This window comes from Rutidosis leptorrhynchoides, chromosome 2, assembly GCF_046630445.1.
Source record: "Rutidosis leptorrhynchoides isolate AG116_Rl617_1_P2 chromosome 2, CSIRO_AGI_Rlap_v1, whole genome shotgun sequence".
NCBI lineage: Eukaryota > Viridiplantae > Streptophyta > Magnoliopsida > Asterales > Asteraceae > Rutidosis > Rutidosis leptorrhynchoides.
Window position 1 is genome coordinate 463,280,434 of NC_092334.1, and position 72,089 is coordinate 463,352,522.

General features: G+C 34.7%; 1 protein-coding gene across 1 annotated transcript; it reads right to left on the reverse strand.

Annotated features, from left to right (window-relative positions):
* Positions 1–26,569: 26,569 nt before the first annotated feature.
* On the reverse strand, positions 26,570–39,580 carry LOC139889336 (probable inactive purple acid phosphatase 27). Its single transcript, XM_071872295.1, has 12 exons — positions 39,371–39,580; positions 31,644–31,751; positions 31,457–31,548; positions 31,286–31,355; positions 31,071–31,193; positions 30,898–30,990; positions 30,661–30,790; positions 30,055–30,136; positions 28,716–29,054; positions 28,356–28,481; positions 27,905–28,214; positions 26,570–26,875 (listed from the first exon to the last, which is right to left on the reverse strand). The coding sequence occupies exons 1-12, from the start codon at positions 39,578–39,580 to the stop codon at positions 26,570–26,572; spliced, it is 1,989 nt and encodes a 662-aa protein (XP_071728396.1).
* Between the last annotated feature and the right edge of the window lie 32,509 nt (positions 39,581–72,089).

The following is a 72,089-nucleotide window of genomic DNA, read 5'->3' on the forward strand; positions in this document are numbered from 1 at the left end:
AAAAGCATCATCCGAAATCTCACACCAAAACCTCCTCGTGCGGGAGTGTAACTCCCCCACTTGGAACTACGTTCCATAACCACATCTTGTACAACCGTACAATGCTACCAAAGGTAGACTTTACCAACAATTGGGTTCACACAACCCATCACTACATCTTGCTCCAATCTTGAGCACACAAAGGATTTCAACCCATCCTTAAAACACTTCGAACGAAGGGTTCACCACAAATTACACAAACTTTACTCTCGCAGTCATCCAATTGCTATAGCTTGTCAACTTCCACCCGGTCACTCATGTACCTAAGGGTTTCTCTCCAGTATCCTAAGTACAATGTAACCGTAACACCATCGGAGTCGAACACCACGCTAGTAGGTATAAAAGAGGCACCTAATGTAGCGTCACGTAGACTCCTTTACCAACATACATCGAGATCAACACTCGATTTCAAGGATTTCATCCACCCGACGAACCTCACGGTTCATCAATTTTAACACGAGAGCGAACACGCTCTTACATCCAAACACCAAGGCCCTCACCCATGGCTTGGTAGAAACATTTATCCACACTAAGGAATGTTTGGTTGCACCAAGTCTTACGCCCTTCGCCCGACAATCATAATGTCACCAATAACAATAACATGCACATCACAATGCATTTAACAAACCCAAATTCAAACGGCATAATTCCATCAAATCGGCCCGAGTCCGTAACCCTCGAAGAATTCTTTCTTAAAATTGTCCCACGATAACGCCATGAACGGTTCACCACCGACAAGATCAATCTTACCATCCAACCAATCCTTCACCCTACCCCGCAACAAGCTAGTAGCGAGTCTTGTCCTCTTCTCGGGAGGGCATTCAATAGTGCGTAAACACCCTTCGACATCCGATATCCATGTGGTGCTTACCAAAGGATCCGGTTTCTCGTCATACATTGGGGATTTAGTCCTCATGAAGCTCTTAAGACAATGCTCCATTTCACCACTATATTGAAGTTCGGAATACTTCCTATCCATTTCTTCTCGAAACGCACTCATTTGCTCCGCAACGACGGCCGCAACTCTAGCGTTAACTCTGCGTCATTCGTCCCGATCCCATTTCCAGTCGCCATTCAAAGGAATTCAAAGCGATTAGATCACGAACGTATAAAACCACACACACAACACCGCCCCATCTTGCAAATCACTCGTTGTACATCACTTGCTAGACACAATTTACACCCGTACTAAGGTTTGCAAGTCCTTATTACGCACACACGCCGTATCAACTCGTTAATACAACCACCGCCTCGCTCGATGATATAAACAAACACAAACAAAATTCTACGCGATATAAGCACACGCAAGAATTATTATCACAACACAATAATATATTAATAATATCCGCATTACTAATATAAACGTTAGTCTACCTACAAACAAGGCACTAACTATAACTCATTCCGACCCATAATCCTACAAGTCCCGCAACAAATAAGCACACACAAAAGTCTAAGTCTAGGCACCTATCTCAAGTTACCTAAATCCCTTAGACCATGCTCTGATACCACTTGTAACAACCCAACCCGTTATCCTTCCAAAAACGTGCCATAAAAAAAAATTTCTGGAACAACACATCTGGACGGTTTCCAGCTCTGAAGGACTGGACGACGTCCAAGCCTTTTGGACGGCGTCCAAATGATCTGCCAGGTTCTGATCTGTTTAACAATTACACACGGGCGAAAAACCCGCTTCCCGACACTTTTAAACCAAAACACTTTCACAATATGTTATAATAATTAAACCTAAGAGTTTTCCACAATAAAACCGAGTTTTACAACACCGGGCCCACATCGACCCATATTACTACAAAGTGACCATTTCGACCTATTTAGTTTAATTCAAAACATAGACCGATCATGGTGATTGGGGATACGCTACCCAATCCTAATCGAATCCAAAAGCAAGTCTTCTAAAGCAAACTACGCAAGTCCACTAGTCCCACGCTTACCCGAGCCACCGCATCCATGCAATCTATAAAAATGTAAACAACGAGAGGGTAAGCTAACGCTTAGTGAGAGAGAATATACTACATACATATATATGCATAAAATGGACACACCACAACAATAAACAAATAACGCATACCGGAGCATCCAAATATAAGGAAAGCTAATCTAAGCATACCGTACGATCACTAAGCAACAAGCTAACAACAATAAAGTAAGTTCACCAACGACGATGTGAACAACGCCAATAAGCTACACCCGGAGGGTTAGCTACATCACAACAATACATTAATATATATATATATATATATATATATATATATATATATATATATATATATATATATATATATATATATATATATATATATATATATATAAACGGCCAAGGTTAACCCATTAACCCAATACCGAAAACCAAATGCCACAAAGAAGATTGGCCGAACTACACGAGCCTTAGTAAATCCGCAATCACACGAGACTACTATCTCAATAAGATGACCAAACTACACGCGTCATCGTGAATCCGCATCCACACGTGACTCACTTCTCAATATCAAAACCCTTCGCCAATGGGGTTATATCATCCACATCACAAACACGTGTGATGAAGTACACACAAAATGTGTACCTCGCCAAAGGTGGTCAACCAAAACGCACAACCGTGCCAATTGGACCTATACACACGTCCATCATATCCACCTATATGTGAAGTGAGCTTTATAACCGAGAACCACTTCACCCGACCCGCACCCATCCTACACATACATATGCACATAGGATATTAACACTCACCTTGTCGCCTTGATGAATGCTACCGAAATAATCCGTAACTCGCCGATGGAATGTACCTATTCCATTATCACAAATACAACAACACAATTAGGGTTGACTTACAAACCAACCCAATTGATACTTAGTGCAATTTCGACCCAAATGCACTTCCAAGCACAAAACGCGCCCAAACTAACCAATATCCACTAACACGAGTGAAAATGGTCCTAACACACCGATAAAACCCTAACACAAGTGTTAAACACGTGTCTCACCCATTTTGACACCAAAACCCTAATTTTGACCCATTTCAAAATTAGTTAACCAAACACACCCAAAAGTGTTCCAACACTTCTATAATCACTAAACCTAGTGATTAAACTCATTATCAAAGCCTAATCATGGCCAAGTCGTCATCCAAACCAAAACCCGCCAAGTGACAAGAACAACTAGTCACCATAAACCCATTTCATCATCTAAGAGGGTTTCACAACTAATCAAGCTCAAACCCTAACTTGAATATCAAATCTAGCAAATGAAATTCGGAGTTTGAACTTACCAATACTACCATCACGTAGCCAAGAACGAGAGGAACAACTTTAAAACCCGAGCTTTGGCGAGAATCCAACTCCTTCCTCTCCAAATCAAGCTCTCTCTCTAAACTCTTACTCTCTCTCTAGATATGGTTGAGAGTGTTTGTGTGGGTAAAAATGAGCTCTAATGGAGTTCTAGATCAGTTTTGATGATCCTAAACCGACCCCTAATGAAAAGACCAAAGTACCCCTTTAATCTTAAGTAAAATACAGCTGCTGGCCCGTCAGGCCTTTTGTGATATATTGTAAAAGGTTGGACGGCGTCCCAATGAACTGAGTCTGAAACTGAAACTTGTTTTGGTCGTAACTTTCAAACCGTAACTCTGTTTTTGATGAACCAAATATCGTTGGAAATGTAATGAGATTTCCTTTCTAATGGTAAGGTTTTTAATCATCAACTCAAACTTTATTTGGGGTCCAAAAATACGCTTACATGCCTCGTATTTCGAATGATGTTCAAAATAACGCGTAATTGGGAAACGGGGTGTTACATTTACTCGAATGGGTTCTCTGTCCTTTCTGATCAAGGCGTCGGCTACCACATTTGCCTTCCCCGAGTGGTAACGAATCTCAAAGTCATAATCATTCAACAATTCAATCCACATACGCTGCCTCATGTTCAGTTATTTCTGATTAAATATGTGTTGAAGACTTTTGTGGTCGGTATATATAATACTTTTGACCCCAAATAAGTAGTGCCTCCAAGTCTTTAATGGAAAAACAACTGCACCTAATTCTAAATCATGCGTCGTATAATTCTGCTCGCGAATCTTCAATTGTCTAGACGCATAAGCAATTACTTTCGTTCGTTGCATTAATACACAACCTAGACCTTGCTTTGAGGTGTCACAATATATCACAAAATCATCATTCCCTTCAGGTAATGACAATATAGGTGCCGTAGTTAACTTTTTCTTTAACAATTGAAACGCTTTTTCTTGTTCATCTTTCCATTCAAATTTCTTCCCTTTATGCGTTAATGCAGTCAAGGGTTTTGCTATTCTGGAAAAGTCTTGGATGAACCTTCTGTAGTAACCAGCCAGTCCTAAAAATTGGCGTATCTGCTTCGGAGTTTTCGGGATTTCCCACTTTTCAGCGGTTTCAATCTTTGCTGAATCCACCTGAATACCTTCTTTGTTCACTATGACCGAAAAATTGAACTTCTTCCAACCAAAATGCACACTTTGAAAACTTAGCGTACAGTTTTTCCTTTCTTAACAACTCTAGCACTTTTCTCAAATGTTCTTTATGCTCTTGGTCATTCTTTGAGTAAATAAGTATGTCATCGATGAAAACAATGACAAACTTGTCAAGGTATGGTCCACACACTCGGTTCATGAGGTCCATGAACACAGCTGGTGCGTTGGTCAACCCAAACGGCATAACCATAAACTCGTAATGACCGTAACGCGTCCTAAAAGCAGTCTTTGGAATATCATCCTCCTTCACCCGCATTTGATGATACCCAGAACGTAAATCAATCTTCGAATAAACCGACGAGCCATGTAGTTGATCAAATAAGTCGTCGATTCTCGGTAGTGGGTAGCGGTTCTTGATGGTAAGTTTGTTCAACTCTCGGTAGTCGATACATAACCTAAATGTACCATCCTTCTTCTTGACAAACAAAACAGGAGCTCCCCATGGTGATGTACTTGGTCGAATGAAACCACGCTCTAAAAGTTCTTGTAACTGACTTTGTAATTCTTTCATTTCACTGGGTGCGAGTCTGTATGGAGCACGAGCTATTGGTGCAGCTCCTGGTACAAGATCTATTTGAAATTCAACGGATCGATGTGGGGGTAATCCCAGTAATTCTTCAAGAAATACATCAGGAAATTCTTTTGCGACGGGAACATCACTGATGTTCTTTTCTTCAGGTTTAACTTCCTTGATGTGTGCTAGAATGACGTAACAACCTTTTCTTATAAGTTTTTGTGCCTTCAAACTACTAATAAGATTTAATTTCGCATTGTTCTTTTCTTCGTACACCATTAAAGGTTTTCCCTTTTCACGCATAATGCGAATCGCATTTTTGTAACAAACGACCTCTGCTCTCACCTTTTTCAACCAGTCCATGCCAATTATTACATCAAAACTCCATAACTCGACTGGTATTAAATCAATTTTAAACGTTTCATCCCCCAGTTTAATTTCTCTATCCCGACATATATTATCTGCTGAAATTAATTTACCATTTGCTAATTCGAGTAAAAATTTACTATCCAAAGGTGTCAATGGGCAACTTAATTTAGCACAAAAATCTCTACTCATATAGCTTCTATCCGCACCCGAATCAAATAAAACATAAGCAGATGTATTGTCAATAAGAAACATACTCGTAACAAGCTCTGGGTCTTCCTGCGCTTCTGCCGCATTAATATTGAAAACTCTTCCGCGGCCTTGCCCATTAGTATTCCCTTGGTTTGGGCAATTTCTAATAATGTGGCCCGGTTTTCCACATTTATAACAAACTACGTCGGCATTATTTGTTCCGACCTTATTTGTTTCTTTATTTTTGTTGTTCTTTGGTCCGTAAATCTCGCATTTTGCCGCGCCATGACCACTTCTCTTACACTTGGTGCAAACTGTTGTGCAAAACTCATTCGGATGGTACTCTGCACACTTGAAGCATGGTTGTTTCTGTTGTTTGTTGTTATTGAGGTTGTTGTTGGGATTGTTATTGTTGTTGTTGGGACGTTTGTTGTAGTTATTGTTAGGATTGCGGTTATTGTTGCGATTGTTGTTGCGGTTGTGGTTGTAATTGTTTTTGTTGTTGTACTGGTGACTCTTATCACCGTTTTCCTCCCACTTCCTCTTGAGTTGTTTCGTGTTGGCTTCTTCGGCCGCCTGTTCTTTAATTCTCCCCTCAATCTGATTTATGAGTTTATGAGCCATTCGACTTGCCTTCTTTATGGAAGTGGCTCGTGTGAATTCACATCTTCTTGAATCCTTACTGGTAACCCTTTTACAAACGCGTCGATCTTCTCTTCTTCATCTTCAAACGCTCCCGGACACAATAGGCACAACTCTGTGAATCATCATTCATATGTGGTAATGTCAATCCTTGTGTTCATAACTCTCTAAGTTCTACCTTGAGCTTATTGACTTCGTTTCTAGGACGGTACTGCTCGTTCATTAATTGCTTGAATGCCGACCACGGTAGTGCGTAAGCAGCATTTTGTCCTACCTGTTCAAGATAGGTGTTCCACCACGTTAACGCAGTACCTGTGAAGGTATGCGTAGTGTACTTAACTTTATCTTCTTTAGTACACTTACTTATGGCAAACACCGATTCGACCTTCTCGGTCCACCGTTTCAATCCAATTGGTCCTTCGGTTCCATCAAATTCCAAAGGTTTGCAGGCAGTGAATTCTTTGTAGGAGCATCCTACACGATTTCTTGTGGAATTAGTTCCACTGCTAGATCCAGAGTTATTGTTATTTTGCATCGCAGCCTGTACTGCGGCTATGTTTGCTGCAAGGAAAACACGAAAGTCTTCCTCGCTCATGTTCAAATTCTGACGAGTCGCCGGTGCCATTTCCTTCAAAATTAGCTCAAAAAAATTGAGTTAATCATATAGAATTTAAGAGTAGTCAATAGTATTTCGTAGCATAATATGAACTTATTTATAAAAGCTTTTTCTTCATATTAGCATTTTATAGTTTTAATTCGGGTAGTACCTACCCGTTAAGTTCATACTTAGTAGCTAGTATACAATTCAACTACTACGATTCTATATGAAAAACTTATTACAATAATATTTCGCGTTCAAACTTTTATACAATATTTTACAAACATTTAATACCACTATTATACATATAGGATGAAATATAGTACATAATAACTTGCTACACGGCAGCTATAAAGGTAATTCTAATTAATACGCAAGTTGTTCAGCAAAGGCAATAAAGACACGTAATTCATAAGTCCAGAAACAGGTCATGCATTCTGGTTTTACTAAAACGACTTCCCATCCTTGATCTTGTGGAAAGTAACCGTTATGACCATTGGCTAGGCAGCATGTTGTAATGTCGTCAAAAGGACGAGGGTTTCGTAATGCCCAACAGCCTCGTAACAATCTAAAAACCTTGTTTCTTACCCCAACTACTGAGTCCGTCACTTTTGGAAATGTTTCATTTAATAGTTGTAATTCGATGTTCTTTTTCTCACTTTGGTGAGAAGCGAACATCACTAACCCATAAGCATAACATGCTTCTTTATGTTGCATGTTAGAAGCTCTTTCTAATTCACGAGATCCTATGTTGGGATATGTTGAGTCAAAATAGGTTCTTAACCCGTAACGAAAAATTGCATTTGGGTTCCCCGCATTTAACGCTTTAAAGAAAACATGGCGTAACTTAAGGTCTCCCCAATGTGATATACCCCACCTATCAAAGGAAAGCCTTTTATAAACTAAGGCATTTCTGGAAAGTCTTTCAAATGTTTGACAAGTTAATTTCGCCATAACTAATTGTGCTGATGAATTCTGACCGACTCTAGACAAGATTTCATCAATCATATCCTCTGGTAGGTCTTCTAAAATATTCGGTTGTTTACCCTTAACGTCCATTTTGTGTTTTTATACTGTAAAAATAGACGAGGGTTAGATTCATAAAAGATAATTAACAAACAATACAAGCAATTTTACATTTATCAAAAAAGCACAAGCACACTATATTACATATATTACACAACATGATTACAACTCTTTAATCCGACTCACTCGTTTCTTCTTCTTCGGATTTGGTTCGTTTTGCTAATTTCCTAGGGATATATGATGCTCCCCTAATACGAGCTGTCGTTTTCCACAATGGTTTAGAAAAACCCTGGTGGTTTAGAGGTTCCCGGGTTATTGCTACATTTTAGGAAATATGGACGTTGCCGATACATATAAAGTTCATCGGGGTTGGAATCAGGTTTCTCTATTTTTATACCTTTTCCCTTATTATTTTCTTTTGCTTTATTAAATTGGGTCGAGGTAATTTCTATAACATCAACGGAATCCTCATCGGGATCCGATTCATCGGAAATTGGTAATCTTCCCAATATTTTGCTTCGTCGGCGGAAACACCATTGACCATTATTGACTTTGGTCCGTTGGTTGAGAATTTTCTTTTATTTAACTGATTTACTGTAGGTATCAATATTTCTTCCTCCGGAACCTCTTCTTCTTCTGGTTCCTCCTCTTCCGGTTCCTCTTCTTCCAGTTCCTCCTCTTCCGGTTCCTCGTCTTCCGGTTCCTCCTCTTCCAGTTCCTCTTCTTCTGGTTCCTCTTCGGGAATTTGTGAATCTTCCCAAAGTATATTCGAATCTTCCATTATTATTAGGTGAGTCGATGGGATTTGTACTAGAGGTAGACATCTATCACACAATATCAAACACGTTAAGAGATTAATATATCACATAATATTTACATATTAATAATATATAGTTTCCAACAAAAAAGTTAAGCAATCGTTTTTTTGAAGAAAAACACGGTCGAAGTCCAGACTCACTAATGCATCCTAACAAACTCGGTAAGACACAAGACACACTAATGCAAAAATTCTGGTTCTCTAAGACCAACGCTCGGATACCAACTGAAATACAGTTGGGGACAATCACCGTCCCACCCAGTGCCTTCCCAGCTAACCGCCTGGTGACCACTGAGTGTACCTCAGACACTGATTTTAGGGCCTGCCTCTCGACTACTACCAACCCTCGTAAGGGATAGCAAGGAGTAAGAGCCAATGCTTCGTCACAGGTAACACTGTGAGAACCTCCTTTACAACTAACCCGCCACACATGGACGGCGTTATACCAGCTCTGATGCCAACTGAAATATCCCGTTTATATTAATTATAAACGTTCCATATTAATTGATTTCGTTGCGAGGTTTTGACCTCTATATGAGACGTTTTTCAAAGACTGCATTCATTTTTAAAACAAACCATAACCTTTATTTTACCGACAAGGTTAACAAGACACCACTTAGATTATCCAGAAATGATAATCTAACAAATATCACACTTACACACTACCAATACATATTGGTTTACAAATATTAATATGTTACAACAAAATAAATCTCGAATGCAGTTTTAAACAATATTATACAAGCATGCTGACACCAAATCTTGTCCATATAATAGCATGCAACAGCGGAAGCTCTTAATAATCACTTGAGAATAAACATGCTTTAAACGTCAACAAAAATGTTGGTGAGTTATAGGTTTAACCTATATTTATCAAATCGTAATAATAGACCACAAGATTTCATATTTCAATATACATCCCATACATAGAGATAAAAATCATTCATATGGTGAACACCTGGTAACCGACCTTAACAAGATGCATATAGAATATCCCCTATCATTCCGGGACTCCCTTCGAACATGATGAATTCGAAGTTCTAAAGCATCCGGTACTTTGGATGCGGCTCGTTGGGCCCAATAGATCTATCTTTAGGATTCGCGTCAATTAGGGTGTCTGTTCCCTAATTCTTAGATTACCAGACTAAAAAGGGGCATATTCGGTTTAATAATCCAGCCATAGAATGTAGTTTCATTTACTTGTGTCTATTTTGTAAAACATTTATAAAACTGCATGTATTCTCATCCCAAAATGTAAGATTTTAAAAGTGGGACTATAACTCACTTTCACAGATTTTTACTTCGTCGAGAAGTAAGACTTGGCCATTGGTCGATTCACGAACCTATAACAAATATGTACATATATATCAAAGTATGTTCAAAATATATTTACAACATTTTTAATACGTTTTGCTGCTTTAAGTTTATTAAGTCAGCTGTCCTCGTTAGTAACCTACAACTAGTTGTCCACAGTTAGATGTACAGAAAAATAAAGCAATATATATTATCTTGAATCAATCCACGACCTTGTGTATACAAGCCTCAGGCTAGATCACAACTCAAAGTATATATAATATTTTGGAATCAACCTCAACCCTGTATAGCTAACTCCAACATTACTGCATATAGAGTGTCTATGGTTGTTCCGAAATATATATATATATATGGGTCGATATGATATGTCAAAACATTGTATTCGTGTCTATGGTATCCCAAGATTACATAATATATTAGAATACATGTATAATACAATATGAGTTACCTAGGATATGATTAATATAGATTTGTTACCAATTTTCACGTAGCTACAACAAGAAAAATTATCCAATCTTGTTTTACCCATAACTTCTTCGTTTTAAATCCGTTTTGAGTGTTTCATGTTGCTATGGTTTCATATTGAAATTAAGTTTATGAATCTAAACAGAAAAAGTATAAGTTTATAGTCAGAAAAACAGGTTACAAGTCGTTTTTGTAAAGGTAGTCATTTCAGTCGAAAGAACGACGTCTAGATGACCATTTTGAAAAACATACTTTCACTTTGAGTTTAACCATGATTTTTGGATATAGTTTCATGTTCATAAGAAAAATCATTTTCCTAGAAGAAAAACTTTTAAATCAAAGTTTATCATAGTTTTTAATTAACTAACCCAAAACAGTCCGCGGTGTTACTACGACAGTGTATATCCGGTTTTACGTTGTTTTTCGTGTTTTCGGGTTTTAAATCATTAAGTTAGCATATCATATAGATATAAAACATGTGTTTAGTTGATTTAAAAGTCAAGTTAGAAGGATTAACTTTATTTGTGAACAAGTTTGGAATTAACTAAACTATGTTCTAGTGATTACAAGTTTAAATCTTCGAATAAGATAGTTTTATATGTATGAATCGAATGATGTTATGAACATCATAACTACCTTAATTTTATTAGGTAAACTGTAATGACCCTGGATTTTCCCAACATTTATTTATTAATAATTATTATTATTAATACGCGTGATTAAACGAATGTATGTTATTACATTTACATATTGCCTTGATTGCCCGTACTTGACTTTTAAGTGCCTGAAACGTCTTTGTGACACACGAAACTTCACGAATAATATTTCTAGATATTATTTGCATTCATGATTAAGGTTTGTTAATTATTTTGATTAACTATGGCTATTAGTTAATTACTTGGGCTTTAATTGGTTTAACTTGTTATTAGTTGGACTTGGGCTTGTTTAAAGATAATGGACTCATGAATTAAGACTTGTAAGCCCACCCTACATTATTAGTGGACTTAGTTAGCCCACTCTTCCTTGTAAGTACTACTTAGAACATGTAACTAGTTGTTTTGATCAATAGGAATCTAGTTACCTTATAATCCCCATGTAACCTATTCTATTAACCAACTTTTAACCTCTTTACATGCTTGGAACCATTGAATCTTCTCCTTCTCCCCTTGAGGCTGCTGGCCGTAGGTTTGGGATGGCAATAAGGGGGTTTTGAATTCATTTTCTCATTACTTTCACTCTTTGTTTACTCTCTCAAAAATACACACTTGAAATCCTCTCAACTTTCCTCTATTTTCTCTCTAGTTTTGGTAAGAAATTTGAAGACTCTTTCCCTCTTCTTTCTTGTCCCAAAACCGTAGCCATGAAGCACATAATCATCATCATCATCATCTTTTATTTCTTGCTTGTTTGATTACTTGTTGTTAATTGTTACTTACTAGTTGTAGTTACTTACTAGCTTTCAAGAATCTAACTTTCTAGTTTTGATTCTTCTATTATCTTGTATTTTCAAGAACACAAGAACATAAACTTACTAGTTTATGATTCTACTTTATTGTTTCAAAAGATTTTAAAGTTCATGTGTTGAAGACATACTTGAAGCACATGAAGTAAACTTTAAAGTTACTTTCTAAAGATCAAACTTTGGTTTGAATCTTTAAAGTATGAACAACCATGAACCTTTTTCTTGTTTATTTAGTTTACTACTTCATATTATGCACTTTATTTTCATGTTATTGGTTACATGGTCAAGTATTACAAGTTAATCTTGATCTTATACTTCTTGAAACTTAAATTAACTTTATAAGTTTTCAAGAACATAGAAGTTTAACTTACTAGTTATAACTTCACACACTTGTAATGGATCTAAGTTCTATAGCTTATGGTCTACTTAACTTGTCATAAACAAGAGCTTTAAAGCCTACATACACTATACTTGATGATAATCTAAGTTTTGTAACTTTTGGTTTCATTAAAGTAAAGATTCATGTGTTAGTACTTATGATTTAACTTAACAACTTTAGATCAAGACTTTTGAGTCTTGGATCTTCAAGATCCAACTAAGAACTATGTTCTACTACTTATGATCTTGATTAGTTAGTTTATTTTCAAGTTTATAGTTCAATGTTACTTTTATAGTTCATGTAAGTGTCAAACCTAAGACTTGATGTAACTTTGGTTCATCAAACTACATGCAACTCTTAAGTGAGTTGTGCTTCATGTCTTAGACTTGCACTAGTGTTATGATGGTCAAGACTTGGTTAAGATGATGTAAACACATCCATGAGTTGTACACTTGAAGCTATACGCATCAAGGATGAGAACCATGATGAACATCAAGCACCAAGACCACCGGAACCCTTTTAAACTTACTGTTTCTGTCCAAAAGCTACTGATCTGGTGATTCTGTAACAGACCAGTAGACCTGGGCTGTTCTAACCTTGATTTTTAGCAATTCACTTTTCGAGTAGATAATTTTTCATATAAGACTCGTCTTCATCCGAGTTACATTTTAGGATTTATGGCCCTCCGATCGTCACTAGGTCCTTTTAACGTTGTGCAGAAATTTCAGACCTACTCGCACTTAAACCGTCACCACGGTTAAACGAAGACGAGTTAGATTCTAAAATTTTTACCACACTTAAACGACTCATATACGGAGCCATGACCACTGGTCTCACCTCTGTTCGGTTTGTGTAGAGGCTGTGGCGACTGACCGATGTCAGCATTTGTTTTAAACTACTTTCATAAACGAACCTTACTTATTACCTTTTGTTTGATGATGATTGATGATGACCCTTATGACCTTAATTACATACATATAAACCTTTTGAGACGACTTACTGACCTAGTACTATTTGACTTAGGTTGAGGACTTTCGGACCGACTACTTGCTCACCTTTCCCGACTCAACTTAACCGCTACTTATCATTGTGAGTTATAGCATTCCCTTTTTACTTTAACTTATTTTGGGAACTGAGAATACATGCGGATTTCATGTTTTACATACTAGGCACGAGTACTTAAACTTATATATGTGTGGGTTATACAACGGCATAAACATTCCCTTTAGCTCGGTAACGTTTAATCATTGGTTTTTGAACCGTGAACGCGAATCTTAGATATGGATCCATAGAGTTTGACATCCCCACTCGGGCTAGTCGCGCTAGCATTTAACGAGTGTTTAATACTTCGAGGTTATACGCACTTGCCAAGTGCACTTTCAGGGGGTACATAAACGTTAAGTTAGTTACCGGGTGCCCACGGTTAAACATATACTTAAACATACTGATTTGGATTACTGTTTGAAACGCTCTTTGTAGCACTGAAATCTCGTGGCCTACTTACATTACTGTTATACTTAAACTATAGCTCACCAACCTTTGTGTTGACATTTTAAAGCATGTTTTCTCAGGTACTTGAGGTTAGCTTCCGCTGTGTACTAGTCATGCTGTAGACACCCGCTGCTCTAGAGATGTCTTGCATGAACGTTTACTTTTGCATTCATAAACATTACTACTTTTGAACTATGACTTGTAGCGACCTAAGGGTCACGTACTATTACCATTGCTTCTGTTCAGTGAAGCATACTTTTGATGTAAACAATTGACGTTGGTTATGACGTCACCTTTTAATATGAATGCCAACTTGTTTTGAAAACGCATATAGTGTTTGACCTTGTAATGATCCTGTTGTTGATGGTCCATACATGTTGATTTAGTACGGGGCGTCACATTTGGTATCAGAGCATTGGTTGTAGGGAATTAGGATGCATTAGTGAGTCTAAGACTGACCCGAGTAGGATTCACTAATAGAACTAATCTACAACTTGCTAGTTTACTTGTTTTCGCTGCACTTACTGCATGATATTGCTTACTACTACCGCATGCCACTGCTCACTTCTACTGCTGTATGAACTTACTACATGCTACCGTTTCCTTTACTGCTATGTAAACTCGCTGTATGCCTTTGCTTACTCTCGCTACTGCATGATACTATCTGCCTTTAGCATGTTACCTCGGTGTGATACTGTTACTATTGCCATGCTACGTACTGCTGTAAAATATCTAGGCTGCTGTAGTTGTTATGCCTGATTCCGCTCCTGCTACCTATCTACTATCCGCTATACCGACTTGGAGAACTTGTCCTTCCCGGTTCAGATGTTTTCCTGAACTACTTTCCCACTCGTCTAACCCTAAGCACTAGTAGTGTACTCCACCTATTACTACTATTCCACCATTCCAGAGATCGAAACATTTCTTCACGCAATATTGAAGGAGTACCCCTCGGATTTCGCGCCCACTAAAGTTGATCCTTAGAGGAGGAGAAATTGAAGGACTTGTCGGAGTAACCACACCCCGATCTCACACTAATTAGCTACGTACAACGTATGAACCATTGAAGATTGTTAAGTTGACTTGTATCCCGTACACTTTCATGATCGTCACTTATCTCTTTCATTCTTCACCGCTACTCGACGACCTAACGACACTTCTGGACTTAGGCCCCTAACACCCCTAGACATTGGAGAAGTCGGGAAGGCATTCCCTTTAACGAGGTCATAGTGTCTTCTACTGATGCTCAGCCATACCCAAAGACTTGTGTGTTGCCTCGAGACATATCGTATCACTATTTGCTACACGTACAACCCGACGCGAAACCCGGATTGAATATCGAGAAGGAACCTAACAACGTTACCTGAATCCGAACCTTTGAAGAAACTTCGGGATACTTAGGCATTAATACATGATCTATGGAACTTATGCACCCACACCAAGAAACCGTGAGATTAATTATGTAGGTTTTATTTTGAGACAGCACAGGTAAAGCACCGTTAGATGAAATTGAGTAGAACTTAAAGTGATCACGTTACATTGACCATATGGAATGGTATTGGAATGAACGCACGATTTAGTACAATATAATGACGCTAGGCCAGCGTGATTATATTGAAGTAAATCATGCAGAAGTTCCAATGTTACTACATGAGGAATATGAGGTGATCCGGGGAAACTTTGGCAGGGATCACTTGAGCATACGCATTATAAGTCTGTTAAAGGTAGGGAAGGAATAACCTCGTAGCCCAGGTACTGTACAAGAAGGGCCTTGATTGCAGAATTGATAACCCGAAAATTTGTTATAGATATCGACACCTTGGATATTTAAGGAAAAATCCCTCATATAGGAAAAACTTTAAACTTACCTACGGTAAAACAATCGTTAAGGAGACTTGTATGAACTCTGAGTTTAGTTAGGGTACATTTCGTCACAACATTTTATTTTCTGGAAGTTGTTTAATACTAGAATGATAGAAACCTTATATCTAAGAACCTTAGTGTTATGACTAATAAGCCATTAACAACAATGAGGGTTAAGTATCCTATAGGACAAGCAAATGGCAAGCTGAGGAAGATAGAGGAATAATTTAAGGTAGTACTTTAAGATTTACAGGGGGGTCATTTGGAGATGACCTCATACTAACCAAACTTGGGAGTTTTAATGTAGTAATTAAAAAGGATTAGTTACCTACGTACAGGTATATGTTATTTGAGAAGATTGATAGAATTTTTCACAGTAGTTCAGTAAGATTTGATTTGGGATGAACCTTAAGATTAACCTAATACACATCGAGCTAGGAAGCTTTGATGAAATAGTTGGAACGAACTGACTTTCAAGGAAGAAAGCGGAATTTATTTATAATGGGAAAATTTATTTGTATACCTCACAAGAATGGTGAAAAATATTGGGAAGAGAGGTAGCCCGAAAACTGAACCTTATTAGTTACATGACAACAACCCGAAATCCCACAATGGAAATGGGAAGAAATTCATCATTAACTACCAGAGACGGTATGCGGTTAGGACATCATCTGGGTTATTATTGACCATCTCACCAAAACTGCTCACCTTCTAGCCATGAAAGAAGCCGATACAATGGACAAACTTGCACAACGATACTTAAAGAAAATTGTATCCCGTCACTTCAGCAATTCAAACTCTATATTGAGGATTACCCAAGAATCTCAGTTGATACTCATTCTTACGCAACTCTAAATCCTAACTTATTACGAGGAACTCCTTATTCGATGATAACCACAACATCATCCTTCTTACTTCGATATTAGTCATAACAGTTCGAAATTTTCCAAAAATCAGTGGGTGGTTCATTCTCATCCTCATACTCTTCCATTCGTATCTCACTTATAAGCAACAACTTCACACTTAAACATTTTGGGTCAAAGGACTCATGCTCTACTAATAGTCGTCAATCACATATAAATTCAACGATTTTTATTACCTCCAAATATCACTCGAAATTTTCAAAAGTCTTTTACTCGATTTTCATCAATCTTTTCCAACTTATAACCTCCGAACTATGAAAAAATTTTGTTTGCCAAAATCTTACACACATTATTTTATTATGCTATCCTCTCAAAGCTTTATAAAAATAAATTTATTTTGTTCGCCATTCGCGCAAATTTTAAAATCACATACGTTATATAAAATAAAGTAAATAATTTCTTATTTTTGACAAACACATGTAGAATTTTACTTTCACTCTTACAAATCAAACCTTTTGTTCAAGATATATTTTACTTTGAATGGCACGGGTTTTACGTAACCCTAGTTTACTAGAACTTCGTTTCTTTCCATACATTGTCACCTTAAACAATTTCTACAAAATTTTTCGTTGCTTGCTATATAAAATGCTTCGTTGCTCATTCGTACCCAAGTCATCGTGAAGACTTTACAATCGTCGAAATCGAGAGATTCATGTGTGTATGTGTTGAAGACACTTCTGCCACGTCATTCAGAGCCTTTGGGCATCCACTGACACTTAAACCATTTAAAAATCATTGCGTTGCCCCAAGAAATCTTATTTGCCACGCCTGTTGGAACAATGCTCTTTCTTACATAACTCTAAGTCCTGACCTATTTCAAGGGATCCTCATTTAGTGGTATTAATACCATCATTATTCCAACTTTAATACTAGTCATAACCTGTTGGCACTTTGCAAATTCAAGAAGCGATTAACTTCTCATCCTCGTGCTTTATCCTTCGTACCCCACTTTTAGCAACGGCTCGCACGTAAATATTTTTGGCCCAAATACTTGTGTCCTGATAATTACCAAAACTGCATTTATGTCATTAGTTTTCATTACCTAGTAACTGGCCACCCGATGATTCAAAGTTTTTCCAATCAATCTTTTTCAACTCGTAACCTTTGAAATACGAAAAACTATGTTTATCAAAATTTTTACACGTTATTTATTTGTGTGGTCCTCACAAGATTTACAGACAATGAAAGTACTAAAAACTTTTCTGTCGCTTATACGATTTATAAAATCATATATGTATAAATTTATACTTACTTATTTTGACACTAAGTTATATCTTCAAATTATTTAAAGACCGCTCCTTTACCGAGATATTCAACTTAAGTCAAATAGTTTTGTGCAAAATGGTGCACGTTGTACCTACCTCTAAATTTACTAGGAACTTTGTTCCATTTACGTTGTCACAACAAACGTTCAAAGGTTTTGTTTTTCAAAACTCCGTTAGTTGATTTTAATAAAGGCTTTCGTATTAGACTACACCATGTATGGATCACACTTTTTCTCACCCTCTGTTGGAGATGAAACTTACTATTAAGATCTTTGTTAAAAACTCTTGAGCCACTTTGGATGGTGGTTTTATAAAATTTGTTAGAAAATCTTTGCACCCATAAAATGTTCTTTTTAAAGTTAGACATGATAAAAACACGGGCTGATAAATCAGCTTTCCAGAGTACACTCAGTGGTCGCCCCATTGTAGGAAAAGCACTAGGTGAGTTTCTGCCCTCAAAAATTTCACGGCTAAACGCAACACCCTCGTAAACCTCATTTCTACGAATCATTATGTTGAGACACAAGAATCATTTTGGAGATTCTTTTCACTCGGAGCAAACCATTCGTTAGGACCAAGAGTTCACGTACCTTCTCATCCGCACACCCCCCCTTTTTTTAGGTACACGGATAAATTCAGAACGAACCACTCGAAGAGCTCACTCTCGTTCAAGGACCACACCCTTCGTGCGACTTTCTTTCGGAAATGTAATATAAGATACTTTGAGAACCTATGAATCTTGTTATCCCTTGGGAGGGTACTGCTTAAAACATTTATGACACTGATGTGGATACTCTATATGTTCCTTCCTTCATTGGTTGCAACTGTATGTTGCTCTAGTTAACATTAACCCTAACTTCAACATGTAACTGAAAGGATGAAGTTACATTACGAAACCGTGCTTTCATTTCATCCAAGGATAGGTTCACCTGCAGTATGGTAAACTAGGTGATACCCTTCATTTTTCGTTCTGACCGTCCTAAAGACACTATAAATAATTATGGCTTGCACGTCCGATTGGTCACTTTCAGCTAAAATTTCAACTCATTAATTCAAATGAAACGTTCTTAAATATCGGGTTCCTTATGCCTACGATCTCCTTCCGAAATCAAGGGATTGGTAAAATCCGTGGCTAACGCTATCCAGACCTCAAATCGCATGGTTGTAATCACTATGTTTTCCATTCTACCTGTTAGCTTATATTACGACATACACGCTTAAGGTTGCAGATGAGCTTAGAATCATTCATGATGCATTTCACGCATCCAACTTACCGAAGATGCCTGTAAGGCTAAACACACCATCTTTCATTTTGTGGATATACATTCAGATGACATACTCAGGTTAAGCAGAAACGAAATCGATTTGTTGATCTCTTAGGACAAGAGACTTATTTAATGGCATGTACCCATCCTTACCTTTATACACCAAAATACCTTTCAAGGTAGATAACTTACTTCTGAGCCCACGAGTCTCACGGAACTTTGATACGTCCCTCCTTATTCGAATACGGTACCATTGATGGTCACTCCTTAAAATTTCGGGACGAAATTTTCTTTAACAGGTGGGTAATGTAACGACCCTGGATTTTCCCAACATTTATTTATTAATAATTATTATTATTAATACGCGTGATTAAACGAATGTATGTTATTACATTTACATATTGCCTTGATTGCCCGTACTTGACTTTTAAGTGCCCGAAACGTCTTTGTGACACACGAAACTTCACGAATAATATTTCTAGATATTATTTGCATTCATGATTAAGGTTTATTAATCATTTTGATTAACTATGGCTATTAGTTAATTACTTGGGCTTTAATTGGTTTAACTTGTTATTAGTTGGACTTGGGCTTGTTTAAAGATAATGGACTCATGAATTAAGACTTGTAAGCCCACCCTACATTATTAGTGGACTTAGTTAGCCCACTCTTCCTTGTAAGTACTACTTAGAACATGTAACTAGTTGTTTTGATCAATAGGAATCTAGTTACCTTATAATCCCCATGTAACCTATTCTATTAACCAACTTTTAACCTCTTTACATGCTTGGAACCATTGAATCTTCTCCCTCTCCCCTTGAGGCTGCTGGCCGTAGATTTGGGATGGCAATAAGGGGGTTTTGAATTCATTTTCTCATTACTTTCACTCTTTGTTTACTCTCTCAAAAACACACACTTGAAATCCTCTCAACTTTCCTCTATTTTCTCTCTAGTTTTGGTAAGAAATTTGAAGACTCTTTCCCTCTTCTTTCTTGTCCCAAAACCGTAGCCATGAAGCACATAATCATCATCATCATCATCTTTTATTTCTTGCTTTTTTGATTACTTGTTGTTAATTGTTACTTACTAGTTGTAGTTACTTACTAGCTTTCAAGAATCTAACTTTCTAGTTTTGATTCTTCTATTATCTTGTATTTTCAAGAACACAAGAACATAAACTTACTAGTTTATGATTCTACTTTATTGTTTCAAAAGATTTTAAAGTTCATGTGTTGAAGACATACTTGAAGCTCATGAAGTAAACTTTAAAGTTTACTTTCTAAAGATCAAACTTTGGTTTGAATCTTTAAAGTATGAACAACCATGAACCTTATTCTTGTTTATTTAGTTTACTACTTCATATTATGCACTTTATTTTCATGTTATTGGTTACATGGTCAAGTATTACAAGTTAATCTTGATCTTATACTTCTTGAAACTTAAAGTTAACTTTATAAGTTTTCAAGAACATAGAAGTTTAACTTACTAGTTATAACTTCACACACTTGTAATAGATCTAAGTTCTATAGCTTATGGTCTACTTAACTTGTCATAAACAAGAGCTTTAAAGCCTACATACACTATACTTGATGATAATCTAAGTTTTGTAACTTTTGGTTTCATTAAAGTAAAGATTCATGTGTTAGTACTTATGATTTAACTTAACAACTTTAGATCAAGACTTTTGAGTCTTGGATCTTCAAGATCTAACTAAGAACTATGTTCTACTACTTATGATCTTGATTAGTTAGTTTATTTTCAAGTTTATAGTTCAATGTTACTTTTATGGTTCATGTAAGTGTCAAACCTAAGACTTGATGTAACTTTGGTTCATCAAACTACATGCAACTCTTAAGTGAGTTGTACTTCATGTCTTAGACTTGCACTAGTGTTATGATGGTCAAGACTTGGTTAATATGATGTAAACACATCCATGAGTTGTACACTTGAAGCTATACGCATCAAGGATGAGAACCATGATGAACATCAAGCACCAAGACCACCGGAACCCTTTTAAACTTACTGTTTCTGTCCAAAAGCTACTGATCTGGTGATTCTGTAACAGACCAGTAGACCTGGGCTGTTCTAACCTTGATTTTTAGCAATTCACTTTTCGAGTAGATAATTTTTCATATAAGACTCGTCTTCATCCGAGTTACAGTTTAGGATTTATGGCCCTCCGATCGTCACTAGGTCCTTTTAACGTTGTGCAGAAATTTCAGACCTACTCGCACTTAAACCGTCACCACGGTTAAACGAAGACGAGTTAGATTCTAAAATTTTTACCACACTTAAACGACTCATAAACGGAGCCATGACCACTGGTCTCACCTCTGTTCGGTTTGTGTAGAGGCTGTGGCGACTGACCGATGTCAGCATTTGTTTTAAACTACTTTCATAAACGAACCTTACTTATTACCTTTTGTTTGATGATGATTGATGATGACCCTTATGACCTTAATTACATACATATAAACCTTTTGAGATGACTTACTGACCTAGTACTATTTGACTTAGGTTGAGGACTTTCGAACCGACTACTTGCTCACCTTTCCCGACTCAACTTAACCGCTACTTATCATTGTGAGTTATAGCATTCCCTTTTCACTTTAACTTATTTTGGGAACTGAGAATACATGCGGATTTCATGTTTTACATACTAGGCACGAGTACTTAAACTTATATATGTGTGGGTTATACAACGGCATAAACATTCCCTTTAGCTCGGTAACGTTTAATCATTGGTTTTTGAACCGTGAACGCGAATCTTAGATATGGATCCATAGGGTTTGACATCCCCACTCGGGCTAGTCGCGCTAGCATTTAACGAGTGTTTAATACTTCGAGGTTATACGCACTTGCCAAGTGCACTTTCAGGGGGGTACATAAACGTTAAGTTAGTTACCGGGTGCCCACGGTTAAACATATACTTAAACATACTGATTTGGATTACTGTTTGAAACGCTCTTTGTAGCACTGAAATCTCGTGGCCTACTTACATTACTGTTATACTTAAACTATAGCTCACTAACCTCTGTGTTGACATTTTAAAGCATGTTTTCTCAGGTGCTTGAGGTTAGCTTCCGCTATGTACTAGTCATGCTGTAGACACCCGCTGCTTTAGAGATGTCTTGCATGAACGTTTACTTTCTGTGACGATCGCTCTAAATCCACTTGGACGAACATGTCATTCATCGATTTCATTGCGAGGTATTTGACCTCTATATGATACGTTTTGTAAACATTGCATTCTTTTGAAAAGGCACACCATAAATGAATATTTAAATCAAAGGTTTTCGACATCTGACGATTTCTACATATAGACAATCACCATAAATAATAGTTTATAACAGTATTTCCGTTGACAATGCAGTCAAAATAAGATACATAGTGATGATTTGGTGAATGCAACGTCTCCTTGAAAAATATATCATGTAAGACTCCATGCACATAGCTTGTTTAACATCTAAGCAAACAGCGGAAGACTTCTAGGAAACCTGAGAATAAATATGATAACAAGTGTCAACACAAAGGTTGGTGAGTTCATAGTTTTAATGTTGCGCATAATCTGTATATAAAGGTGGATCACAAGATTTCAGTTGTTTCATCCAGAAACGTTTATCAAAATATTCTACGAAATTGAGCACCCTGGTAACTAAACTTAACGTATATATAATTTGTACCCTTTGTATAATCATCTTAATAATACACGCAAACCAACGTGTACGCTTCTCAAATAGCATACGTCCGTTAAAAGGCTAGTGCTCTAGCTCGGACGGGGATATCAAGCCCTATGGATCCATATACTACTACTCGCGCCCACCAGTTCTTATAACTGGTAGTTAACAGTTACCAAAGCTAAGGGATTTTCGGTTCAAACTCAGTGTAGAATTTAGTATGTACTTGTATCCATTGCGTTTAAAATAAAGTGCATGTATTCTCAGCCCAAAAATATATATTGCAAAAGCAATTAAAAAGGGATCAATGAAACTCACGCATATAATTATTGTAAAACAGTTAATAAAGCATTTGCATGTATTCTCAGCCCAAAAATGTAAAGGGTAAAAGGGATCATATGAAACTCACTGTTTAATATTGATATACAATATTGCAGGAAAGCACGTAGACGCATCGGAGATGATAAACACAAGGTTTGATTCACAAAAATACCCCCGAACATTACCCATAATTTCCTTGGCAATAACCCATATTTTCCTTAGCTCTAGCTCGCTTGGAAACACGTTTTGAAAATTACTTGGACAGCACTCCGTCGTAATATTTTATGTACATTATTATTTTTGTATCGCAAAAATAATAACACTAATAATAAAAAATAATAAGATTAATAATAATCTTATTATTAATAATAATAATAATAATAGTAATAATAATAATAATGATAATAATAATAATAATAATAATAATAATAATAATAATAATAATAATAATAATAATAATAATAATAATAATAATAATATTACAGAGTATATCTATTTTGTGTATGTGTGTGATTATCTCGAGCCAAAAACTGCAATTTATAGCAATCATACCTGAAAAAGTACCCCATGCGATTGCATGGGATTTGTGTTTCAAGACCATGCGATCGCATGGAACCCTGGGACAGCTCACAAATTTTTAACTTCTTGTTTGTCGACATAATTTTATATTATATATAATATATTTAATTTATATAATTAATTATATATTATATTAAATTCACATGCATAGTTGACTTGTAATTTTTGTTCTGATAAGTCGTATGTCATCACTCGACTTATGTCCCGGTTACGGTTTTTCGAACGCCCTTTCGTACGCTGAGAAAACTATTACTTTTCATTTCGTGACTCGTACCTTTGTCAAAATATAAACTTAAATTATCCCTAAATTATATCACTCAAAGTGTATCTTAAACTTTCGAGTGTTTTGGTCATTTACTTTTATAAATTATCGTCTAGTAGTATATGCATATACATATATACATTTTTTTGAAATAGTATTTTCCTGTAGCAAAGTTACTGTAGCAATTCACTGTAGCAAAGTCAATTTTTACTGTAGCAAATAGTGATTTTCGAAAACACTGTAGCATTTTGGGTACTGTAGCAATTCGAAAATACTGTAGCAAATTAGTGTTTTACTTGTTTATTTTAAATGTTTTAGTTCACTTATCTAAATATCAATCGAATTAACAAACGAATGTTACTATCGTTTACTAAATAACTTGAAATGATATATATATATATATATATATATATATATATATATATATATATATATATATATATATATATATATATATATATATATATATATATATATATATATATATATATATATGCACATTAAGTTATATATATATATTGTTCGTGAATCATAGAGAACAGTCAAAGAATAATTGATTATATGAATATAGTTTCAAAACTGTCGTGACTCAATATTACAGATTTTGCTTATCGTGTTGGAAACGTTAAAGATTAAGTTTAAATTTGGTCAGAAATTTCCGGGTCATCACACTTTCGCATTCATAAACATTACTACTTTTGAACTATGACTTGTAATGACCTAAGGGTCACGTACTATTACCATTGCTTCTGTTCAGTGAAGCATACTTTTGATGTAAACAATTGACGTTGGTTATGACGTCACCTTTTAATATGAATGCCAACTTGTTTTGAAAACGCATATAGTGTTTGACCTTGTAATGATCCTGTTGTTGATGGTCCGTACATGTTGATTTAGTACGGGGCGTCACATAAACCTACTGGAAATGAGAAAAATAGATCTAGCTTTAAAGGATCCTTGGATGGCTTGAAAGTTCTTGAAGCAGAATCATGACACGAAAACAAGTTCAAGTAAGATTTCCACTAGAAATAAGATTGTTATAGTTATAGAAATTGAATCAAAATTTGAATATGAGTATTATCTTGTATTAGAAAGATATCTTACTGTAAATAAGAAAGATTTCTTGAGGTTGGATGATCACTTTACAAGATTGAAAGTAAGCTAGCAAACTTGGAAGTATTCTTGATTTTATGAAACTAGAACTTATAGAATTTATGAAGAACACTTAGAACTTGAAGATAGAATTTGAGAGAGATCAATTAGATGAAGAAAATTGAAGAATGAAAGTGTTTGTAGGTGTTTTTGGTCGTTGGTATATGGATTAGATATAAAGGATGTGTAATTTTATTTACTTGTAAATAAGTCATGAATGATCACTAATATTTTTGTAATTTTATGAGATATTTCATGCTAGTTGCCAAATGATGGTTCCCACATGTGTTAGGTGACTCACAAGGGCTGCTAAGAGATGATCATTGGAGTATATATACCAATAGTAAATACATTTAGAAGCTGGATATTGTACGAGTACGAATACGAGTGCATACGAGTAGAATTGTTGATGAAAAGTTCTCACTAGATCTCCCTCTCTCTCTATATATATATATATAACTTAATATATATATATATATATATATATATATATATATATATATATATATATATATATATATATATATATATATTGAGAACTTTGTGACCACTATTTTTTGGTATCTACTTCTCGACATTAGTGACCACTTTTTAGTTTCTGTTGTGTACATATATTTGTGACAACTATTTTTTGGTCACTAATATCCGAAAGTGACCAAGATTCAAGATTTAGCGATGAATTTTTAATTGTAACTATATAGCATTATTACTGAACAAATAATAAGTCCTCACTAAATATTTGTCACTAATGACCATTTTTCTTGTACGGCCTATAATATCAACCTTAAGTAGTCAACTAGTACATGCATCATTAGTAGTAGACTATTTTAGTAGTAGACTAAAAAGTGGTCAAGGGTGTGTTTGAGTGACGAGCTTGTTGGAGCTTATGGGAGCTTATAGGAGCTTGAGCTTATGATTTTAATAAGCTCCAAGTCATAAGCTTCGTTTGGTAGAGAAAAAAAGTAGAGCTTATGAAAATCATAAGCTCCGAAAAAATAAGCTACTTTTAGTAGCTTATGAAAAAAAGTAAAGCTTATGAACTGAAAAATAAGCTACAGGTAGTTTACTAAACACTTATAAAAAATAATAAGCTCCAGCTACCAGCTTAAAAAATAAGCTCCAGCTCCAGCTCCAGCTCCAGCTCCAGCTCTAGCTCTATCTCATAAGCTCCAGCTCCAGCTATAAGCTCCAGCTCCAGCTACTTTCATCCAAACACACCCCAACTCTGATGGATTCCTCGTTGCTTTTGTGATGTAAATGTATGTATCAAGTGGGTAGGAAGTATGTAAACCCATCTTGTTCACTTGTTCTATCCTTTTTTCACATTTTAGTGGAAAAAAGGTTTTTAATTTAATTTCAAGTTTTTTGCCAAAAAAAAAAAAAAAATAAAAAAATAAAATTAGTAGTAGACTACTTTATCAGTTTTACAATAAATTTGAACCTAAGTTGCAAGTGTAGTGGATTCGCAACCATCATGAACACAAGCCAACACATCTTTATATTGTCTTGTGATAGTGAACGAGTCATAAACTTCTCCATCACTGCTCTTCTTGTACTCCATAAGTAACGATGACTGATTAAACGCCGTTAGTTTTACAAACCCGAAATCACGATCTTTGTAAATGCTCCAAACTGTATCTAACTCCGAGTAATCAGACAAACGACTCCCTCCACCTCCCACAACCACATGAATTGTCCCGTTCACCGTACCTGAATAGTGTGATTTTTCATCGTTCACGCACTTATTCTATACAAAACACACAATCAAAAAGTTAAGTAACACACAATGAAGTGCATTCTTCTTGTAAAGTTTTTGTGTATTTTATATTATAAGGACAACTCACACACTTAACACGGACTTTTTCTTAATTGATCTTAACTAGTTGTGGAGCCCTCGCTTCGCGTCGGGGGCTCCGTTTTGAATGCGAGTTAAAAAAAAAGTCTTGATCTATTTTGTAAAAAAAAAAATAACATTGAAGGGTTGTTCCTTTTGTGAAAGTTGCTTCTTTTAGCGTTCGGGTTTTATTTAAAAAAAAAGTTAGTAAAGTGGGGGTTCGATTTGTATTTTAATAAAAGTTAGTGGGTTAAGTTTGTGAAATTTGAAAAAACTTTACGTATAAAGTGGGGGTTCGATTTGTATTTTAATAAAAGTTAGGGGGTTAAGTTTGTGAAAATTGAATATTAGTAAAAGAAAAAAAAGTTAGTAAAGTGGTGGTTCGATTTGTATTTTAATAAAAGTTAGGGGGTTAAGCTTGTGAATTTTGGAGAAAAATATACGTATAAAGTGAGGGGTTTGATTTGTATTTTAATGAAAGTTAGGGGGGTTAAGTTTGCGAAAAGTGGAGAAATGAATAGTACTATTCATGTCAACTTTACCTTTTAGATATAGGTATATAATATATAATTAAGATACAATAGACTACATAAATTAAATGACCAAAAAGACCTCGTATGCAGCTCACGTGATACCTACTAACGAATGGCAATTAATATCTGTTACATTCAAGGACTAACGACACAACATTTTCCAACATTAGGGTCATTCACATAAAAAAATATTTTAGGTCCATCCATCAAACTTTAGGCAAACATTAAGGACCAATGACGCAATTTTATCAAAATATATAGACTTGAACTTATAACCTCATGATTAGAGGGCACCTCGTTACCAGCAGAGTTAATGAGGCGTCTCAATACCGCCAGAGCAAATGACTCGTGTTACCGTATTGGTGTATTACTTAAAAGTGGTGCATAATATGAATGGATCGAGTTGTACCTGATAAATAGGACAAACTCTTTCGTAACTATGAACATGTCCAAAGAAGGCAATATCAACCTTATACTTTTGCCATAACTGTTGCAAGTGTTCTCGACCCATGGGTTCCTCAAATGACCCTTCTTTACCATACCAATCATTCGACGAATACCCAAGAACACGATGCGCTATAAATATCAGCCACGGTTGTTTATGCCGATTGGCTGATGCCAAACATTTTTCGATGAATGCATATTGTTCTGTGCCAACTCTCCAATCATGTTCTGTATCTGCCACACAAAAATGAAACATCCCATAATCCGTTGCATACCTGTACAATCATAAAAATAAAAAACGTCTTGTTACATACCAGATATATATTGTCTAAAGATATGCCTAAAACTGTTACTATAACAATTTTTTTTTTTTTTTTTTTTTTTTATATGATTTTTGCAGCAACTGTAAAATGTACCAGAATTTTGCTCTGTTCTCTGCTGGAACGTAAAATAAAGTCTCGGCAGGCACGCCACATTCACCACCAGAGTCATCGGTATCATAAAATGATCCACTGTTTGGCCAATCTCGTTCATGATTTCCACTACAAAAGCCAAAATTTACAACTGTTTGAGAGTCCAAATCCTAAAAACTTGTTTGAAATTTATAGATCAAGAATATCTATATATGTTACTCAATTTGGAAATTTTTTAGTTCAAGTGCATAAAATTAAAATACTTTGTGTGGATTTTATATAATTTTTTAATGTATATGTTCAGTTAAGAGGCAAACAAAATATACAACGTTTTTTGTTAATATTTATATTAGTTGTAGTAACCTGGCAACCATGTATGGGACTCTAGAAGTTATCGGTTCCATTTGTGCTAAAAATTGATCCCATTGAGAGATGTATCCATTGGCGTACGACATATCTCCAATGTGCATAACAATGTCGATATTATCCAAATCTTTTATGAGCGAATCAGTTGTATTTAGTGCTCCCGGATGTTTGTTGCTATACGCGTTAGCACCATCTCGTTCTCCTTTTCCCATGTCTCCAAAGATAATCACTCTTTGTAACGAGTTTTGGCCCGGGTAGGGTGATGCTTTGAATGAGTATGTCTTGCTCCAAATGTACACACCATTTTGTAACAGATGCCCCATTCGGTATCTATACCTGACAAACGAATTAAATTGAAATTGAAATCAACTACACAACTTTATGGTGATCACAAATTCTTTAAATTTTCAATATAATGTTCCAGTTTACTATTATTATTGTCGTAAAATAAATGTCCACTTTTGAAAGTCTAAGTGTGTGTTTGTTTTTTATGATGTTTTTTGTTTGCGGACCATGGTTGTAATGAAAAAATGGCCTGAAGTTCTGTATGCTAAATAGCAAGGCTGCAAAAGACGTGAGACGGGGTCGAGACGGTCGGGTCCTAAAAAGGTCGAGACGTTCGAGACGGGGTCGAGACGAGGGTCGAGACGGACGTTGACCAAAGTTGACTTTTAAATATATAACTATATAAATGTATATATGTGTACCTATTTTAAAGCCAAAATCTTTAATTGACTAATTTGTTCCCATAATCGCTATCACCGTTAATTTAATACAGAAAATTCAAACTAAAATACGACAAAGTTGACCGATTTCACCGGCTTTCTGGCTTTTCCAAATTTTGAGACATGATTTTTTTTCAACTTTGGCCCGAATTTTGACCGTTGACTGTTTTATTAGACGGTTTTCTTCGAAACGGGACGGGCTAGTCACCAAACTGTCGCAACGAGTGTCTCAACGGCTCGAGACGGGGTGTTTTGCAACAATGCTAAATAGTAAATACTGTTTTTTTATGTGAGCAAAATAACTCAATCTAACTGCAGCACTAAGAAACACATTTCTAAGTCTGCGAATTTTGCAGACATATTAAAATTATTTTATCTTATGTCTTTAGAAAAATAAACAATAGTCAAAACATCTGCGCCCCCGCAGACATGACACATAATAAGGTCCACAGACTGTAAAATAAACAACACTCTAATGAGGTTTGTCATATAGCGGCACAAAACTTAGAACAATCATTTAGTAGTCTATAAGGGTATTTCATCATACTGAATTAAATCGCGTTTTATGGTATTGTAATTCAAGTTCGCAACAACCCGACATTTTAACATACACCATATTAGGCCAAAGGTTCTTTAAGAAGCTCGTGTGTATAAAGCCCGGATCACGCCACCCTACACCTCGTGCTGCTCCTCCTGTATTAATTTTGCATTAGTCGGAATATCTGTGGAGAATTTTATCAGAAAGATTTATACTATCATTTCTGTAAACTTCAGGGGTATAATGTAGAATTTCCAATACTTCAGGGGGCAAATGTGTAACTTTTTTTTATTCCGTTATTTTCTGTTATGAAGCATCAGATGTGCTCAGCTAGTATAAGAGGCGTTTCATTTCTGATAGGAGAACAATTCTTTCAATTTGTATTCTTCAAATTCATGTCGTAACAATTAATTCTGTAATTTTGTTCATTCATAATTATATAAGAGTTGAGTCCATTTTGGTTGAGAAAGATTTCGTGAGTGTCACATCGTGAACAAAAAGGGTGCTTGTGTGTGTTTGTTGTTAAAAGTAAAATTGTTTTCGCTATTAATCTTTGAATAATCACATCACACAACTACTATATACAACACATTATATATACCAAAAATGTGTCTGCGATTTTAACCCATAACTTTTGGTTAATGCTATTGATGAAAAAACAAAAAATTTAGTTATTTACCACACATATCTTTTTGAGTGAAAGTTAGTGTTCCTGCTGGTGAAAGCGATTTATGCTGGCCCTTAATGCCCCATTCGACAAATGGCACTGCTTCGTATATGCTATAGCCACTGGACCAAGTTACTGTCATCTTTTCGAACACGAAACAAACATATATTTAGACACAAATTGTGCATACAACAAGCAATGGATAAGTTTTGTTCTATTTTTTAAGTCCATGATGAGAAATTAACTAACCTCATCCCACAACTTTCCGTGAGCTAGACGTGGGTAAAGTGGCGCTTTAGGGTTTGAGAATGTTATTGTATTTGAGACTGCTTTTAACTCTGGCTGCAATACTTTAATAACGAGTAATTAAATGGAAATAATAGTAAAGTTATTAAGAGGATGTGAAATTCTGATATTAATACCTTTGACAAGCCACCAGAGAACAATGCAAAGGAGAAATCGGCACGTTGGTTTATGATTTGCAACCTTACTCTACCTTTTCCTGTTTTCGTGTAACTTGGATTCGATTTATTCACAAACATGAACTGTCATGATGAATGCAGATTCCTCGGTAATCAATTTTATTCAAGAGATAGCAAATTTAACCTAAAGTTAATATATAACAATAATTGTTCACCTTTATAGGAGAAGAACATATGTATGGACGTTGTATTCTTGTAAAATCTTCAAAGGAACAACTTGATCCACTGCCATTGCATCATTCTCAGTTATAATCACACATATAGATCGAGTTTCACCTAAAAATAGACACACACCCCGACACACGTTGCAGTAAAACAGAACGTACTTGAATTTTGCAGGAGAAAAAACAGCAACCCAATCATTAACAGAAGGTTCAGGATGGTTGACTTCAATGTTGACCCATTCAGTATCCTCACCCTACAAATTAGCAAGAAGTTGAACTTAATAATAATTCAGATCCTAACATGATTTTTTTTAACATAATGAATTAATTAATGATATTGGTATAGTACATTTAAGCCAAGAACATAAGGTGAGGCTTTAATGGATGCATTTTCATGGAGGGCTAAAACCGCTTCATAAATTGCGATATCTGACAACGGCTGTTCGTTAGACTTGGTCTGATACTGATGAGATGATGTACGGGTTAACGCAAATGAAGCTAATATTAATGGCATAAAAAAGACACCAAGAACTTGAATGTTCATTCTGTGCATGTTAATTAAACAAAGAAACCGATCGAGCTGATCAATAAACTTGTGAATTATAGTGCATAACTTATAACAAACATTCAGTGTTGAATGATCGAAGACATGTTTTAGACTTCTTATTATTCGACAAGTTTTCGAACAAAATTATATAAAGTACTAATTAAAGTGTTTACTTGGCATGTAAGTGCTAATAAGATTCACGTTCTTGGTTATCCCACGTACGAAGAAAAGAATAAAGACACGATGAAGTTGAAACATGCTCCTGACACAGTTTACGCCTCATGCTATTTAATTTGGGAGATGATTCTCACACACATTTTTTTGATCCTCACACACCAATTGAGTATTATTAGAAGAGTAAAAGGTTAAAATAGGTGTGTGAGGATCAAAAAAGTGTGTGTGAGAATCATCCCCCATTTAATTTACGATGAAGATTGTGTATAATTTTTAAAGTGTTAATTACTGTATTTAGTTAATTCTGGGTGCATATTCCTATGAGCACTATTTAACAGTCTGATTATCTAATAATCAAAGCTACCGTTAAGTCTACTTTTCATTATACTTTCATTTTCATTTTTATGTGGTTAAATAGATAATTAAGGTTGTACAGCTTTAGACTAACCGGTTATGTTCATGATTTATCTAACTCTTTTCCTGATCACTCTAAAATATATTGATAATACAGATTGCACGTGATTACACATATTACAAATAGACTTACTCAAAGTAACGGATAAGTTTAGTCTTTGAGTTTTGATCGGTTGTGATCAAGTACTCCCATTACAAATCTTTAGGATCTGCAATGTTGTACCACCAGTTCATTGAGCCTTTATATATATATATATATATATATATATATATATATATATATATATATATATATATATATATATATATATATATATATATTGGTAGGATCAAGAGGGAAGTAACCATTCGGGGGGAAGCGGGGGGAAGCAAAAACTTTTTTTTTTTTCGTTTTCTGAAAAAACTTTGTTCACGAACATTGTAGATGAGATGAAAATATGAACATTTAGTAGAGACACTTTGTGATAAATGTTTTTATTTTGGCGGGAAAACGCTCGAAGAAGTAATATATAACAATTATCGTGTTTTTCGAGCGTATTTTGAGGTTTTAGCTATTGGGGTTTAGATATTAGGGTTTAGATATTAGGGTTTATAGGGTTTAGATATTAGGGTTTAGAAATTTAGGGTTTAGGGTTTAGATTTAGGGTTTAGATTTAGATTGAGTTTTTAACACGAACGGTTTAGAGTTTAGGGTTTAGGGTTTAGGGTTTAGGGTTTCGGGTTTGGTGTTTTGGGTTTATTTCATAAACCCAAAACACCAAACCCTAAACCCTAAACCCTAAACCCTAAACTCTAAATCGGGCTAAATTTTACTTCACAAAACATGGAAAAAAAAACGTTCATATTCTTCACGAACAATATTATCTTGAATGTTATTTTTGTCGATCGTTTTCCCGCCTAAATAATAACATTCATCACGAAGTGTCTCTTCTAAATGTTCATATTTTCGTGTGATCTTGATGCCGGGAAAAAAAAATTCAAAAAAAATGAAAAAAAAAAAAAATGTGCTTCCCCCCGCTTCCCCCCGACTGGTTACTTCCCCATTGATCCTGCCCATATATATATATATATATATATATATATATATATATATATATATATATATATATATATATATATATATATATATATATTTGTCAAAAAAAAAAAAAAAGACGGATAAGTTTAACTGTGTTTTGGGCTACTAAAAAAGAATAAGTGAGCCACTTAAAAATAAGTGTATAGTAACTCCACCAATAGGAATAAAGATACGACTCTTGCCGTTGATATATGTAGTAAAATGTAACAAATCTATTTCCTATTTTTTCAATATCACATCGAGTAAGAAAATACGTAATGAAAAATTGCAAGTACTATATTCTTTCGCCTCTTTGAGTCATAAAATGCTCGAGGAACAAAACATTTAAACTCAATGTTGATACGTATGTGTCTAAAAATGTATGTCGATCTATATATACTTAATGTAACGATTAGTAAATACAAAGATAGATAGTCAATGAAATTTAATTATTAAAATTTAAAATAATTGAGTTAATTAGCGTATGTGTTTTGCTGTCACGAAAGTTTTTACAAACGACAATGTTTCAAAAGATAAAGCAGGTGAAATGGGTATGGCTATCACATATGTGATATGTATAATGGTGAAGGAATTCAAGTCCGTGTATAAATAGGTGTTTAAAAGTTAGTAATTAGTATTAACCTAGACTTCGTCTATAATTATGAAGGAATTATTTATCGTTTCACACTTAGTTAGTGTCGTATCCTACTGTTCAGTGTAAATCTGTAATTATTTATTTATTTATTTATTTTATAAAAACAAGGTATTTCAATTTCTTTTTCTCATGAAGTGTTTTTGTCTATAATATTTTTTTCAACAGCAAAAACTTTTATATATGAAACGCTCCCTAGCAAGGCATTATAGGACAAAATAACAAAGGCTTTTGAAGCCAACAGTTCCAATTGAAAATTACATGACCTCGATTTTTAAGCCATCGAAAAGAATACAATTTAATTACATTAAAAATGCTACTTCTACGTATTACAACATCATTAAAAGCAACACCGTTTCGAAATCGCCAAAGCACCCATAAAACCGTAACCACAATCTCAATGATCCGAATTAACGTAGACGAAACATGTTGCAGCCCCTCTGTACAGCTTTGCAAATCCACCCATGAACTAAACTCAGGCATAACAACATCGAGCCATATACGAGTCAAACACTACCTTTCCATAGCCACCGAGCACTCAAAATAGATGTTTTTGATGTTCGACCCCTTGTTGACATACCGGACATATGTTAGAGTTAATTTCTAGACCCTTCTGTTGGTGCATAATCCCGAGTTCTATTATGTAATAAGTTCTATTAGTTTTGTGTTTCGTATTTCAGTCATGTATGAACTTCGTCATTAATACTTTGTATTTGAATTGCTTAGTATAATGTCGTGAAATGGTTAAGAGCAGTTGGTTGACTGCTCAGACCATCGACCGATGGTAGGGACCATCGGTCGAGGGACTCTCACCATCGGCCGTAGGTTCCACACCACCGGCCGATGGTCACTGGAAATATATATATATATATATATATATATATATATATATACGGGTTTTGTGGTTCATTGTTAGGTTACACACCACAAACCCTATTGCTGTCGTATTACTCTGTGTTTACCGTCCCAGACCAATCCCCAACCGAATACAAGGCTCTAAGCATCGATTATATCAACTATTTGTTGGTTAGATTGATCCCGATAGTTAATCAAGTATTCGACTCGCCCTAGTTATCGTTTCCGCCGTTAATCTAGGTTAATACGTTTGATCTAAGGTCCATAGTACGTCTACACCTTCGTGGAAAGGTTCCAACGAAGCAAAAGAGAATCTAACTTTAAACGCCACCAAAATACATTTACCTTCCTAGGAAGATGTTTAGCCCAAGACGTAACAACCGGTAACGTAGGCAAAAGCAATCAATCCATATGTTCTCTAGCATCCTTGACCGCGAATGTACCATCTGAGCTCAAGGAACACGTCCACCGATCATCTCTATTCGAAAAATTTACTTGTTGTAAGTCATCAAGAAGCCGAGAAAACATCTCTGCATTTCGACCCACAAGTTCCTCTCTCAACCAAGCCAACGCCATTCACCATTTGACCGTTTATCTGCTACCTTATCAAACTTATTAACAACGAGATGGTAAAGGATGATTAAACCGAAGTACATTAACCGCACCATAAATCGTGCCAAAAACTAACACTCCTCCCGTTGCCCACCTCCATGTGAAAAACGTTCTTGTGCAGCAAATTATCATTCATAGGTTTCATGCAATTATCTACAATGTCAACCCATGTGATTTTACAATCAAAACAAGGGCCATAAAGGCATAAATTGACTCCACCAATTTTACCCACAAGTCTTCCGGGGAATATAAACAATGCCATCGCCACTTTTGGATTAGAGCAAAACTAGTTTAACCAACATGGCTTTGCGCCGGTTCTTCACCCTTGATTAACATTATTACATAGCTAGTTATTGAGAACGTAACTATTAATCATTTTTTTTGTTTTATTTTCCGTTTTGTCGAGGAAGGACCCAAAATAGTTATGTGATTGATTTGTAATAAGTGTGAAAGTAATTATTCATCATTTTTTATTTTAGTTTTCGTCTTGTCGAGAGAAAAGACCCAAATGCTCAATAAATAAAGTGAGACGTACATCAACGATATTCAATAACAATAAATAATAATAATAATAATAATAATAATAATAATAATAATAATAATAATAATAATAATAATAATAATAATAATAATAATAATAATAATTTTGAATACTTTTTAGATAAGGAGAAAGTATGTGGTGGATTTATAGTGAATGAAAAGTGTTGTGGTTAAATTAAAAAGTGTGAGAAGTATGTAGTAAGTTTGTGAAAGATATAAAGTTAAATATTATAGAGCTTGGGGTGAAATTATAAAAATCAAAAATTTTGTGGCAAATGTGTGAGACATGTGAAGTAGACTATTCATTTAGTCTATTTCTTTTTTGAATACTTTTTAGATAAGGAGAAAGTATGTGGTGGATTTATAGTGAATGAAAAGTGTTGTGGTTAAATTAAAAAGTGTGAGAAGTATGTAGTAAGTTTGTGAAAGATATAAAGTTAAATATTATAGAGCTTGGGGTGAAATTGTAAAAATCAAAAGTTTTGTGGCAAATGTGTGAGACATGTGAAGTAGACTATTCATTTAGTCTATTTCTTTTAGAAATATAGTATAATATAATATAATAATAATAATAATATAATATATAATATAATGGTTTTGTTTTCGATTTTCAGTTTGTAGTGACAAGAACATTATTACTCAACACTATCTGAGGTATAAAGAATGTTTAACAGTATGCAAAGTGGTTTTTTGTAACAACTAGTTGTGGAGCCATCGCTTCGCGCCGGGAACTCCGTTTTGAATGCGAGTTAAAAAAAAGTCTTCATCTATTTTGTAAAAAATAATTTTTTTTCGACATCTAACATTGAAGGGTTGTTCTTTTTGTGAAAGTTGCTTCTTTTAGCATTAAAGTTAGTTGATCTATTTTGTAAAAAAGAATGTTTTTCGACATCTTTTGGTAGCATTGAAGGGTTGTTCCTTTTAAGAAGGTTGTTTTTTTTATCGTTGAGACAAAAAAAAAAAAAAAAAGAAAGAAATGTAGCGCAGTAGTGGCCTGTGGGTCCTACTGTTTGAGCACAGTGTACAAGTCGGTAAAGCGTGGTGGGTGTTATTATTCAGTATTTTTAGTGTTAGTGATGGGATAAATAATAATTTAAAATATAGGTATAAAGTGGGAGGTTCGATTTGTATTTTAATGGAAGTTATGGGGTTAGGTTTGTGAAAAGTAAAAAAATTGAATAGTACTATTCATAACAAATAAGACAAATTTTGCCTATTAGTTATATTGTTAAATAAATAATAATTTAGAATATAGGTATAAAGTGGGAGGTTCGATTTGTATTTTAATGGAAGTTAGGGGGTTAGGTTTGTGAAAAGTGAAAAAGTATTATTCATAACAAATAAGACAAATTTTGCCTATTAGTTATATTGTTAGTATGCAAAGTTGTTAATTGACAACCTATAAGAGTATAAAATGGGTCAAACATCAACCTTTGACATCCTATTGACAAGAAGTGACTTTTCAACAATCGAGATCCTTAGTTGAAATTCCTTGGTCGACAACCGGTTCCGCATCAAATAAATCTTTAACCGCAACACCATTATCCTCGTTGTCGCGTAAATGAAATAAGCTTCATCATCCCCCTTGTTAACTTTGCACCCCATTTTAACGACGAAAATTTCTTCATCGGAACTCGACCCTTCTTCTTGTTGTGATCAAAGTGATCCCGACAACAACCATGAAACTTTACATTCGAACAAACACATAAACCATGACCCACATTCTTACCAACAATATTCTGCTTTGCTTAGTAGTAACAGGACCAAAAAGGGTCCGACTACAGGGACTCCTAGTACTAGTCTACCCTTTCTATTCTATTTTTAATCCTAAGATAGATTTGACTCTTTTTTATATTTTTATTTTAAAAAGCAAATAACAAGTACCGTAAAATATCATTAGTTCATAGAACTTTGTACGTAATATTACTACTCCGTAATAAACCAATGAGGCTTTTAAAAAGTCGGTCACTTTTATATTACTAAACCAATAGATCATATTAAATTTCTTTTAACGACGATTTTTTTTGCATCACTAGATCATCTGTTTCAACGACCCTCAGACATTCAAGCGGAAACCCAAATCCGATTGACGGTACCCATTTACAGTGAAATTATTAGTTCACTTTTAACGTGAGTTATTAAAAGAGATATTGGAAGTTGTAACACACATTTTTTTTAAACGGCGATTTTTTTAGCATCAGTAGATCATTTATTTCAATGACGCTCATCATTTGCACGTAACACACACGTTCGGTCGGAAACCCGAACCCGATCGACGGTACCTGGGATCACATCCATTCGGGCAGTGTTCCGGGTAGAGGTTCGTGAACGAATCCGGTAAAACTTCCATATAGGGTTAATATATACCACCATTATTGGTGTTCAATTGTTTGAAGAAAAAAATCACGTCATCCCTAAGAATCGAACACATGACATCTCCCTATCCCATGTCTCAAAGGACATTGGCGGAACCATTGGGCTATGCCCGCAAGTTTAAGTTGTAACACATATTGTTTCAAATAGTTGAGACACTTATTTAAAAGAAAAAAAAATAAAAGGCAAAGTGGACACTTAATGTAAGTTTTGACTTGATTTATTTAAAATATACTCCGTAAATGAATAGAAATAATAAATGAATGTAAATTGGAGAGTTTACTGATACTTAATAGTATTTTTTCGTAATTGGTCAATTTTGGCCGTATATAATTGGTAAGGTGATCATTTTTTTTGTCGGGGCTATAATTTTGGGATAAGTTTAAATGTCGAAATGATAACTTATTTTGAGACTTTTATTTTGAGATAGATCAAAAATAATACTTAACCGTTCAATTTATAAAAAGTGTATTTGTTATTGTTAATTATAGTTTTTATATTATTAGATAAATAAATTATTTGTCAAATGTGGAGAGATACGGAGTACTTATTTTTGTATTAGAAAACAAAATAACCAAGAGAGAAAAAAAAAAACTAAAGAAATACAATTAATATTAAATTAAATTTGATAGAATGAATGATGGTGAATTACAGAGTTAGCATATATGACAAGGGGACAGAGGTAAGGCGTAGGCTAAGGCTAAGGGGGTCTCTTTAGAATTTTCCTACCAAAATTTGCCTCCCCTTTTTATCTCATTTGGCTTTCTCTTTTTGTTGCCAAAACCTTGTCCCCCCTCCTTTTCTGCACAATATATGATTTTGCAATTAAAACAAATGATGATGATGATGATGATGATGATGATGATGATGATGATGATGATGATGATGATGATGATGATGATGGCTAGTATACCTGACAATCAAGACCCTTACACCAAAAATTAGGTCCATTGGGTCAACCATTTGGGTCTCGAGTGAAAACAAAGGGAAAGGGTCCAATATGGACCCATCTTTAGTCCATTTATATATTAGAAGGTCCATTGAGACCCATTTCCTACCCATTTCAAGTTGAAAAACAAAAAAATAATAAATAAATAAAACTAATAGATTTAGAAAAATAAAAAAGTTAAAAAAAAATTATTAAAAAGAAAAAAAAATTAAAAAAAGTAATAAAAATTAAAATATATATATATTGAAATAAAAAATTTTAAAAAATAATAAAATTTTATTTAAAAAAAAAATATATTTTTTAAAGAAAAATTGGGTCTGATCTCGACCCAACCCATTCGACCCGTTTGAATTTTGAGACCCGTTCGACCCGTGACCCGTTTTGACCGAAACCCAATGGTATCTCGACCCAACCCGACCCGTTTGCCCGGCTCAATAGCTACAAAAGATGATTTACAAATGATTGTCTTGTGCGGTTATTACAAAAAAGATGTGGTTGCGTTTTCTTGGTTTGATTGGTAATCTTTTTTCTTATAACGAATGTACTTTGTACCTTTGTATTTTCTAGCCCAACAGTTGTTTACTGCTGCCAGAATCACTAGTTTTTCCATAGCTTCGTACTGGGCCATGTCGACGCGATCGTTTCACAGTTCCAGTTTTATCAAATTATAACTGTATATTAGATTATTTTGTCAAATAGGATTTAGTGTTTTTATTAACGGTAATAAAAGTAAAAGATGACAAATAAATATAACTGCATAAATAATATGGAGGTTATTATTGGCGTACTTTAGACTCTTAATAACATCTTGAGATTTGAGAACGTTGACCAAGTATGACTTTTCAACAATCGAGTTAATGTACGTAACTACTTATCATGGGCTGCAAGTAAATCATCAAAATCCTTGGCTGTTTCCATTTCTTCACAAAACTTGGCCCATGAAACCTCCAAAACTTCAAACATGATATAATATTGCAAGTTTTTAAGAATATGACTCATCTCATTCCATAAAACTTGGCATCTTCGTGATGTCAAAATTAGTCTAAACTTAACATCCTTTGGTAATTTAGTGAAAAAGTGAGAATTAATCAAGTTTGATTTCATTGTTTTCCAAACACCAAAAAGCGCATGCTCTACCCTTCTAAGTTTCTGTTGGAAAATTTGGTCCCATTAGGCTTAGCAATCTTGGCACTACTGCCTATTTATGTTCACGATTGTATTCAGTTGGATAATAACAAATCATCATATTCATTAGCTGAGTACCGATTATCATGGTATCAGTTCGCCAGAATCTTCACCCTCCTCAAACCTAATCGTCTTTTGCTCCTCTCCCATCTCCTTCTTCACGCAATCAACTGTTACATCAATTCATCATCTAATACCAATCAAACTTGATCTCACTAAACTAAATTACACCCACTGGAGCACCCTTTTCACTAATCACCGTTCTGCCTTTAATGTCGGAAGCTTTCTCGACCAGTCATCCACATCAGACCCGCCGTCCGAAGAATCTAAAAAGGCAGATGCTGTTGTATTAGGTTGGATCTATCTCACCATCTCCGAGCCACTCCTGGAACGTCTCCTCAACACTCAACCGAAATCCTCGTACGAAGCCTGGGAATTTCTCAAGAAAATTTTTCATGACAACAAACGCTCGAAAACCATCGAGTTAACCGCCGAACTTAGGTCTCTCGATATGGGTGATCAAACTGCCGAACAATACTTCCATAAAATAGACTCCATTGCGGCCATGCTTGCTAATCTAGACGCCAAGATGAAAGATGAAGAGCTTGTTACCCACGCAATTAATGGGCTTAACAATCGCTTTCCACACGCTACACACATTATTCTCCACACGCATCCCTTTCCTGATCTCGAAACGGTTGGTTCCATGATTACTTTGGAGGAAATGAAACTAAACCGACGACAAAAACGCACCATTGAAACTCAAGGTACGCCTTCTGCACCATCCATTCTGCTCGCCCAAACCGCAAATTCCACACAACACGCACCTCGCTCCAACCAACAAAATCAGCAGGTTTGTAGAAACTTCAACCGGGGTCAATGTCGGTTTGGCCAACGTTGTCTGTATCTCCACCAGATTCAACGAAATAGCACCAATAATTCATCATCCTATGGTTACGGTAATGGTTCCTCTAAGCCTGGTCACAATTCGCAAGCTCAATTATTTGGAATTATTGCGGCTCAACAATAGTACATCACTCAACATCAATTAAATAGGCCTAACACCTTGTCTTCTGTGCTTGAATCAAGACCACAGCTTGCCCATATAACAGGCCCACCTGGATTTCCAGCAACAGGGCCGCAGGCTCACTTTATTGGGCCACCTTCTTTTCCTACACTTGGGCTTGCACAATCACCACACCCTTCGTTAACCAGGCAGCAACAGCCCTTTAGTGCCCCTCCAGCGAATACAGCAAACTACCAGGCCACTGCCATTGGGCCTGCCAGCTCCATTCTTGGGCCGCCACCTACTTACGGTTTCTACAACTACCCAGCCCAACATCAGCCCACTCACGAAGCCACTATGCCACATGCGTTTGCTGCCACTACCCTTCCCGACTATGGTAACTCGGGTTAGACTATGGACACTGGTGCGTCCACACACCTTACATCTTGCATTAATAATCTAAGTAGTATTTTTAATCATTGCATTTATCCTTATGTTGTTGTTGGTAATGGTAATTCAATTCCTGTTGTCAACACTGGTCATAGCGTTTTGCCTAATCCTAACCGACCTCTACACCTATCAAATGTCTTAGTTACACCTAATATTGTAAAAAAATCTTATTTCTGTTCGTCGTTTTGCTCGTGACAATAAAGTATATGTTTCTTTTGACGAATTTGGTTTTTCTGTGAAGGATTACAGGACACAACGCCTTCTGCTCCGATGTGAAAGCACCGGAGATCTCTATCCACTCACGATCCCGACCTCTACACCAGCTCATCATGCTCTTGTCACCTCTCCCAGTATCTGGCATCAAAGACTTGGACATCCGAGCCCTGATGTTTTTCGTCGTCTTATTTCTAATAATTTTATTGCATGTAATAATACGAAGTCTCCCGCGCTATGCCACGCCTATCAACTTGGCAAACACGTGAGGCTCCCGTTTAGTAGTTCAAATTCTACTGTTTCTTCATTATTTGATATTGTTCACTCGGACTTATGGACTTCTCCCATTCCGAGCATTAGTGGTTATAAATACTATGTTATTTTTTTGGATCATTTCTCGCATTACTTATGGATTTTTCCTTTACGCAATAAATCTGATGTTTTTATTACATTAGTACAATTTCGAGCTTACGTAAAAACACAATTCAATTCCGAAATCAAAGTCTTCCAATGCGATCACGGTGGTGAATTTGACAATAACCAGACTCACCAACTTTGTAAAGCCAATGGTATTCAAATACGTTTCTCGTGCCCTCAAACTTCCCAACAAAACGGGAAATCCGAACGAATGATCCGCACTATCAACAATTTTATCCGTACACTACTCTTTCAAGCCAACCTACCACCTACCTTTTGGGTAGAAGCCCTTCACATGGCCACGTACCTTCTTAACCTTCTCCCGTCATCTGCTATTAATCATGACATACCTCACACCCGCCTCTACAATACCCCACCTACTTACTTCACTCTCCGTGTTTTTGGTTGTCTTTGCTATCCACACCTCAACACCGTCAATAAACTTGCCCCTCGTTCTACCCCGTGCATATTTCTCGGATACCCCTCAAACCATCGTGGTTACCGTTGTCTCGACTTATCCACTCATAAAATTATACTCTCCCGTCATGTCACATTTGACGAGACCTCCTTCCCTTACAACTCTACCACACATACTCCTCCACCTTCCTATGAATTTCTTGACCCCCCACCTAGTTCCTTCTCCCGAACCTTTGCTAATACGCCCCCTACACCACCAGATATCCCACCACCAAATAACCAACCACCAGATGATCCACCATCAGATAATACACCACCACCAAATAACCAACTACCTCTCACTCCACCTTCACACTCTCCACCACCAGCAGATTCACTACCAGCACACTCTCCTAAAACTCCTGCCACCTCCGGGCCTTCCAATATCACCTCCACCCACCCCATGGTCACCCGCCACCGTGCCGGTATCACCAAACCCGTCCAACGCCTAAATCTCCTTGTCTCCACTCCGAATCTCATTCCTAAATCCTACCCGCAAGCCTTTCGTGATCCCAATTGGCATAACGCTATGATCGAGGAATATAATGCTTTGATTAAAAATGGTACTTGGACTCTTATGCCTCGCCCGTCGGACACGAACATAGTTCGCTCCATGTGGTTATTTAAGCACAAGTTTAATGCAGATGGCGCACTCAGCAGGTATAAGGCTCGACTTGTCACTAAACCAACAGGTCGGTATTGACTGTGATGAGACCTTCAGCCCGGTCGTTAAACCGGAAACTATCAGGACGGTTCTTAGTGAAATGTCCCGTTCTTATTGATTAAAAACGTTCCATATTAATTGATTTCGTTGCGAGGTTTTGACCTCTATATGAGACGTTTTTCAAAGACTGCATTCATTTTTAAAACAAACCATAACCTTTATTTCATAGATAAAGATTTTAAAAAAAGCTTTACGTAGATTATCAAATAATGATAATCTAAAATATCCTGTTTACACACGACTACTACATAATGGTTTAGAATACAAATATGTTACAACAAAATAAGTTTCTTGAATGCAGTTTTTACACAATATCATACAAGCATGGACTCCAAATCTCGTCCTTATTTAAGTATGCGACAGCGGAAGCTCTTAATAATCACCTGAGAATAAACATGCTTAAAACGTCAACAAAAATGTTGGTGAGTTATAGGTTTAACCTATATATATCAAATCATAATAATAGACCACAAGATTTCATATTTCAATACACATCCCATACATAGAGATAAAAATCATTCATATGGTGAACACCTGGTAACCGACATTAACAAGATGCATATATAAGAATATCCCCATCATTCCGGGACACCCTTCGGATATGATATAAATTTCGAAGTACTAAAGCATCCGGTACTTTGGATGGGGTTTGTTAGGCCCAATAGATCTATCTTTAGGATTCGCGTCAATTAGGGTGTCTGTTCCCTAATTCTTAGATTACCAGACTTAATAAAAAGGGGCATATTCGATTTCGATAATTCAACCATAGAATGTAGTTTCACGTACTTGTGTCTATTTTGTAAATCATTTATAAAACCTGCATGTATTCTCATCCCAAAAATATTAGATTTTAAAAGTGGGACTTTAACTCACTTTCACAGATTTTTACTTCGTCGGGAAGTAAGACTTGGCCACTGGTTGATTCACGAACCTATAACAATATATACATATATATCAAAGTATGTTCAAAATATATTTACAATACTTTTAATATATTTTGATGTTTTAAGTTTATTAAGTCAGCTGTCCTCGTTAGTAACCTACAACTAGTTGTCCACAGTTAGATGTACAAAAATAAATCGGTAAATATTATCTTGAATCAATCCACGACCCAGTGTATACGTATCTCAGTATTGATCACAACTCAAACTATATATATTTTGGAATCAACCTCAACCCTGTATAGCTAACTCCAACATTCACATATAGAGTGTCTATGGTTGTTCCGAAATATATATAGATGTGTCGACGTGATAGGTCGAAACATTGTATACGTGTCTATGGTATCTCAAGATTACATAATATACAATACAAGTTGATTAAGTTATGGTTGGAATAGATTTGTTACCAATTTTCACGTAGCTAAAATGAGAAAAATTATCCAATCTTGTTTTACCCATAACTTCTTCATTTTAAATCCGTTTTGAGTGAATCAAATTGCTATGGTTTCATATTGAACTCTATTTTATGAATCTAAATAGAAAAAGTATAGGTTTGTACTCGGAAAAATAAGTTACAAGTCGTTTTTGTAAAGGTAGTCATTTCAGTCGAAAGAACGACGTCTAGATGACCATTTTAGAAAACATACTTCCACTTTGAGTTTAACCATAATTTTTGGATATAGTTTCATGTTCATAATAAAAATCATTTTCTCAGAATAACAACTTTTAAATCAAAGTTTATCATAGTTTTTAATTAACTAACCCAAAACAGCCCGCGGTGTTACTAGGACTGCGTAAATTCGGTTTTACGGTGTTTTTCGTGTTTCCAGGTTTTAAATCATTAAGTTAGCATATCATATAGATATAGAACATGTGTTTAGTTGATTTTAAAAGTCAAGTTAGAAGGATTAACTTTTGTTTGCGAACAAGTTTAGAATTAACTAAACTATGTTCTAGTGATTACAAGTTTAAACCTTCGAATAAGATAGCTTTATATGTATGAATCGAATGATGTTATGAACATCATTACTACCTTAAGTTCCTTGGATAAACCTACTGGAAAAGAGAAAAATGGATCTAGCTTCAACGGATCCTTGGATGGCTCGAAGTTCTTGAAGCAGAATCATGACACGAAAACAAGTTCAAGTAAGATCATCACTTGAAATAAGATTGTTATAGTTATAGAAATTGAACCAAAGTTTGAATATGATTATTACCTTGTATTAGAATGATAACCTACTGTAAGAAACAAAGAATTCTTGAGGTTGGATGATCACCTTACAAGATTGAAAGTGAGCTAGCAAACTTGAAAGTATTCTTGATTTTATGTAACTAGAACTTGTAGAATATATGAAGAACACTTAGAACTTGAAGATAGAACTTGAGAGAGATCAATTAGATGAAGAAAATTGAAGAATTAAAGTGTTTGTAGGTGTTTTTGGTCGTTGGTGTATGGATTAGATATAAAGGATATGAAATTTTGTTTTCATGTAAATAAGTCATGAATGATTACTCATATTTTTGTAATTTTATGAGATATTTCATGCTAGTTGCCAAATGATGGTTCCCACATGTGTTAGGTGACTCACATGGGCTGCTAAGAGCTGATCATTGGAGTGTATATATCAATAGTACATACATCTAAAAGCTGTGTATTGTATGAGTACGAATACGGGTGCATACGAGTAGAATTGTTGATGAAACTGAACGAGGATGTAATTGTAAGCATTTTTGTTAAGTAGAAGTATTTTGATAAGTGTATTGAAGTCTTTCAAAAGTGTATAAATACATATTAAAACACTACATGTATATATATTTTAACTGAGTCGTTAAGTCATCGTTAGTCGTTACATGTAAGTGTTGTTTTGAAACCTTTAGGTTAACGATCTTGTTAAATGTTGTTAACCCAATATTTATAATATCAAATGAGATTTTAAATTATTATATTATCATGATATTATCATGTATGAATATCTCTTAATATGATATATATACATTAAATGTCTTTACAACGATAATCGTTACATATATGTCTCGTTTAAAAATCATTAAGTTAGTAGTCTAGTACACAAGTCTATTCAGCAAAGGCAATAAAGACATGTAATTCATACGTCCAGAAACAAGTCATGCATTCTGGTTTTACTAAGATTACTTCCCATCCTTGGTCTTGTGGAACATAACCGTTATGGCCATTGATAAGACAACGTGTTGTAACGTCGTCAAAGGGACGAGGGTTACGTAATGTCCAACAGTCCCGTAACAATCTAAAAACCTCATTTCTTACCCCAATTACCGACTCCGTCACTTGTGGAAACGTTTTGTTTAATAGTTGTAGCCCGATGTTCTTGTTCTCACTTTGGTGAGAAGCGAACATTACTAATCCGTAAGCATAACATGCTTCTTTATGTTGCATGTTAGCCGCTTTTTCTAAATCACGAAGTCCAATATTCGGATATATTGAGTCAAAATAATTTCTTAACCCATTGCATAAAATAGCATTTGGGTTCCCCGCAATATATGCGTCAAAGTAAACACATCGTAACTTATGGATTTCCCAATGTGATATCCCCCATCTTTCGAACGAAAGCCTTTTATAAACCAAGGCATTCTTGGAACGTTCTTCGAATGTCTTACAAACTGATCTCGCCTTAAATAGTTGTGCCGAAGAATTCTGACCGACTCTAGACAAGATTTCATCAATCATGTCTCCGGGTAGGTCTCTTAAAATATTGGGTTGTCTATCCATTTTGTGTTTTTATACTGTAAAATAGACAAGAGTTAGATTCATAAAAAAAAAATACTTATTAATACAAGCAATTTTTACATATATCATAAAGCATAAGCACACTATATTACATATATTACACCACACGAATACAACTATCTTATTCCGACTCGCTTGTTTCTTCTTCTTCGGTTTTGGTTCGTTTTGCCAAGTTTCTAGGGATATATGATGTTCCCCTAATACGAGCCGTCGTTTTCCATATTGGTTTAGAAAAACCTGGTGGTTTAGAGGTTCCCGGGTCATTGTTACAACTTAAGGACTTCGGGGGTTGACGATACATATAAAGTTCATCGGGGTTGGAATTAGATTTCTCTATTTTTATGCCCTTTCCCTTATTATTTTTTTTTTGTCTTTTTAAATTCAGTTGGGGTAATTTCTATAACATCATCGGAATTCTCGTCGGAATCCGATTCATCGGAGAATTGGTAATCCTCCCAATATTTTGCTTCCTTGGCGGAAACACCATTGACCATAATTAACCTTGGCCGGTTGGTTGAGGATTTTCTTTTACTTAACCGTTTTATTATTTCCCCCACCGGTTCTATTTCTTCATCCGGTTCCGATTCTTCTTCCGGTTCCGATTCTTCTTCCGGTTCCGACTCTTCTTCCGGTTCCTCTTCGGGAACTTGTGAATCAGTCCACGAATCATTCCAATTTACATTTGACTCTTCATTATTATTAGGTGAGTCAATGGGACTTGTTCTAGAGGTAGACATCTATCACATAATATCAAACGCGTTAAGAGATTAATATATCACATAATATTCACATGTTAAAAATATATAGTTTCCAACAAAATTTGTTAAGCAATCATTTTTCAAGTAAACACGGTCGAAGTCCAGACTCACTAATGCATCCTAACAAACTCGATAAGACACACTAATGCAAAATTCTGGTTCTCTAAGACCAATGCTTGGATACCAACTGAAATGTCCCGTTCTTATTGATTAAAAACGTTCCATATTAATTGATTTCGTTGCGAGGTTTTGACCTCTATATGAGACGTTTTTCAAAGACTGCATTCATTTTTAAAACAAACCATAACCTTTATTTCATAGATAAAGGTTTTAAAAAAAGCTTTACGTAGATTATCAAATAATGATAATCTAAAATATCCTGTTTACACACGACCATTACATAATGGTTTACAATACAAATATGTTACAACAAAATAAGTTTCTTGAATGCAGTTTTTACACAATATCATACAAGCATGGACTCCAAATCTCGTCCTTATTTAAGTATGCGACAGCGGAAGCTCTTAATAATCACCTGAGAATAAACATGATTAAAACGTCAACAAAAATGTTGGTGAGTTATAGGTTTAATCTATATATATCAAATCATAATAATAGACCACAAGATTTCATATTTCAATACACATCCCATACATAGAGATAAAAATCATTCATATGGTGAACACCTGGTAACCGACATTAACAAGATGCATATATAAGAATATCCCCATCATTCCGGGACACCCTTCGGATATGATATAAATTTCGAAGTACTAAAGCATCCGGTACTTTGGATGGGGTTTGTTAGGCCCAATAGATCTATCTTTAGGATTCGCGTCAATTAGGGTGTCTGTTCCCTAATTCTTAGATTACCAGACTTAATAAAAAGGGGCATATTCGATTTCGATAATTCAACCATAGAATGTAGTTTCACGTACTTGTGTCTATTTTGTAAATCATTTATAAAACCTGCATGTATTCTCATCCCAAAAATATTAGATTTTAAAAGTGGGACTATAACTCACTTTCACAGATTTTTACTTCGTCGGGAAGTAAGACTTGGCCACTGGTTGATTCACGAACCTATAACAATATATACATATATATCAAAGTATGTTCAAAATATATTTACAACACTTTTAATATATTTTGATGTTTTAAGTTTATTAAGTCAGATGTCCTCGTTAGTAACCTACAACTAGTTGTCCACAGTTAGATGTACAGAAATAAATCGATAAATATTATCTTGAATCAATCCACGACCCAGTGTATACGTATCTCAGTATTGATCACAACACAAACTATATATATTTTGGAATCAACCTCAACCCTGTATAGCTAACTCCAACATTCACATATAGAGTGTCTATGGTTGTTCCGAAATATATATAGATGTGTCGACATGATAGGTCGAAACATTGTATACGTGTCTATGGTATCTCAAGATTACATAATATACAATATAAGTTGATTAAGTTATGGTTGGAATAGATTTGTTACCAATTTTCACGTAGCTAAAATGAGAAAAATTATCCAATCTTGTTTTACCCATAACTTCTTCATTTTAAATCCGTTTTGAGTGAATCAAATTGCTATGGTTTCATATTGAACTCTATTTTATGAATCTAAACAGAAAAAGTATAAGTTTATAGTCGAAAAAATAAGTTACAAGTCATTTTTGTAAAGGTAGTCATTTCAGTCGAAAGAACGACGTCTAGATGACCATTTTAGAAAACATACTTCCACTTTGAGTTTAACTATAATTTTTGGATATAGTTTCATGTTCATAATAAAAATCATTTTCTCAGAATAACAACTTTTAAATCAAAGTTTATCATAGTTTTTAATTAACTAACCCAAAACAGCCCGCGGTGTTACTAGGACTGCGTAAATTCGGTTTTACGGTGTTTTTCGTGTTTCCAGGTTTTAAATCATTAAGTTAGCATATCATATAGATATAGAACATGTGTTTAGTTGATTTTAAAAGTCAAGTTAGAAGGATTAACTTTTGTTTGCGAACAAGTTTAGAATTAACTAAACTATGTTCTAGTGATTACAAGTTTAAACCTTCGAATAAGATAGCTTTATATGTATGAATCGAATGATGTTATGAACATAATTACTACCTTAAGTTCCTTGGATAAACCTACTGAAAAAGAGAAAAATGGATCTAGCTTCAACGGATCCTTGGATGGCTCGAAGTTCTTGAAGCAGAATCATGACACGAAAACAAGTTCAAGTAAGATCATCACTTGAAATAAGATTGTTATAGTTATAGAAATTGAACCAAAGTTTGAATATGATTATTACCTTGTATTAGAATTATAACCTACTGTAAGAAACAAAGATTTCTTGAGGTTGGATGATCACCTTACAAGATTGAAAGTGAGCTAGCAAACTTGAAAGTATTCTTGATTTTATGTAACTAGAACTTGTAGAATATATGAAGAACACTTAGAACTTGAAGATAGAACTTGAAAGAGATCAATTAGTTGAAGAAAATTGAAGAATGAAAGTGTTTGTAGGTGTTTTTGGTCGTTGGTGTATGAATTAGATATAAAGGATATGAAATTTTGTTTTCATGTAAATAAGTCATGAATGATTACTCATATTTTTGTAATTTTATGAGATATTTCATGCTAGTTGCCAAATGATGGTTCCCACATGTGTTAGGTGACTCACATGGGCTGCTAAGAGCTGATCATTGGAGTGTATATATCAATAGTACATACATCTAAAAGCTGTGTATTGTACGAGTACGAATACGGGTGCATACGAGTAGAATTGTTGATGACACTGAACGAGGATGTAATTGTAAGCATTTTTGTTAAGTAGAAGTATTTTGATAAGTGTATTGAAGTCTTTCAAAAGTGTATAAATACATATTAAAACACTACATGTATATACATTTTAACTGAGTCGTTAAGTCATCGTTAGTCGTTACATGTAAGTGTTGTTTTGAAACCTTTAGGTTAACGATCTTGTTAAATGTTGTTAACCCAATGTTTATAATATCAAATGAGATTTTAAATTATTATATTATCATGATATTATCATGTATGAATATCTCTTAATATGATATATATACATTAAATGTCTTTACAACGATAATCGTTACATATATGTCTCGTTTAAAAATCATTAAGTTAGTAGTCTTGTTTTTACATATGTAGTTCATTGTTAATATACTTAATGATATGTTTACTTATCATAGTATCATGTTAACTATATATATATCCATATATATGTCATCATATAGTTTTTACAAGTTTTAACGTTCGTGAATCACCGGTCAATCTTGGGTGGTCAATTGTCTATATGAAACATATTTCAATTAATCAAGTCTTAACAAGTTTGATTGCTTAACATGTTGGAAACATTTAATCATGTAAATATCAATCTCAATTAATATATATAAACATGGAAAAGTTCGGGTCACTACACTTAGTTTAGCTGCTTCTAGACACTGGCCCATTCATCAGCTAGATGTCAAGAATGCTTTCCTTCATGGTAATATTTCAGAGACGGTTTATATGTTTCAGCCACCTGGGTTTCGTAACCCTACTTGCCCGGATCATGTCTGCATTTTGCAGAAATCTCTATACGGATTGAAACAGGCTCCACGTGCCTGGTTTCAGCGATTTTCCGGGTATGCTCAGCGCATTGGTTTTCAACACAGCCGATGTGATACATCTCTGTTTATTTATCGATAGGGCACCGACACCACTTACTTGCTACTTTATGTTGATGATATCATCCTGACAACATCCTCATCAGCTCTACTTCAGCGGATTATCACCTCCTTACACACGGAGTTTTCGATGACAGACCTCGGGCCCCTTAATTACTTCCTCGGCATCTCTGTCAATCGCACTACTTCCGGGATCTTTCTCTCACAGAAGAAGTATGCCTCTGAGATACTCGAGCGTACAGACATGATTGGGTGCAAACCCAGCAGGACTCCCATTGACATTGGCACCAAACTTCTTCCCACTGGTCCTCGGGTCAAGGATCCTACTCTGTACCGCAGCTTGGCTGGCGCACTACAGTATCTTACTTTTACCCGACCTGACATCTCCTATGCCGTACAGCAGATATGTTTATTCATGCATGATCCTCGTGAGCCTCACATGGCAGCTCTCAGGCGGATCATCCGTTATGTTCAGGGCACACTGGACCTCGGACTACAGTTATACAGCTCATCCATCACCTCCTTAGTTGCATATTCAGATGCTGATTGGGCCTGGTTCCCTTCTACCCAACGATCCACCTCGGGTTACTGTGTCTTTTTGGGTAATAATCTTCTCTCATGGTCCTCTAAGCGGCAACACACCCCATCTCGTTCTAGTGCCGAGGCCGAATATTGCGGTGTTGCCAATGCGGTGGCTGAGACGTGTTGGATTCGTAATCTTCTTCGTGAGCTACATTGCCCTCTTTCTTCAGCCACTCTTGTTTATTGTGACAATGTCAGCGCCGTATACATGTCCGATAACCCCGTACAGCATCAACGCACCAAGCATATAGAGATAGACATTCATTTTGTTAGAGACCTTGTACTTAAAGGTCATGTTCGCATGCTCCATGTTCCTTCTCGCTACCAGTTTGCCGATATCTTCACCAAAGGTCTACCGACTGCACTCTTTGACGAGTTTCGCTCCAGTTTGAGCACCCGCGCTACTCCCGCTCCAACTTCGGGGGGATGTTAGATGGACTTATTGTTAGATTATGGACTTATTGTTAGATTACATTTATTATTGGTATTAAGGGTCTGTTTTCTATTAAGCCCATTAGGTTTAGCAATCTTGGCACTACTGCCTATTTATGTTCAATATTGTATTCAGTTGGATAATAACAAATCATCATATTCATTAGCTGAGTACCGATTATCAATAAAGTGATATATATTAACAACTATGTAGTGGGTTTTGTAGCCACTAATGAGAGCTTTAAAAATGAACTAAAGCGTGTCCAAAACGGGTTAATGGTGAATGAGATATCGCGTCTCAAAGTTGTTAGTTTAAGTGCAAAGTAAGAAAAGATTTGATTTATCAATCAAGGATTTTTGTAAATCTTCTCTTAGATTTTGTCAATCTTTTCTTTTCTTATTAAGATCCTAAAAGATTTGACTTGTGAAATGTCCCGTTCATATTGATTATAAACGTTCCATATTAATTGATTTCGTTGCAAGGTTTTGACCTCTATATGAGACGTTTTTCAAAGGCTGCATTCGATTTTAAAACAAACCATAACTTTTAAAATATTACGACGATTATCAAATAATGATAATCTAAAATATAGCGTTTTCACATGACCATTACATAATGGTTTACAATAATATTACACATCAATATATGTCTTCGAATGCAGTTTTTAAACAATATTATACAAGCATGGACTCCAAATCTTGTCCTTAATTTAGTATGCAACAGCAGAAGTTCTTAACAATCACCTGAGAATAAACATGCTTAAAACGTCAACAAAAAAATGTTAGTGAGTTATAGGTTTAACCTATATATTTATCAAATTGTAATAATAGACCACAAGATTTCATTTCTCATAAATACACATCTCGTATCAGGCATTTCGCAAACTGCATAGAGATAAAAATCATTCATATGGTGAACACCTGGTAACCGACCTTAACAAGATGCATATAGAATATCCCCTATCATTCCGGGACTCCATTCGGACATGATAAATTCGAAGTACTAAAGCATCAGGTACTTTGGATGGGGCTTGTTGGGCCCAATAGATCTATCTTTAGGATTCGCGTCAATTACGGTGTCTGTTCCCTAATTCTTAGATTACCAGACTAAAAAGGGGCATATTCGGTTTAATAATTCAACCATAGAATGTAGTTTCACGTACTTGTGTCTATTTTGTAAAACATTTATAAAACTGCATGTATTCTCATCCCAAAAATATTAGATTTAAAAAGTGGGACTATAACTCACTTTCACAAATTTTTACTTCGTTGGGAAGTAAGACTTGGCCACTGGTCGATTCACGAACCTATAACAAATATGTACATATATATCAATTTATGATCGGAATATATTCACAACATTTTTTATTACGTTTTTATGATTTAAGTTTGTTAAGTTAGCAGTCCTCGTTAGTAACCTACAACTAGTTGTCCACAGTTAGATATACAGAAATAAATCAATATATATATATCTTGAATCAATCCACGACCCAGTGCATACACGTCTCAGGCTAGATCACAACTCAAAGTATATATATTTTTGGAATCAACCTCAACCCTGTATAGCTAACTCAAACATTACTGCATATAGAGTGTCTATAGTTGTTCCAAATAATATATATAGATGGGTCGATATGATATGTCAAAACATTGTATACGTGTCTATGGTATCCCAAGATTACATAATATGTATAATACAATATAAATTAGTTATGATATGTTTAGTCTAGATTTGTTACAAAATTTTCGTATCTAAAACTAGCAAGTTTATCCAATTTTGTTTTACCCGACATTTCTTCGTTTCAAATCCGTTTTGAGTGATTCAAGTTGCTATGGTTTCATAATGAACTGAAATTTATGAAACTAAACAGAAAAAGTATAAGTTTATAGTCAGAAATACAGGTTACAAGTCATTTTTTAAAGAGGTAGTCATTTCCGTCGAAAAAACGACATCTTGATGACCATTTTGAAAAACATACCTCCACTATGTGTTTAACAATGATTTTTGAATATAGTATTATGTTCATATGTAATATCATTTTTCCAAAAAACAAACTTCCAATTCAAATATTAAGATACTTTTTATTTTTTTAACCCAAAACAGTCCCCGATTTCATTACGACCGCGTATGTCCGGTTTTACGGTGTTCTTCGTGTTTCCAGGTTTTAAATCATTAAGTTAGCATATCATATAGATATATAACATGTGTTTAGTTGATTTTAAAAGTCAAGTTAGAAGGATTAACTTTGTTTGCGAACAAGTTTAGAATTAACTAAACTATGTTCTAGTGATTACATGTTCAAATCTTCGAATAAGATAGTTTTATATATATGAATCGAATGATGTTATGAACATCATTACTACCTCAAGTTTAGTAGGTAAACCTACTGGAAGTGACAAAAATTGATCTAGCTTCAAAGGATTCTTAGATGGCTTGAATGTTCTTGAAGTAGAATCGTGACACGAAAACAAGTTCAAGTAAGATTTCCACTCGAAATAAGATAGTTATAGTTATAGAAATTGAATCAAAGTTTAAATATGAGTATTACCTTGTATTAGAAAGATATCTTACTATAAATAAGAAAGATTTCTTGAGCTTAGATGATTACTTAGATTGGATTAGAAAGCTTGGAAGTAATCTTGCAAACTTGATAGTATTCTTGATTTTATGAAACTAGAACTTATAGAATTTATGAAGAACACTTAGAACTTGAAGATATAACTTGAGAGAGATCAATTAAATGAAGAAAATTAAAGAATGAAAGTGTTTGTAGGTGTATTTGGTTGTTGGTATATGGATTAGATATAAAGGATGTGTAAGTTTGTTTTCATGTAAATAATTCATGAATGATTTATAATATTTTTTTGTAATTTTGTGAGATATTTCATGCTAGTTTCCAAATGATGGTTCTCACATGTTTAATGACTCACATGGGCTGCTAAGGAGCTGATGATTGAGTGTATATACCAATAGTATATACATCTTAGAAGCTGTGTATTGTACGAGTACGAATACGGGTGCATACGAATAGAATTGTTGATGAAAATGAATGAGGATGTAATTGTAAGCATTTTTGTTAAGTAGAAGTACTTTGATATATGTCATGAAGTCTTCCAAAAGTGTATTAATACATCTTAATACACTACATCTATATACATTTAACTGAGTCGTTAAGTCATCGTTAGTCGTTATATGTAAGTGTTGTTTCAGAACCTTTAAGTTAACGATCTTGTTAAATGTAATTGATCTATTGTTATTACACTTAAATGAGATGTTAAATTGTTGTGTTAACATGTTAACATGGTGTATTAATATATTTTAATATCATATAAATATGTGTAAAATACTATTACAACGATAATCGTTACATATATGTATTGTTTCGAAATCCTTAAGTTAGTAGTCTCATCTTACTCGTGTAGTTCATTGTTAATACCCTTAATGATATATGTAATTATCATTTCATGATGTTAAACATAGTGTATTAATATCTTAACATGATACATTTGTATTTAGTAAGACGTTGTTGTAACGATAGCCGTTATATATATCGTTTCGCGTTTCTTAATTCACTACTTTCATTTTATGTATATAACTCATTATTAATGTACTTGGTGAGATACTTACTCATCATAATATCATGTTAAATATATATATATATATATATATATATATATATATATATCATGTTGTTTTTACAAGTTTTAACGTTCGTGAATCGCCGGTCAACTTGGGTGGTTAATTGTCTACATGAAACTCATTTCAATAAATCAAGTCTTAACAAGTTTGATTGCTTAACATGTTGGAAACATTTAATCATGCAAATATAGTTTTCATTTAATCTATACCGGGTTCCGTCTTCTCGAAAATATTAAGGTGTTTCTCCGATCCTTTCGTATTTCATTCTTCAAATTTCCTTCTTTTACAACTCCCTGTTGCGCCTCCTTTATTTGAGTAGTAAGGTTAGTACGAATAATTATATTCATAGCTTTTACCCGTATAGGTTCTCTGTCCTTTCTACTTAAGGCATCGGCTACCACATTCGCCTTCCCCGGGTGGTAACGAATCTCGAAATTGTAACCATTCAATAACTCAATCCACCTACGCTGCCTCATGTTCAGTTGTTTCTGATTATATATGTGTTGGAGACTTTTGTGGTCGGTATATATAATACTTTTGACCCCATATAAGTAGTGCCTCCAAGTCTTAATGCAAAAACAACAGCGCCTAGTTCCAAATCGTGTGTCGTATAATTTTGCTCGTGAATCTTCAATTGTCTAGACGCATAGGCAATTACCTTCGTTCGTTGCATTAATACACAACCGAGACCTTGCTTTGAGGCGTCACAATATATCACAAAATCATCATTCCCTTCAAGCAATGACAATATAGGTGCCGTAGTTAACTTTTTCTTCAACAATTGAAATACTTTTTCTTGTTCATCCTTCCATTCAAATTTCTTCCCTTTATGCGTTAATGCAGTTAAGGGTTTTGCTATTTTGGAAAAATCTTGGATGAATCTTCTGTAATAACCAGCTAGTCCTAAAAATTGGCGTAAGTGTTTCGGAGTTTTCGGGGTTTCCCATTTTTCAACGGTTTCAATCTTTGCCGGATCCACCTGAATACCTTCTTTGTTCACTATGTGACCGAGGAATTGAACTTCTTCCAACCAAAATGCACACTTTGAAAACTTAGCTTACATATTTTCTTTCCTCAACAACTCTAGCACTTTTCTCAGATGTTCTTCATGCTCTTGATCATTCTTTGAGTAGATAAGTATGTCATCGATGAAAACAATGACAAACTTGTCAAGATATGGTCCACACACTCGGTTCATAAGGTCCATGAACACAGCTGGTGCGTTAGTCAAACCAAATGGCATAACCATAGACTCGTAATGACCGTAACGCGTCCTAAAAGCTGTTTTCGGAATATCATCCTCCTTCACCCGCATTTGATGATATCCAGAACATAAATCGATCTTTGAATAAACCGACGAGCCTTGTAGTTGATCAAATAAGTCGTCGATTCTCGGTAGTGGATAACGGTTCTTGATGGTAAGTTTTTTCAACTCTCGGTAGTCGATACACAACCTGAATGTACCATCCTTCTTTTTGACAAACAAAACAGGAGCTCTCCATGGTGACGTGCTTGGTCGGATGAAACCACGCTCTAAAAGTTCTTGTAATTGGCTTTGGAGTTCCTTCATTTCGCTGGGTGTGAGTCTGTATGGAGCACGAGCTATTGGTGTAGCTCCTGGTACAAGATCTATTTGAAATTCAACGGATCGGTGTGGAGGTAGTCCCGGTAATTCTTTCGGAAATACATCGGGAAATTCTTTTGCGACGGGAACATCATTGATGTTCTTTTCTTAAGTTTGTACTTTCTCGACATGTGCTAAAACAGCATAGCAACCTTTTCTTATTAACTTTTGCGCCTTCAAATTACTAATAAGATTTAGCTTCACGTTGCTCTTTTCTCCGTACACCATTAAGGGTTTTCCTTTTTCTCGTACAATGCGAATTGCATTTTTGTAACATACGATCTCTGCTCTCTCCTTTTTCAACCAGTCCATGCCAATTATCACGTCAAAACTTCCTAACTCTACTGGTATCAAATCAATCTTAAATGTTTCACTAACCAGCTTAATTTCTCGATTCCGACATATATTATCTGCTGTAATTAATTTACCGTTTGCTAATTCGAGTAAAAATTTATTATCCAAAGGCGTCAGTGGACAACTTAATTTAGCACAAAAATATCTACTCATATAGCTTCTATCCGCACCCGAATCAAATAAAACATAAGCAAATGTATTGTCAATAAGAAACGAACCCGTAACAAGCTCCGGGTCTTCCTGCGCTTCTGCCGCATTAATATTGAAAACTCTTTCGCGGCCTTGCCCATTAGCATTCCCTTGGTTTGGGCAATTTCTAATAATGTGGCCCGGTTTTCCACATTTATAACAAACTACGTCGACATTATTTGTTCCGACATTATTTATTTCTTTATTTTTGTTGTTCTTTGGTCTGTAAACCTCACATTTTGCCGCGCCATGACCACTTCTCTTACACTTGGTGCAAAATGTTATGCAGAACACATTCGGATGGTACTCTGCACACCTGAAGCATGGTTGTTTCTGTTGTTTGTTGTTATTGAAATGGTTATTGTTGTGATTGTTATTATTGTTGGGACGGTGGTTGTAATGGTTATTGTTGTTGAGATGGTTGTTGTTGCGGCGGTTGTTGCGAAATTTGGTGCGATTGAAGTTGTGATTGTTGTGTTGATTGTTAAAATTGTGACCCTTGTCACTGGTTTCTTCCCACTTTCTCTTGATTTGTTTCGTGTTGGCTTCTTCGGCCGCCTGCTCTTTAATTCTTTCCTCAATCTGATTTATGAGTTTATGAGCCATTCGACTCGCCTTTTGTATGGAGGCGGGCTCGTGTGAACTTATATCTTCTTGGATCCTTTCTGGTAACCCTTTTACAAATGCGTCGATTTTCTCCTCTTCATATTCGAACGCTCTTGGGCACAATAAACATAACTCTGTGAATCGTCGTTCGTATGTGGTAATATCGAATCCTTGTGTTCGTAATCCCTTAAGCTCTACTTTGAGCTTATTAACCTCGTTTCTGGGACGATACTGCTCAGTCATCAGATGTTTGAATGCTGACCACGGTAGTGCATACGCAGCATCTTGTCCCACTTGTTCTAGATAGGTATTCCACCATGTTAACACAGTACCTGTGAAGGTATGCGTAGCGTACTTTACTTTGTCTACTTCAGTACACTTACTTATGGCAAACACCGATTCAACCTTTTCGGTCCACCGTTTCAATCCGATTGGACCGTCGGTTCCATCGAATTCCAGAGGTTTACAGGCAATGAATTCTTTGTAGGAACATCCTACACGATTTCTTGTGGCGTTATTTGCATTGCTAGATTCAGAGTTAATTTTGTTGTTTTGCATTGCAGCCTGTACTGCCGCTATGTTTGCTGCAAGGAAAACACGGAAGTCTTCCTCGCTCATGTTCAAATTCTGACGAGTCGTCGGTGCCATTTCCTTCAAAAATAGCCCAAAAGAATTAAGTTAATCATATAGAATATTAAGAGTAGTCAATAGTATTTCGTAGCATAGTATGAACTCATTTATAAAAGCTTTTTCTTCATATTTGCGTTTTATAGTTTTAATTCGGGTAGTACCTACGCATTAAGTTCATACTTAGTAGCTAATATACAATTCAACTACTACAATTCTATATGAAAAACTGATTATAATAATATTTCGCGTTCAAACTATTATACAATATTTTACAAACTTACAATACCGCTATTATACATATAGCATGAAATATAGCACACAATAACTTTGATACAAAACAGTTGTGACAACAATCCTAGTTAATATGCAAGTCGTTCAGCAAAGGCAATAAAAACACGTAATTCATAAGTCCAGAAACAAGTCATGCATTCTGGTTTTACTAAGACTACTTCCCATCCTTGGTCTTGTGGAACATAACCGTTGTGGCCGTTGACAAGACAGCATGTTGTAACATCGTCAAAGGGACGAGGGTTTCGTAATTCCTAACAGCCCCGTAATAATCTAAAAACCTTGTTTCTCACCCCAACTACTGAATCCGTCACTTGTGGAAAGGTTTTATTTAAAAGTTGTAATCCGATGTTCTTTTTCTCACTTTGGTGAGAAGCGAACATCACTAAACTGTAAGCATAACATGCTTCTTTATGTTGTATGTTAGAAGCTCTTTCTAACTCACGAAGTCCTACGTTGGGATATGTTGAGTCAAAATAGGTTCTTAACCCGTAGCGTAAAATTGCATTTGGGTTCCCCGCATTTAACGCTTTAAAGAAAACACGGCGTAACTTACGGTGTCCCCAATGTGATATACCCCATCTTTCAAATGAAAGCCTTTTATAAACTAAGGCATGCCTGGAACGTTCTTCAAATGTTCTACAAACTAATTTTGCCGTAAATAATTGTGCCGGCGAATTCTGACCGACTTTAGACAAGATTTCATCAATCATGTCCCCGGGTAGGTCTTCTAAAATTTTTGGTTGTCTATCCTTAATGTCCATTGTGTTTTTATACTGTAAAACAGACGAGAATTAGATTCGTAAAAGATAATTATCAAATAATACAAGCAATTTTTTTTACATACAACATGAAAGTACAAGCACACTTATATTACATATATTACACCGCATGATTACAACTCTTTATTCAGACTCACTTGTTTCTTCTTTTTCGGACTTGGTTTGTTTCGCTAATTTCCTAGGGATATATGGTGCTCCCCTAATACGAGCCGTTCTTTTCACAAATGGTCTAGAAGGACCCGGTGGCTTAGATGTTCCCGGGTTATAGCTAAAACTTAAAAAATACGGGTGTTGACGGTATTTTTCATCGGGACACTTCATGTTAACATAGATGTCATCGGGGTTGGACTCATATTTTTCTATTTTTATGCCTTTTCCCTTATTATTTTCTTTTGTCTTTTCAAATTGTGTCGGGGTAATTTCTATAACATAATCGGAATCCTCATCGGGATCCGATTCATCGGAAAATTGGTAATCTTCCCAATATTTTGCTTCATCGGCAGAAACACCATTGACCATTATTAATTTTGGTCCATTGGTTGAGGATTTTTTTTATTTATCTGTTTTTCAGTGGTTTCTACTATTTCCTCCCCCGAAACCTCTTCTTCTTCGGGTTCCTCTTCTTCCGGTTCCTCTTCTTCCGGTTCCTCTTCGGGAATTTGTGAATCTTCCCAATATATATTCGACTCTTCATTATTATTAGGTGAGTCGATGGAATTTGTATTAGAGGTAGACATCTATCACACAATATCAAATACGTTAAGAGATTAATATATCACATAATATTTACATGTTAATAATATATAGTTTCCAACAAAAAAAAAATGTTAAGCAATCGTTTTTAAAGAAAACACGGTCGAAGTCCAGACTCACTAATGCATCCTAACAAATTCGGTTAGACACACTAATGCAAATTTCTGGTTCTCTAAGACTAACGCTCGGATACCAACTGAAATGTCCCGTTCATATTGATTATAAACGTTCCATTTTAATTGATTTCGTTGCGAGGTTTTGACCTATATATGAGACGTTTTTCAAAGGCTGCATTTCGATTTTAAAACAAACCATAACTTTTAAAATATTACGACGATTATCAAATAATGATAATCTAAAATATAGCGTTTTCACACGACCATTACATAATGGTTTACAATAATATTACACATCAATATATGCCTTCGAATGCAGTTTTTAAACAATATTATACAAGTATGGACTCCAAATCTTGTCCTTAATTTAGTATGCAACAGCGGAAGCTCTTAACAATCACCTGAGAATAAACATGCTTAAAACGTCAACAAAAAAATGTTGGTGAGTTATAGGTTTAACCTATATATTTATCATATTGTAATAATAGACCACAAGATTTCATTTCTCATAAATACACATCTCGTATCAGGCATTTCGCAAACTGCATAGAGATAAAAATCATTCATATGGTGAACACCTGGTAACCGACCTTAACAAGATGCATATAGAATATCCCCTATCATTCCGGGACTCCCTTCGGATATGATAAATTCAAAGTACTAAAGCATCCGGTACTTTGGATGGAGCTTGTTGGGCCCAATAGATCTATCTTTAGGATTCGCGTCAATTAGGGTGTCTGTTCCCTAATTCTTAGATTACCAGACTAAAAAGGGGCATATTCGGTTTAATAATTCAACTATAGAATGTAGTTTCACGTACTTGTGTCTATTTTGTAAAACATTTATAAAACTGCATGTATTCTCATCCCAAAAATATTAGATTTAAAAAGTGAGACTATAACTCACTTTCACAGATTTTTACTTCGTCGAGAAGTAAGACTTGGCCACTGGTCGATTCACGAACCTATAACAAATATGTACATATATATCAATTTATGATCGGAATATATTCACAACATTTTTTATTACGTTTTTATCATTTAAGTTTATTAAGTTACCAGTCCTCGTTAGTAACCTACAACTAGTTGTCCACAGTTAGATATACAGAAATAAATCTATCTATCTATGCATACATCTATCTATCTATCTATCTATCTATCTATATAAATGGCTAAGATAAATCCAATGTGGCACTCCAGTATTACTTCTTAAACCTATTCGCCGATTTGGATTATTGTTAATTAATCCCAATTAACACTAGTTAAACCATCACAATTTCCAACCTGGCATCTCTGGCATCTCAAATCGTAAGGAAAAATCACGCAGCCCCAGCCCCATTCCATATGCTACAAACCCTAAATCATCAATTGATTTAATGTTACTAATCGACCTGAGATGCAATTGATGAAACATATACGTCATTCCAAGGTTTCATCATCTATCTTCCATGCGAGAGATTTGTGATTCGTCTTTCATCTCATACACCGCAACCCTAATTAGGGTTATCCAGTCAATTGATTTAGGTTGCAAATTTCTCTAATCAGATCCTTAATTTTTTTTTCTTCAACCATCTACATATTAGTATTAATCCTGATAAAATAGTTTTCGCGATCTTTTTTTCTCTCATCAACAACTCCAAATCAATCTAAATCTAAAATCAATCACAAAATGTCTACCTGGCGATCTTTTTCATCAAATCGATACCTTAATCAGATGTCTTTCTCCGAGTTTTGGTTGTTTCTAAGCGACGATCCTCTTTATCATCGATCCGAACTGTTGTGCGTGTGTAATTAGTTCATCGTTTTCCTTCAATTTCGAACGGCTTTTCATGTTGCTCGATTCTTCATCTTGCTCGGTAGGTATCTTCCTTTTCTAAAAATTTGTTTTTATTTTGAATTTTGTAAAAATTTGTTTATATAAATCTGACTTTAGAAACCTTTTCAGTTATATTAAAATTGAACATGTTTTAATGTTTCCGATAATAAGTTTTTATGATTGTAAACTATAATGGATGAAACTTTTTAGAACCATTAAAACTGCATATCAATCTTCCATTTTTATTTGATAATATAACAAGAGTCGCATATCTTTATTAAGTTACAAACCCTCAACAGTGAACTTATAGGGGGTATATTTTTTTTTTCGTCTCGCTCGGAGCCTTAAAATACATAGGACCAGCCCTGATTGCTCGAAAGCCAAAATCATGTTTAATTTGGACCACATGGGCTTCTGCCATTTGTTTGTGTAACACATTAACATATCATATTATATAGTCAACTTAGAACCATCATAATGAAATGATTATAAAATATCAGTAATCTTACACAAACAGGTGATATACATGCTCTATCATATGAAACAAATACTTTGAGTATGAGAACTAATTTTATAGGGAGTAGTTTTAGCCTGTGTTGAGCTAATCCTATAGAATGACCTGGTGTAAGATGTTTTGGTATGGGTAGAGCTGATTTTATAGAAGGATCGTCTATACATTTTTTATTATGGGTTGAGCTAATTTCATAGAATGATCAGCTGTACAATTTTAAGTATGGGTTGGGCTAATTTTGTAGTACCGAAAAAAGCAGGCACGACTGGCATAAACAGCAAAGCCACATTCTGGATTTGTATTTGAAATGCAAAATACTTAGATGGTTAAGCGTTATACAACGATGATGATAAGAGTTAAGCAAACACTCAAACCAGTGGCTCACCATTCAACTCAATTTATTGAACTTCTGTAGACAGGATTTAGTAAGCATCACTTTTATAGATCATGAATTCATGATTCAATTTTATTGAACTTCTATACACTGGCATTGTAGATATAACAAATAAAATACAAGAGTATTTTAATTATTGATATTGTTCTTCAGAAATTTACAAGCATTTTATTATGATGTGTCATATAACACCATTTCTATGTTTGCAGGCCATCAAAATATCATTCATCGTGTTATTCAGGCTATTACCATTCTTATAGATTTTTATTTTGAACCAAATACGAGATCAATTGTAGATTCCTAATTACCTTTTATCTAAAGTGCACGAAACTTTCGTGTATGTCTGCTTTCTTGATGAGCATGTTAGGATTGATCAAATTCAAACATTAAAAACTTATAAATTTAAGGTGTCACTGGTCAAATTTATCAAAGTAAACCATGTTAAATCTTGTCAGAAGGTCATTAGTAATGCAAGCAACAACATAATTAAGTTGTGTGCATATAGTCAGATGTTTTTAATAATATAAAATGTTTGAATTACTATTGTCTTATATACTTTCTATTTGTTGGGTCAGGTATGTTTGACATCATCCTCTGTAGTAAGTGCATTCATGATCTATTGCCTCAATCTATGGACATTATATTGCTTTGACATGATATTTCCATATTGTTATTGCAACGCAGGGGCTATTAATGTCCAGAGGTAAAGACAAAAATATTGAAAATTTGTGAAGCATTTGGTGCAAATTGCTATCCAGTTCCAGAGGCCCTAACAAAGCACAGTCAAATTACTCAAGAGGTATGTTTTCAATTAAAGAAGTGATATCTTTGGCTTTATTAGTGTAGATATATCTTTTTGTTATGCCATTGATGTTTGTTGTATGCACGTGATGACGAAGTCAAGTTGTCATTCTAAACCATTCACAAACAAATGGGTTGATTAGGGTGTGCTTGATTTTTTAGGTTGAGCTAAAATATTTAACCAAAAAGGGAATAGGTCAAATGTTGTATTCATCTCTTCAACTTTGTTGAAGTTTTTAAGTTAAGTTTTCTTTTGATATAAGAGAAGAGGAAACATGTCAAATGGGTCGAACGAGCTGAATGCCACTCAAATTTTATTTACATGCTTAAAACTTTCTGATTTGTTTCAAAAATTAGTTAAGATTATTATTGTAGTAATATAGTTTTTCTGATCATTTTTATCAACTTTTAAATTGGAGAAAAAAGTTTTTTTTTTTTTTTTTTTTTTTTACTTTATATCTTTTATATGTTTTTTTGTTTAAGCAAACTCAATCTGAACGTTTTAACAACAAGTATGTTTTGTACTTGAGTTTATCTTTAGTTATGTAACATTGTGGAACTTGTGTAAATGTTGAGTCAGGTTGCTTCATTTGATTGGAGAAGCTTTATATTTTGTTTCTATGTAGACTTCGTTTAGAACAAGGATTCTTGCCTTCTGGTCATTCAGAATACCCGAGTCAGATAAAGGAAGTAATTTTTCCGTTAATTACAGCATGCGAATAGCCTGATCTAGATACTTAGATCCCCTTCAAAGGTGATGCTGTGATGGCCAATCCCTCACTTAGTCAGGTATACCTTACTGGAGTAGTTATTTAAACACTATGATATGTTTTTCACGCTCAAACTATGTACTTTCTTTGAAGATGAAGTCACTCGATCGTTTCAGTGTTTTATAATTGTATAAGTTTCAATGAACAGGCTCTTATCATTATTTGTTAAATTACCGTTCTACGCACGGCCTCTTACTATGTTTGAAGATATTACGATCAAGGTATGAAGTTACACTTTCTTTACCTTGGTGTTAACCGGGTTTCACGTTTCTGATCAAGGTATGCAGTTATACAACTGTATCTTCCTCTATATATTATACATCCATCAAATGTCATGTTATAGTCAAAGGATCTGGTTAGATGTAGTTTAGGAATCTTTTACCATTTTCAAATTGAATTATCAGAAATTAGAATGATCATATGATATAAAGAATGGCCACATAATTAATATATATATATAGACGAATCTAAGAGTATTACATGAATACAATCAGTTTCATGATTTGTAGAACATACTCTTACCAGTTTAATTGTGACATTTTGCGTACATGAATTTTGAATAATATGACTTTTAACTTAATTTAATATGATAGAACTTAACCCGATATTTGTATTAGTATTAAACTCGAGATCGGCTCATGAGTGTTTTAGTAGGCTTAATCTCAACCCGGTGTAGACTCCATTATTAAATATCGCATATTTGGTATGCCTTGCTTTGTAGTCATTCATCTCAAGTTTAGTCCATATAATTTTTGGTCTAAACATTTTTGGCTGTACAGGTGCATGTTTTCAGGTGCCAACGGAGGGTGATCCTGAACCGCTTAAGGTAATTCACATTCATTTGTACCAATACCAAAAGTCAGCTAAATTATTTTTATTTGATAGGTATCCTTACAATCACATACTCTAAATTAAGTTTTCTTGTTTAATTTTCAACAATATTCATTACTCTATGCTTGTGTCTCTTTAGCGTCGTTTGGGTTTTGGTATTACCAAATTGACTCATGTATGACCCAATGGATTGAAAATTTATTTGTTAGTATGTTACATAAAAAAATATGCAAAATCATCGACAACTTTTTTAGTCCATTTGACATTAAAATCATGTAAATAATGGGTCATGGACATTCGGTCTCTCTCAATCCGCTGCTATTAACATTTTTGTTACGAAATTTGGTTTCTCCTTATATTTTGAGTATGATTCAGCCATACAAGTTGCAGCTACTACCTACCTGCTATAGATTTCTTGATGTTTGAAGTTAACCAGAAGGAAAAATATTTTGTGAAAGCATTTATAAGGAGAGCGCAAATTTTTGTATGATATGTACTTATGTACCAAGTTGAATAATTCAACATTGACAATGCCATCATTTAATAGTGTTATTCTCAAAATGGTACACTATTATTTCAGATAGTGTCATTTTAAGTTTATATGGTATTAACTGTTTTGGTCACCTATTTTGATACTTTAACCTATTTTGATACTTTAAGTGGAATAATAATAAGTTATTTTCTTTATGGGAGCGGTAATTACATTTAATATGGTTTTCGACATTATCATATCGTTATTTGATATATATCATTTTAAGATTTAAGATTGTTTGCGGAAGAGTCCCCGTGCAACGCATGTGCTCTTAATTCTAGTCAATATATATATCTTGAATCAATCCACGACCCAGTGTATACACGTCTCAGGCTAGATCACAACTCAAAGTATATATATTTTTGAAATCAACCTCAACCCTGTATAGCTAACTCAAACATTACTGCATATAGAGTGTCTATGGTTGTTCCAAATAATATATATAGATGGGTCGATATGATATGTCAAAACATTGTATACGTGTCTATCTATGGTATCCCAAGATTACATAATATATATAATACAATATAAATTAGTTAGGATATGTTTAGTCTAGATTTGTTACAAAATTTTCGTATCTAAAACTAGCAAGTTTATCCAATTTTGTTTTACCTGACATTTCTTCGTTTCAAATCCGTTTTGAGTGATTCAAGTTGCTATGGTTTCATAATGAACTGAAATTTATGAAACTAAACAGAAAAAGTATAAGTTTATAGTCGGAAATACAGGTTACAAGTCATTTTTTAAAGAGGTAGTCATTTCCGTCGAAAAAACGACATCTTGATGACCATTTTGAAAAACATACCTTCACTTTGTGTTTAACAATGATTTTTGGATATAGTATCTTACTGTAAATAAGAAAGATTTCTTGAGCTTAGATGATTACTTGGATTGGATTAGAAAGCTTGGAAGTAATCTTGCAAACTTGATAGTATTCTTGATTTTATGAAACTAGGACTTATAGAATTTATGAAGAACACTTAGAACTTGAAGATAGAACTTGAGAGAGATCAATTAGATGAAGAAAATTGAAGAATGAAAGTGTTTGTAGGTGTTTTTGTTCGTTGGTATATAGATTAGATATAAAGGATGTGTAAGTTTGTTTTCATGTAAATAATTCATGAATGATTTATAATATTTTTTTTGTAATATTGTGAGATATTTCTTGCTAGTTGCCAAATGATGGTTTTCACATGTTTAATGACTCACATGGGCTGCTAAGGAGCTGATGATTGAGTGTATATACCAATAGTATATACATCTTAGAAGTTGTGTATTGTACGAGTACGAATACGGGTGCATACGAGTAGAATTGTTGATGAAAATGAATGAGGATGTAATTGTAAGCATTTTTGTTAAGTAGAAGTACTTTGATATATGTCATGAAGTCTTCCAAAAGTGTATTAATACATCTTAATACACTACATCTATATACATTTAACTGAGTCGTTAAGTCATCGTTAGTCGTTATATGTAAGTGTTGTTTCGGAACCTTTAAGTTAACGATCTTGTTAAATGTAATTGATCCATTGTTATTACACTTAAATGAGATGTTAAATTGTTATGTTAACATGTTAACATGGTGTATTAATATATCTTAATATCATATAAATATGTGTAAAATACTATTACAACGATAATCGTTACATATATGTATTGTTTCGAAATTCTTAAGTTAGTAGTCTCATCTTACTCGTGTAGTTCATTGTTAATACGCTTAATGATATATGTAATTATCATTTCATGATGTTAAACATAGTGTATTAATATCTTAACATGATACATATGTATTTAGTAAGACGTTCTTGTAACGATAGCCGTTATATATATCGTTTCGCGTTTCTTAATTCACTACTTTCATTTTATGTATATAACTCATTATTAATGTACTTGATGAGATACTTACTCATCATAATATCATGTTAAATATATATATATATATATATATATATATATATATATATATATATATATATATATATATATATATATATATATATATATATATATCATGTTGTTTTTACAAGTTTTAACGTTCGTGAATCGCCGGTCAACTTGGATGGTCAATTGTCTACATGAAACTCATTTCAATAAATCAAGTCTTAACAAGTTTGATTGCTTAACATGTTGGAAAGATTTAATCATTCAAATATAGTTTTCATTTAATATATAATCATGGAAAAGTTTGGGTCACTACAACTTGTGATTTTGTAAATCTTTTGTTATCAATTCAGATTGTGTTTGCACTATAAATACCATACTTTGGTATTTAGAATAAAAAATCAACTAACACATAAACAAAAATCATAACCCTCTTACATTTGTTTTCCAGCTTCTTATTCTACAACTTCGGTCACCCCGCTTCCGGTCTCTTTTTCAGGCAAGTGCTATCGTCCGGCAGTACACGCTGCTTCGAACCGGTGTACCCTGGGAACAGACGTCGAATCTGTTTAAGGGAATTGTGTCAAACACAAGCCCGATTCAACTCTTCAATTCTGTTAGATCGTTCTATCTTCTCGTTTCATTTTCCTATTTATGATTAGGTATTGATTTTAGTTGATGAATATTATGATTATGTAATCTGCATGTTTCAGTTTCGTATACATAGATAACTACAAACTTAAACAGATTATTTGTGAGATTTAAGAATCCTAGTTTAAAAAGATAAATCAAACAAGAGAATTAGCACCTCGAATTATACCCGATTTTAATCGTGTTACCTCACAAATGGTTTGATGATGAGAACAATAGAGACAGGAATTAACGCATCGGGTCGTGATCACCATTAGATTCGTGTTAGTTCGGGTTCCAATCTAGATTTCCACCGGGAACCGATCTCGTTCCTGTCTCAACAAATTAACGGTAAAACTTTTAAACAAGAATTGCATATTATATTGAAAGAATTATATTTGGGCTGGATTCCAGTTTCGGGTAGATGTAAATATATAATTATAGCTTTAGCTATATATAATAAGTTGCAATTAACTATTTGTGACCGACATATAGTATTTCTTGATTTATATATTGATATCTTAATATATATGTGGGCCTCCTCCGCTTAGTGCTTTGGACACGTTTGCTTATATGTGGAATTATTATGCACAGTCACTACATTAAAGTAAAGATGCATGATTGATAATGGTCGTGTTAATGCCTCATTTAAGTTTAATCTGATGATGTATGGACCGTAGCATATGAGATAGAAATTCTAGAGTAATCTTGGTGCAATTTAAGATTACCAACCAAGTTTTATAATAAGAATTTATACGGAGTATAGATAGTTGGTTCTTGCGATTTATTAGTTTCTCTCATGATGATGATGATGATGATGATGATGATGATGATGATGATGATATGATATATTGCATATGCTAATTTAATTATTCTGTGCATATGTGTTTCTAAAAGTATTCCTTGATTATATGTTTTAAGTTATATGATCGATTTTGAATGATAGGAATTATTTATTATTTATATTTGGATATATGAGTAAAAAAAAATTTTAAAAAAAAAATTTGATCACGATTTTCTATATATTTGAAATATAGACGTTAGTTGCATCATGTATAGATAGATACTTTGGTGTAGCATGACTTTGTTTTTATTAAATATATGGTGATGGTGATTATTATTGTTGTATGTTGTTAATCATATCTACTTATTACATCTAGGTTAACCTCATGAATTATTAAAATAGTTGCATGCATATGTTTAAAATTGAACATGTGTTTGCTATGATTTACAAATCTTGGTGATCATGTATGAGTATATGGAACATATCTATATTATTTAATATGTTTATATGTTTCCAAACCGCTTCCTAACGCGGTTCTTCTTACGTTGAGAAATTTGAGAAGTTCACTAATGTGAATTTTAAGCGTTGGCAACAAAATATGTTCTTTTAACTGACTACGTTGAACCTTGCGAGGTTCTTGACTACAACCGCTCCCCTAGTTGATGAAGGGGAACATGATGCTCATGATAGTGAGCGCGGTTCAGGCTTGGAATCATTCAGATTCCTTATGCAGCAACTATGTCTTGAATGACATAGTCGATTGGTTCTATAACGTGTAATCGAAAAGTTTCATACCGTTTCTGAGCTGTTCTTGAACATCATTTTTAACAGGTTTTCGGGCTATCCGAACAACTTTCTGGAATGTATCCGGACAGTTTTGGACTGTTTCCAGACAATTTTTGAGAATGGTTTTTCGACCGTCTCCGGGACTTTATTGGGACAGTCTAAAGTTTTAGACTGTTATTGAACTGGTTCTAAACCTGTTTGATTTAATAGTTGGGTTAAAACCTGTTTGTTTTAACTATTTATGGTAAATGGTTTAGTTGAACTTTTGGTTCACCTGTTGCGTTTA

Bases quoted from the DNA above. Each gene is read 5' to 3' on its own strand.
- LOC139889336 (XM_071872295.1), bottom strand. From the start codon at position 39,580: ATGGGTAGGAAATGGGTCTCAATGGACCTTCTAATATATAAATGGACT. The intron at 31,549-31,643 runs GTACTATACCAA...GCTAATTTGTAG, and splicing joins CTTATGTTCTTGGCTTAAAT to GGTGAGGATACTGAATGGGT. The intron at 30,991-31,070 runs GTATTAATATCA...AAAGTATTGCAG, and splicing joins TCTCTGGTGGCTTGTCAAAG to CCAGAGTTAAAAGCAGTCTC.